This window comes from Camellia sinensis, chromosome 7 (assembly GCF_055761805.1).
Source record: "Camellia sinensis isolate YWXY chromosome 7, ASM5576180v1, whole genome shotgun sequence".
In the NCBI taxonomy this organism is placed as follows: Eukaryota; Viridiplantae; Streptophyta; class Magnoliopsida; order Ericales; family Theaceae; genus Camellia; species Camellia sinensis.
This window is the reverse complement of record NC_138967.1, coordinates 107238608-107310696: the sequence shown is the minus strand read 5'-3', so window position 1 is coordinate 107310696 and position 72089 is coordinate 107238608. Positions and strand designations below refer to the sequence as shown.

Genomic DNA, 72089 nt, shown 5'->3' with positions numbered 1-72089 from the left:
GTTCAAAATATCATGACGAGAAAAATGTTCATGGATTTCATGATGTGAACATTTACAAAATCGTAAATAAAATACAATTATGATATTTACATGGCCATGACGAGGAAATTATAATGATGCCGATGAAATTATATTCATATTCAAATGTCCATAGATTCCATGATGTGAACATGTGCATAAATTATAATGCACAATGTGAATATTCAAAAAATCATTAACACACAATAAGAACATGCACAAAATAAACTAATCAAAAGCTAGACATTCTACTTAATATGATGTGAAGATTTACAGCCTAAAATATTTTGAAAAGACACACATATTATGTGTTTCATATCACACTTCACCAAAATTTCACCTATAGCGTTTGATGTTTTGACAACCAGAATTGAGGATTTCACAATAAAAACCATATGACCATTCAGAATATGATGTGTTATATTTAGTATTTGTAAGCATTAGAGCGATTCTGGGTGGAACCTGACCCTTTTATTGCTTTTGAACCTAGTAACCATATCTGTAGCGGTTGTTCTTCTTTCTTTCATGTTTGGTTCTAACTTCAAAGGTCGACACCAGTCTTGACACTGCATTCATTTTCATGTTTTGTTCAACTTTGGGGGTCAACACCAGTCTTCCTAGGGTCGACCCTTGTTTGCTGTTTTGTTTTGAGTTGTTTACTGAAATGTAAGGTCGACACCACGGTTTCCTAGGGTCGACCCTTGTCTGTTGCACACATTAGTGTCTCAGCATTTTCTTCTTAAGGGTCGACACCACTATCTTGAGGGTCGACCCCTGTGTGTATTTTCCAAATTTTTGAGATGATTTTGGGCTCTACTTTTTGGGGGTTTTGACTTATTCCTTTTGTTGACCTTGGGGCTATTATTCTATTAGTACCTAGCCACTATAAATAGGCTCCAAAACACATTCCTCTCATTATTTCCTTTTGTTTTCCCTCTTTACTCGTGACTTCTCTCTTTTTCTCTCAAAACTCAACTTCTCTCACTTAGATCTTTAGATCTACTCACCTAGAGGTACCTTCTCATCTTGGTCCTTTGAGATAGATTGTAGATCATGTCAAGGGCCTTCTTTGACCCAAGAGGCTTGTGATTTCATCAACGTTGAGCTTTTTAGCTCGACTTTTTGTGCCCTCTTTTGGAAGATGAATAAGCCCTACAGTATCGAACTCTCACGGTTCTAAATCTGATCTCACAAGTGCAATGTGAAATACATAAATACCAAAGAGTCCAAATCCAGCAAATCTTTTGGAAAATCAATTTTGAATCAAACTGCCAAAAATGGACTGCTTTGCCAGATACAGAGTCGCCACCTAAATATTTTTGGAAAATTTAGGAAACCCATGACTCGTGCCAAAAGGCCACGTGTCCGTCATCACCAAGGTTGTCTCGACTTGGGAACTTAGGTATGAGAGGGGAAGGTGATGAATTGAGTACCCCCGCTCGCCCGATCAAAGGTCAGCCTCTACTAATCATGATATGAATCTTATTTACATTATATGCTCTTGTTCCGATTTATTAGGCTAGCATTACTATGTGATGTGCACAAACACAAGTATAGACTACATTGTAAGAATTGGAACATTTCGATTCATGTTTGTCTTGAAAATTGTTTTAAATACGTACCACTTAAAAAAGTGATCGCATATAAACATTACTCAAATTATTCAAATTCAAGAAACTAGTCTTTATCCACAGGTATTCAGGAAATTTATGATTTAAGCTTTAGCCTCATGGAAAGCATACTAGACATGGCAACAATCACACACATACGATATGCTAAAGCACAAAAATGCTCACCTAGTACTCTAAGCCAAAAAAATGAAATAGTTAGAACAATGGATGATCCTAACTTATGTAATATGACTAATGCAACACATGCGATATGCAATTACTAGGCTCGGCTACTAATATGGAATATGAATCATTTTGATAGCATGCAGTCTAAGCACATTTTCCAAAGAAGTAATTAAACGACAATGCAAGTTAGAATGATGAACCGAGCCTTGGTGCATGCAAAACAAGTGGATGCGAACATGGGGAATGCTAAACAAAACATGATGCCTTAATCTAACCATCCTAAGCAGTTAAACAAAAGGGAGAAAGATGTGGGGTTGGAAGACATACACATTATTACAACATTGCGCTCTCACGAAGGAGAGTTCAAATGAACTAACTAGCTAACTAATTAAAGCTAAGCTAGTTAATTAACTATTACAAACCTGTAGATACCCCATTTTTGACCGCTCTTAAAACTTGGGCGCCACCGATTGATCACTCGATGATGAGTTGTGATGTGTCAACGTTTAATTTCTTCAACAAGAAGAGCTTCTAAATCCCAACCTGACACCCCATTTTGGATCAAAACTATTTTGACCAAAATTATTTTAGACCTCAAAACCCTCTCTTTCAAAATATTCTTGAAAAAGTTTCCATGATGTTCCGAGGCTCGCATTTCGTTAAAATTATACTTTTCGGTAAACCGAGCAAGGACAAAGTGGAAATAAATGAAAGGGAGGTGAACTAGTTGAAAAAAATCTTTAAAACATTTTATTTAGAGGTTTGGAGTTGAAGAAAATTAGAGGAGAGGGAAGAAAACTAGTTGGGGGAAGAGTTAGACAACAATTAGGTAGGCCAAAACTGAGTAGCTTTCACTAAAATCGACATATCTCTTTTCACACTTAGAATTTAGATATGAGGCTACCATCATTGGAAAGTAGACTTCCGGTGCTTCAATTTAGATGCAAGAATGACTTGAAAAGGATTTCAAATAAAGGAGATATGCTTATTTGAAGTCGGGCCTGGGAAGCTGATTTTTGTGGCCGGCCACAAATAGTGGGCTGTCGGCCAGTGGTGAAAATTTTGACCTTTTTTTGAGTAGATTGACCCACTTTTGAGGGGGTGCCGTCCACTAATGTGTTTTTCCGTTCATCACTAGTGGCCTGCCGGCCACAAGTGTCAAAAAATAGATTTTTTTTGCAAATATTTTCCTCCAGCTGTTTCCATAAAGCTCCACCTGTCTCTATATAGATATTTCAACCAGAGGCTCTTGTTTTCTATATATTGAGGACCTTCTCTCTTGGTTTCAAGGTTAGAAACATTTTATGAGTGAGAAAAATTTTGGAAATATCCTCTCTCTCTACAATTCTCTCTCTCTTTTACAACTTGCATAGCCTTTACTCAAGCACTCTAAACCAAACCTAAAGAACTTCTTGCTGAGATGATTTGAGCTTGAATTTGAGCTCTTGAAGCACTTGAGAGTGTGAAATTGGTGGTTTTTGACTTAAGGGTTCATTCCTCTTCAAGAGGTATACTTTTTCTTACTTTTGATTCAGAACTGTGGGAGTCCGAACTGTAGGGCTTCTTTCGAGCTTCTGAAAGGGGGCACGAAAAAGTCGAGCTACAAACCCAAATCAAGCTAACTATTCTAGCTATTTATTACAACATCACAATCTAACTAATTAATTATGCTAATTAATTAATTACAAAATTCTAATTAGTTAACTAATTAATTACAACATTAATTAAGTAAATTAACTACTTCTAATCACTCATCCTTGGGAAACGGGAAATACTTATGCATGCACGGACCTGCTACCCGAAAAAGCCACTGTTTCTCCTGCCAAATGCCTCTGTTGTACAATAGAACACTTGCGCTATTTTACCACCTCAAGACCAATTCTGTTCTGCTTCAAAAGTACATTGCTGAATTTTGAACTGGTGGCTAGCAAGCTAGAAACGATGGCTGCCATCCACAGAAGGTGGCCTGCCAGCCACTGCTGACTGGATTGTCTTGCTGCAATAGAGAGCAAATAGATTAGGGACAGGGTATTCTCAAGGGTTTGTTTACACAATTTACCCCTCCTTATTATTTGAACAGCTCAAAGGAGTAGTATGTTTGATTCACAAACCATCAATGGATGCAATTTCATTGCATGATAGCTTATGAACCAAGTGTGCAAGTTCATTGAATGCAACAAAACAAGGCTCTCAAGACTCAAGGGTTCAATTAATGTCCGACTGAACCCAAACCAAATTATTATCTTGCACATTTTTATTCACCAATTTTATTACTCCATTTTAATTACCTCTAAATTCTTTAATCAATTAAGTCCACAAGTGAATTTAAGTCCTCTAATGGAAAGAGGGCTCAAACCAAGTGTTGCTTTAGGTATAAAAAAGACATTATAATGTTGGTGATGAACGCCCAAATGGATTAAACTATTAAGCATGACATCTCAATTTCATGCTTAAACAAACAAATAATTTGAAACCACTTTCAAAGAAAAGAAAAAGCCAAAAAGGAAGGAGGTTGCATAGGTGATTAAAGGTAAGAAGAAGTAAGAAAAGCACTAAATAAATGCAATCAACTCAAATAAAGTGGTGTCTAAGGCCTAAAACACCAAACTTCTGAGGACAATTACACTACAAGCATGCAATATAAGGGTCAAATGCAATGAACACTTAAAAAAAATCCTAAAATAGTGCTAAAGTAGTCCTAAAACATGCTGGAATTAAGACAAAGATAGCTAGAATAATAAGGTAAAACATAGAACATGCTAGATTAGCAAGCAAGACACAAGGAAGGGAAGCTAACCCCTCCAATTTTGGACTTCAAAACAGCGTTTTAGCAACTAAAATAACTCTGAAAACTAGTGTTTAAAAGCTCAAAAAAAGATAGTGCAAAGGTGGGAAACACAAGGGTAAAGGCCTTGAGAGCAAGGTGTGAAGAAGGTGAACCACCCCTAAACCTTTATTGGCCTTAAAACCCAAGTTTCAGCCCAAAAATACAGAGTTTATACAGTCAAAAAACAGCCCAAAAACGGTACAAAAATGTGCTGGAATGAAGACAAAAGTAGCTAAAATAATAAGCTAAAACATGGAGCAATTTAAGCTAGTAAACAAGCCAAAGGAGGGATGGCTAACCTCTCCATTTTTGGGACTTCAAAACCACTTTTTTAGCCTCAGAAAACCTCTGAAAATCAATGTAAAAAGCTCAAAAAAAGTTGATGAAGAGATGGGAAACACAAGTGTAAAGGCTTAGAGAACAAGGTTCAAAGAAGGGTGAATAACCCCTCTACCTTTAATAGCCTTAAACCACAAACTTCAGCCCATAAAAGCAGTTGAAAAATAGTTCAAAACCAGCAAGAAAAGATAGAAAAGAAGTAGTGCAAAGGAGCTAGCAGTTATACATCTTGAAGAGGAATAACACTTTTGTTCACAAACCAACAAGTTCTCACTCTTAAGGGTTGAAATTTAGACTCAATAATCTCAACAAGGAGAGCTCCAATATTGGTTTAGGAAGTGTTTGGGTAAGGTGTGTGTGTTGCAAGATAGAGATAGAGGCAGAATTTCAAGAATTGGAACTTTTGGAATTTTTTTCAACCTTAAACCATGAAGGAAGGCTTGGTATATATAGAAAAACAGCCCCTTAGGTCGAAATATCATGCCTGGAACAGCTAGAGCTTTTGAGGGACTGCTAGCCAAAAATATCTGTGTTTTTCACCAGTGGCTGGCAAGCCAGAAGTGTGAATTGCCAGCCACAAGAAATCTGCTTCTAGACCCAACTTCAAATGGGCATATCTCTTTCATCCGGACTCAATTTTATGTCATTCTTGAGTCTAAATTGAAGCCTCGAAAATCTACTTTCCAATGGTGTCAGCCTCACATGAACATTGTAAGTGTGCAAAGAGATATGCCTATTTTAGTAAAGGTTGCTCATTTCTCTCTTAATCGGATGGATGCCTAACTTTAAACGGCCATATCTCTCTCATCCAAACTTGACTTTAGGAGATTCTTGAGTCTAAATTTAAGGCCCAAAAGTCCACTTTCTAATGGTGGTGGACTCACAACTAAAGTCCAAGTGTACAAAAGGATAGGCTTGATTTAGTAAAGGCTGCCTAGTTCTCTCTTAACTGTTTCATGCCCAACTTCTTCCCTAATTAGGTTTCTTCCCTCCCCTCTTATTTTCTTCAACTCCAAATCTCTAAATAAGATGTTTTAAATTTTTTTTAAAGAGTTCACCTCTCTTCCATTTATTTCCATTTTGTCCTTACTTGGTTTACCAAAAAGCGCACCTTTCTGAACTAAATGCGAGTCTCGGAACATTGTAGAAATATTTGGAAAAATATTTTGAAAGAGAAGCTTTTAAGATCTAAAATAATTTTGGTCAACATGGGGTGTAAGGTTGGGATTTAGAAGCTCTTCTTATTGAAGAAATCGAACGTTTGTACAGCATAACTTTCATCATCGAGTGATCAACCTGAGGCGCCCAAGTCATAAAGGCAGTCAAAAATGCGATGTCTACAAGTTTCCTCCAAGTTTTTATCTTCCCCTTCTAAGCTTGAGGTAGGGATTTATTCGCACTTTCTTATGATTTTTAACTTCGTTATTTGTTTCCACAGAACAACATGGTGACAAAGTGTGCTTTTGAACAACCTAGGGTTTAGGTTTGATATCAAAAAGAGGGCTTTTCAAATGGGTTGTTGGAAATGATTGAGGAAATGTACTTATTGTTGAGTTGTGATGAAAAGATGAATTTTTATCTTTGGGATTGATTTATAAAGAAATAAAAAAAAAACGTTTTGCCCGAAATGTCTCGAATGTTGATTTTGTATAAATAAATGGAATTGATGTTGAAATTATGAAATCGAATCAGTGTTGATGAGGATGGAGGAGTTGGATGTGTATCATCACTCCCATCTTGAGATTTTAGAATGCATATCTTTATTGAAAATTTATTTATCTATTTAGAGATATTTGTTTTGGGCTATTGGTGGAGGATAGCTATGATTGTTGTAAAAATTGCATGAGGATTCAGTGAATTAAAATTAATTTCTCATCCTTTTGTATTAAGCATTGTTGCATATTTACTACGTTGAAATGTGTATTGTTTTGAGAAAAATTGGTGAATTTGGGAAGTAAGTGTAATCTCGTTGAAGTAAGTTGGCTTGTGTGTCCATGGTGAAATTCCTAAAAACCGCGTGTTTACATGGGTGCTGATCGCACGGACAAAACTTTCGTGAAATGGCAATAATAGTGGCTTGTATAGCCTACGTTTACATGGGTGCCGATTTACGATTTCCTACGGATGAAATTTTGTTGAGAGGTTGTATTTATTTTGACATTCCCAGAGTGTGATTCACTGCCCTATTTCCTATTATAACGGAAATGATTTTATGAATTGTGACATTAACCTGGCACTGCATAGTTTAGAAAGAGATATAAAATGTTTTAGTGCGAGCAATGCATATGCATTCACCTTATATCTTTGTTAAGATTCATATACTGTGTTGGACTATATCTACTGGGCTTTGGCTCACCCTATCTAGGAAACCATTTTTAGGTGTTGATGATGTGCCTCCACCAAGATCATAGTTTGGGAGGAACTGGGAGCTGAAAGCATCTTTTTGATTATCTGATGTATTTGTTTTGCACAGGCCAAGGGCTTTTAACTGTATTGGATTTTAAATTCATCTTTGTTGTAACCAAGCATTGTCTTGGGAAGTTGTAAGCCTTTAAGGGATTATTATTTGTTTAACTCTAAATTTATATTTCTCATTATAACACGTGATATAGATTCAGGGTTGGGACTTATGAATGTATAATTGCATGTGTTATCTTTTGTATATCCAAATCGTATGAAATGGAAGGACATTATAATTAGAATGCTTGTCAGATATTTATTATTGAGAAAAGAGTTTATTATCATTTATTTCGGGCGTTACAACTTGGTATCAAAGCGTACGGGGTTTGAATACATTGGGTACATAGGAAGTGGTTTTTACCACAATGGGTTTGCCTCGCTTAATAGAGATGTTTGTATATTTGATGTGTTATGTGATAACATGTTTATGTGACTAAGTGGGTATGGAATTTAATTTCGAAGATATTGATTAGGTCTACAAGTTTCTAGAAGTCTTGTTACAAGAGCATTTGATCACCGCTATTTCTAACTAGAACTCTGGCAATGTCGTGGGATGATCCTTATCTAGAAAGAAAGTTTGTATGTGTTTATGTGATTATGTGCTTATGTGGAGTGAATATTTGTTGTCCATTGCATTAGGACGTGAGTGAATTTGCTTCGGCACATTTGTAAATGTGCTAATCTTTGGTGTTACCTTCATTAGGATGTTAGGACGTGAACATGGTGATAGTAGGCATGGTAGGCCTAGACGGCATGTGGTGTCGATACCGGATGATATTCTGGTGTAGGAGGAAGGAGTTGGTCAGGCTAATGTGGCCAAACCAATTGGTCAGCAAGCCATGGGTGCCTTGGCCCGTGAAATGGCCGAAGCTTTGCGGGAGTCCATGGACATTCTCAAGGCTGAGAATCAAGTCTAGGCCCATGTTGCTGAGACAGGGCCATCTTTCTTGAAAAAGGAGTTCTTCTGGTCGAATCCAGATAAGTTTTTAAGTGATCCTAAGGAGCCACTAAAAGCGGATAAGTGCCTTGAACAGATGGTGAAGACATTCGAGATGGTTGGCATCGAGGATGATGGTTTAAGGGTGACCTTGGCATTCTTCCAGCTAAAGGGAGATACGGGTTAGTGGTAGAAATATGTGTGTAGGCGTTGGGAGTCTTTTGTCAACGCCTTACAGGACAAGTTTTTACCTCCCAATGCTAAGAAGAAGTTAAGAGAGCAGTTTTTGAAGCTCAAACAGTTGAACACACCAATGGTCGAGTTTGAGGCTGCCTTTACCAGTTTGTTGAGGTTTGCACCAAAGCTCGTGGTGACGGATGAACGCTATCGCATCGAGTTTGAGAAGAGGTTGAGGACCAGACTTTTGTTCAAAGTGGTCGGGTTAATGATTAGGGATTACGGACGCCTTATGGAGGTGGCAACTCATCTTGAGACCGTGGTTCAAATGGAAGAGGAGCTGATGAGGGGCTCCAGTAGGAGTCAGGAGGTTCTGGGAAAGACTCAGGACAGTAAGAGACAGGAGGGTTCCTACTCACAACAATCCCAAGGGGCACAGTCTAGATCCACCTTTCCTGTGCCGAGTTCGGGTTCAGAGAGAGGTAATCAGGGAGGTTTCACTTGTTTTAAGCGTGGCCAGTTGGGTCACAAGTCTCTAGCTTGCCCGTAGAGAGGAGGAGGGCAATAGTTTACACTGTTTTCGGTTCGTCCTCAAAGACAGAGTCAGGGAAGAGGGCAATTGCCTACCTGTTATTAGTATGGGTAGTCATGGCATGTGAAGAGATTTTGTCCTTAGTTAGGTGGCACACCTGGTGTGTTTGGTTCAAGGTAGACACAAAGCCATCAGCCTACCCAATTAGTATAAGTCTCGAGGGCTAATTAGGGGGCCTCATCGGCTCAATCTGTGCATCAGACTTATCCTTCGAGGGGTGAACAGGTAGTGCAGAGACCTACAAGGTGTGTGTATGCTGTTACCATGCCAAATTTAGTTCCAGCGCCTTCGGTAGTAAGAGATAGCTTCTTGTTGTGTAATTCTATTGCCAATGTGTTGATTGATACGGGTGTATCCCATTCTTTTATTTCATCTGCATTGGCATTAGCATTGAGATTAAAAGTGGCTCGGTTAGCATCTCTACTCAGGGTAGAGATCGGTTGGTGGAGAGGTTGTGTTGGACCAAGGGTGTCGAGGTTTTGAGATAGAGGTTACCGGTCACCGACTTCCTTTTGCGTTTGTGTTGATTGATATGTTGAGCTTTGATGTTATATTGGGTATGGATTGGTTGTCATCTTATCAGGCTGTTATAGACTGTTACCGTTAGAGTGTTACTGTATGTACCTCGAGTGGTGACTGTTTTTATTTCTTGGGGGACTGAGTTGATAGAGCTTTATTGCTAATGTGTAATCCATGTGGTCGGGGTGAGCTTAGTCTCCTTCTTGTTACATTCTTGGGTGTTGAGAGGGATACGGTCCTAGCTAAGTTACCGAGGGTAGTTTGTGAATACCTAGACGTCTTTCTTGAGGACTCACTAGTTTGCCACCTCACCGTGAGATTAAGTTCTCTATTAATTTAGTGCCTGGCACGACACCGATTTCTATGGCACCGTATAGGTGTGTACCCACCGAGTTGCGTGAGTTGAAGATTCAACTCCAAGAATTATTAGATAAGGGTTTTATCATACATTGCCTAGGGGAACACCGACTCTCATTGCTAAGAAGAAGGATGGCACGTTGCGACTTTGTATTGATTACTGGAAGTTGAGCCGGGTAATTGTTAAGAACAAGTACCCATTGCCTTCTATAAATGATTTGTTTGACCAGTTGAAGGGGTCTTGTTGCTTTTCTAAAATAAACTTGAGATTGGGTTATCACCAATTGAGAGTGAAAGAGGAGGATATATAAAAAATGACATTCCGTATGAGGTATGGCCATTACGAGTTCCTAGTGATGCCATTTAGGTTAACCAACACACTAGCCTTGTTTATGGATTTGATAAATATGATCTTTTATGCTTTCCTAGACCGTTTTGTGGTTGTCTTCATTGATGTCCTTTTGATTTACTCACCCTTAGAGGAAGAGCACAAGAAACACTTGTGAGTTGTACTTGAGTTGTATACAGCCCACAAATTGTATGCTAAGTTTGGGAAGTGTGAATTCTGGTTGAAAGAAGTGAAGTTCTTAGGCCATGTGATATCCGGGGAAGGAGTGACTGTAGAATCTTCTACGATAGAAGTAGTGCAAGATTGGGAACAACCTAAGAATGCCTTTGAGGTTCGTAGTTTCTTGGGGTTGGCATACGTAGCCACTTCAGTTTAGGAAGATAGCCGATCTCTTCAGGAACTCTTCCCTGCTGAAAATTGTACATTAAACTAAGAGACTCTAATGTTGATATGTTGCTAATGGAAGGTGGAACCCAACCTGTGAAACTGTTGTATGCGAGAACCAAGTACTAAAGCTTGGGTAAGCTAGAACACTTCCTTGAAGTATTTGATTTTGAAATCGACAACTTTTAGGCGATGCAATTGAGCCATCTCACTAGAAAGATGATCATGGAAAGTATTGTTGGAAATGCTGAAGTAGGATAGAAATGAGAGTGTAACAACCCTCATACTGTTTACTGATTAGGGACTGATTGATTACCGATAATCACCGATTACTGTTAAACGAAACGGATAATGACTGATAACTGACTGATAATTGAACTGAGTGAATACTGAACTGACTGATTGAAATTGGAATCTGAATTAACTGAGTATATGTTAGTTAATTGCATTCTATCTGTTTGATTGTCTGATTATCTGTTCATGTTTATATGTTTAAACTGCTAATTGAAGGCCTTATCGGCGGCCGAATTAGAAACCGATTGATGTTCCGTGACCCTCATAATTAATATGATTTTATGGTATAATTATCTGAAAACTGATTAGGTATGATTAAATTAGATTAAAATGAGTTAATTGCAAAGTTTGCCGTAATTACCTAAATGCCACTTAAGTGGCCCACTACTTGGCTCATCTCATTACACTCATACATAAACATTTCATCAGCCTTTCTCCTTGCTTTGCCGACTTAGAGAGAGAGAGAGTGAGAGTTTGTGTAGTTCTTGGGATTTGGCTTAAACAACTTAGAGAATTGAAGGTTGATTGTTGCTTTGTGGTCCTACACTAGTAATTGAGGCTCTAGGTAAGAGAACTCAACCTTTATTGATGTGTTTGAGCTAGTTCTTGCATGATTCATGTTAATTTGTAGAGCTAAGTCATGATTTGGTCCATAAATGATGGATTGAAGATCATTTCTTGCATGCATGTTGGTATTGTTGCAATTTGAGGTTGATTACATAGACATTAGTGCATGCATGCTCATATTGTTGTTAAATGAAGCTCAATTCTTGCATGCATGTGTTCTTGGTTGAATTTGGAGTTGAGTCATGGCAAAATGTTACATGCATGTTCACAACTATGTCTAAGTCCATGAGTTCATCTTGTTTTTGAAGGTTTGAGCTCTTTTGAAACAGCATTGAAGCTTTGAAAATGATTTAAGATCATGCATGTCATGTTTGAAGATTGTTCTTGAAAATGATTTGAAATTGGGTTTGAATTAAACACCCTTGGGCTTTGATTTCTCAAATTGAGCTTTGAAACATGATATTCTATGTGTTTATAAATGTTTTCCAGAAAATGGGCCCAAGAGGATTGGTTTTGATGCTTTTGAGCTTGGTTTTGAACCTGGAGCTCGAATCTGGATTTTCCAGATTTCGCACTTCCGCTCGAGCGGAGGAAGTGCCGCTCGAGCGTAGAATTCGAGCAACCAGCATCTCTCTGCACTGTTTGGCAGTCCGCTCGAGCGGAGGATTGGGCGCTCGAGCGGAGTCTTGTCTCAAGCTCGAGCGGGCGTCGAGCGGGGATTTCACCCATCCAGTACTTTTACAGTACGCTCGAGCGGGAAAGTTTACGCTCGAGCGTGTACCTTTGTTTGCCTGTACGCTCGAGCGGGGAAACCTGCGCTCGAGCGGGACTCTGTTTTTCTGAAAATCCTGAAAATGCTTTTAAATGTACATTTTTCCATCCTCATCCCATCCTAGGCATTCTTAGGCCTAGTTTAAGACATTTAGATGAGGATATCGTTGTAGAACACACCAAGGCAAATTAGGGATTAAGTTATAAGATTTCCCAACTGTGTAGCTTAGTGTGTGTTCAACCTGTGAACTGTGTAGGGTTGGCAACTGGGGAGACACGCTCTAGCATACTGTAGCCCAGAACTCTGTGAGTAACAATTGTGTAAAGATATGTTCAACTGATTATCTTCTGAATACTGAACTGAACTGTTTACTGAACTGGTATTATTTACTGAATGAATGTATGTCCTTTATTTCTGAACTGTACTGTGGCATCCTTAGTATCTACGGTTTACTGTTACTGTTACTGTCACAGAGATCTCTGTCGGTTTCCTTGTGGAACCACTACTGTTTACTGACTGATGGCCATCATTACTGTTCGGTCTTTTAAGACCTACTGTTACTGTTATGCTAATGGATGTACCACATATGACTGTTTACTGTACTGAGCAACTGAATTACTGATTGAAATGAACTGTTTTCATTACTGTAAGGACATTCATTCTAAACCCCTTTACGCTTTATGTTATTCACTGGGCTTTAGCTCACTGCTCATATATATATATGTAGGTGTACAGGCACCAGAACGGAGCTAGGAGCGTCAGGGTAACTCCAGTTTTGTCAAGCCAGCCTTTGTGCCTCACTGCGAGGTTCCGAGCCTACTGTTAAGGCTTAGGGGTGCTTTAGAATTTCCCCCTTTTTGTACTGTTTCACTGTTTTGTATAGACTGACTGTTTACTGTACTGTTATACAGGGATTAGGTCCCTGTACTGTGTGACTGTTAATTTTGTATACTGTGTTGTACAGACGGAATGTTTTCTGTACCGCTATCTAGGGTTGAGTCCCTAGATTGAATGAATGTCAATATTGTACGTACTGTTTATGTATAAATGTGTGAAAACCCTTTTTGCATACAGACTGTCACAGCTCAATGGACACTATTTATTTACTGTATTGGCTTCCGCCAGGCCCTGTACTCTGTTTTACTGTATTACTGTTCTGCAGGCCTTCGGTAATCTCGGATTACTGGCCGGTTACGGTACTAAACCCATAGGGCCGGGTTTGGGTCGTGACAGAGTGGTATCAGAGCGATACTTAACCACGAGTTATACCGCACACACGTGTCCAAATGAGCTATAGGGTGTCCTAGAAAGTGATTAGGGCATCTCATGAGCATGTTAAGTGTGTGATTACGTTATGACTGAATATTTGCTAATGTGTTAAACTGGTAAGCAAATGACTGCTTATGTTTAAAACTGTTATAACTGCTTATAGTGAAATGGACAATGCAAATGAACCTGAGTCCTCATCTACTGAGGCAAGAATGGAAAGAATGGAAAGAATGATAGAACTGATAACTGCTAGACTTGAACAACAACAGAACCAACCTCCTCCTCCTCCGGTTCAGCCGGAACCTAACGTTAATGTGAATGATGGGGATATTATTGCTCTGACCCAGAAGTTCAGCAAAATGAAACCGCCATCCTTTCAGGGAGGCCTTGAACCATTAAAAGCTGAAGCTTGGGTTCTGGAAACGGAAAAGTTGTTCGAAGTGTTTCCGTGCTCAGAAGCAAACAAAGTATTGTTAGCTACCTTCACCCTACAAGAAGAGGCTAGAAGGTGGTGGATGTTGATCCGTGATACAAATACTGTTATGACTTGGGCTCAGTTCAGGGAGTCCTTCTTCGAAAAGTATTTCCCTCAGTGTGTCAGGGATAGAAAAGTGACCGAATTTGAACAGCTGAAGCAGGGCACAATGTCCGTTGCAGAATATGAAACCAAATTTACTGAACTTGCCCGTTATGCACCGCATATGGTGGATACTGAATATAAGAAGGCCAGAAAATTTGAAGGCGGCCTTAATGTGGCAATACTGGACCGAATAAATGTTTTGAAATTACCGACTTTTGTGGGTGTTCTCGACCGGGCATTGATGGCCGAGTCGAACATTGCAGCAGTGAAACAATCTGAAACACCAACGACTGAATGGCATGGAAAAAGGCAGGGTTTCAAATTTAAGAAAGGCAAGCACAACCCAGCCAACAAGAAACAGAATACGGGGTTGACAACTAGCCCCAGCCAAGGGAGTGGTTTCATACCACCCTGTTCTGAATGTGGCAAGAAGCACAAAGGGGTTTGCTACAGAATATCTGGAGCCTGTTACAGGTGTGGCAAGGTGGGCCACATGGTTAAAGACTGCCCCTCTGCTCCACAAGCCAGTGGTAAAGCTGCACCAAGCGCAGCAGCATCAAATGCTCCACCAAAGCCTAACCCCAGAGTTACGGGGAAAGAGCCTATGAGGCAAGGCCGAGTGTTCGCACTAGTACCGGGAGATGTGCAGAATACCGAGACCGTTGTGTCAGGTATTCTCTCTATCTGTACTCAAAATGCATATGTACTGATTGATTCGGGGTCTACGCATTCTTATGTATCGCATGCTTTCTCACGGAAATTGAATAGACCCTTAGAACCCATGAACTATCTGCTAGCCGTATCATCACCCGTAGGGGGATCCATGACATGTGCTTATATGTACCCCGCATGTGAAATTATTGTTGGGGATATGCATCTGTTTATTGATTTACTGCCATTGAACATTGATCATTTTGACGTAATATTGGGGATGGATTGGTTACAAAAATATCATGCCACTATTGACTGTGTGACCAAGCAAGTTGTTTTCCGTCCACCTGGTTTGCCTGAATTTGTGTTTAATGGGAGTGGAGTAGTACCTCCTCCGTATTTGATTTCGTCAGTAAAAGCTGTTAAATTAATTAGAAAGGAGTGTAAAGGATATCTGTGTTCTGTACTGACTGTGTCTACTGATGATAGTGTTAAAACTGATGTGAATTGTATTCCTATAGTCAGGGAATTTCCAGATGTTTTTCCAGATAATCTTCCAGGAGATTTGACTGATAGGGAGATTGAATTTACCGTTGATATGATTCCCGGAACACAACCAGTTTCTAAAGCTCCTTACAGAATGGCTCCAACTGAACTGAAGGAACTGAAAGTGCAATTGCAAGAACTGTTAGATAAAAAGTTCATCAGACCTAGCACTTCGCCATGGGGTGCTCCTGTTTTGTTTGTCAAGAAGAAAGATGGCTCACTGAGACTGTGCATTGACTACCGTGAACTGAATAAGGTAACTGTAAAGAACAAATACCCATTGCCACGCATTGATGATTTATTTGATCAGTTACAGGGTGCACAAGTGTTTTCTAAGATTGATCTCAGATCGGGGTATCATCAACTGAAGGTTAAACCGGAAGACATTGATAAAACTGCTTTTAGAACAAGGTATGGACATTATGAATTTCTAGTTATGCCTTTTGGAGTCACGAACGCACCAGCTGCTTTTATGGACCTCATGAACAGAGTTTTTAAACCGTACCTTGATGACTTTATTGTTGTATTTATCGATGACATATTGATTTACTCCAAAAGTATAGAACAGCATGAACATCATCTGAGACTTGCCCTACAAACCTTAAGAGAACAGAAACTGTATGCTAAACTGTCTAAATGTGAATTTTGGCTTGACCATGTTATGTTTCTGGGGCATGTTGTTAGCAAAAATGGAATTTCTGTTGATCCGCAGAAAATTGAAGCTGTAGTGAACTGGCCTAGACCAACAAATGTGACTGAAGTCCGAAGCTTTTTGGGATTGGCTGGATATTACAGAAGATTTGTCAAAGATTTCTCCAAAATTGCCCTACCATTGACTCAGTTAACTCAAAAGGGGACATCATTTAATTGGACTGATCAAAGAGAATCTGCTTTCCAGGAGTTGAAAACTCGACTTGTGACTGCGCCAGTTTTGACCTTACCATCAGGTACGGATGGTTATACTGTATATAGTGATGCTTCTCATAAGGGTTTGGGATGTGTTTTAATGCAGAATGGGAGAGTAATTGCCTATGCTTCCCGTCAACTGAGACCGCATGAAAAGAACTACCCGACCCATGACCTGGAACTTGCTGCAGTGGTGTTTGCACTGAAAATTTGGCGTCACTATCTGTACGGGGTGACATGTGAAGTATACACCGACCACAAGAGTTTAAAGTATTTCTTCACACAGAAAGAACTGAATATGAGACAACGGAGATGGCTGGAACTGATTAAAGACTATGATCTACAGATATTGTACCATCCGGGAAAAGCCAATACCGTTGCCGATGCATTGAGCCGGAAATCGATTGGACACTTAGCCTGTTTGCTTACAGGACAGAAAGAATTGCTTTGTGACCTTGAAAAATCTGAAATAGAAATTGTTTTGAGAGAACAAGGTGGAACCTTAGCTGCTATTTCTGCTCAACCGGCACTGGTTGAAGAGATTAAAGAGAAACAGCAACTGGATGACTTCTTGAAGAAGATCATCGAAGAAAGAGAATCTAAACCGAGACCGGGATTCAAATTCGAGAACAATGTACTGAAATTTCATGAAAAACTGTGTGTACCAAATGATACTGAACTGAAAAGAAGAGTTCTGCAAGAGGGCCACAACTCAAGATTGTCTATCCATCCGGGGAATACGAAAATGTATCAAGATTTGAAACAGAATTTCTGGTGGCCGGGAATGAAGAAAGAAATTGCTGATTTTGTATCCAAATGTCTTCATTGCCAACAGGTCAAAGCTGAACATCAACGACCTGCCGGACTATTGCAACCCCTACCCATACCAGAGTGGAAATGGGAGCATATCACGATGGATTTTATCGTTGGATTACCTCGCTCCAGAAAAGGTATGGATTCAATTTGGGTTATTGTTGATAGACTAACCAAATCTGCTCACTTCTTACCTGTCAAGACGATTTATAATGCGGACAAATTGGCTGTTATCTATATTGATGAAATCGTTAGACTGCATGGAGTGCCTGTGTCTATTGTTTCTGACAGGGATTCGAAGTTTACATCGAGGTTTTGGCAAAGCCTACAGACTGCATTGGGCACTGAATTGAGGCTGAGTAGTGCCTATCATCCTCAGACAGATGGCCAATCTGAAAGGACCATCCAAACTCTGGAGGATTTACTGAGAATGTGTGTCCTTGATTTTCAGGGAAATTGGGAAAGCCATTTACCTTTGGCTGAATTCGCCTACAACAACAGCTACCATTCGAGTATAGGTATGGCGCCTTTCGAGGCATTGTATGGCAGGAAATGTAGGTCTCCAATTTGCTGGGCAGAAGTTGGAGATGGGCCTTTGCTCGGGCCCGAGATTGTGTATGAAACAACTGAAAAAGTGAAACTGATACAGCAAAGACTGAAAACTGCACAGAGTAGACAGAAAAGTTATACCGATGTCAGAAGACGGGACAGAGAGTATGAAGTGGGTGATCACGTTTTTGTGAAAGTGACACCAATGAAAGGCCAGACTCGTTTTGGAGTCAAAGGCAAGCTAGCACCGAGATACGTCGGACCATACGAGATTATTGAGAAAATCAATCCGGTGGCGTATCAAGTTGCGCTTCCTCCTGAAATGGAGCATATGCATAACGTCTTCCACATTTCTATGTTGAGAGACTATCTCCGGGATCCCTTCCATGTAATAGAGCCTACCCACGTAGTGTTGAGTGATGACTACACTTACGAGGAACGGCCTATACAGATTGTAAACCGACGGATCAAGAAACTGAGGAACAAAGAGATCCCGTTAGTGAAAGTTGACTGGCAGAACCATGGTGGCGTGTACGCCACTTGGGAAAGGGAAGATAACATGGCTAAACGATATCCTGAACTGTTTCCACTGAATCCTGTTTTCTTCCAGAATGAAGGTAACTCGAGTTTAGAGGACTAAACTCTTTATAAGGAGGGGAGACTGTAACAACCCTCATACTGTTTACTGATTAGGGACTGATTGATTACCGATAATCACCGATTACTGTTAAACGAAACGGATAATGACTGATAACTGACTGATAATTGAACTGAGTGAATACTGAACTGACTGATTGAAATTGGAATCTGAATTAACTGAGTATATGTTAGTTAATTGCATTCTATCTGTTTGATTGTCTGATTATCTGTTCATGTTTATATGTTTAAACTGCTAATTGAAGGCCTTATCGGCGGCCGAATTAGAAACCGATTGATGTTCCGTGACCCTCATAATTAATATGATTTTATGGTATAATTATCTGAAAACTGATTAGGTATGATTAAATTAGATTAAAATGAGTTAATTGCAAAGTTTGCCGTAATTACCTAAATGCCACTTAAGTGGCCCACTACTTGGCTCATCTCATTACACTCATACATAAACATTTCATCAGCCTTTCTCCTTGCTTTGCCGACTTAGAGAGAGAGAGAGTGAGAGTTTGTGTAGTTCTTGGGATTTGGCTTAAACAACTTAGAGAATTGAAGGTTGATTGTTGCTTTGTGGTCCTACACTAGTAATTGAGGCTCTAGGTAAGAGAACTCAACCTTTATTGATGTGTTTGAGCTAGTTCTTGCATGATTCATGTTAATTTGTAGAGCTAAGTCATGATTTGGTCCATAAATGATGGATTGAAGATCATTTCTTGCATGCATGTTGGTATTGTTGCAATTTGAGGTTGATTACATAGACATTAGTGCATGCATGCTCATATTGTTGTTAAATGAAGCTCAATTCTTGCATGCATGTGTTCTTGGTTGAATTTGGAGTTGAGTCATGGCAAAATGTTACATGCATGTTCACAACTATGTCTAAGTCCATGAGTTCATCTTGTTTTTGAAGGTTTGAGCTCTTTTGAAACAGCATTGAAGCTTTGAAAATGATTTAAGATCATGCATGTCATGTTTGAAGATTGTTCTTGAAAATGATTTGAAATTGGGTTTGAATTAAACACCCTTGGGCTTTGATTTCTCAAATTGAGCTTTGAAACATGATATTCTATGTGTTTATAAATGTTTTCCAGAAAATGGGCCCAAGAGGATTGGTTTTGATGCTTTTGAGCTTGGTTTTGAACCTGGAGCTCGAATCTGGATTTTCCAGATTTCGCACTTCCGCTCGAGCGGAGGAAGTGCCGCTCGAGCGTAGAATTTGAGCAACCAGCATCTCTCTGCACTGTTTGGCAGTCCGCTCGAGCGGAGGATTGGGCGCTCGAGCGGAGTCTTGTCTCAAGCTCGAGCGGGCGTCGAGCGGGGATTTCACCCATCCAGTACTTTTACAGTACGCTCGAGCGGGAAAGTTTACGCTCGAGCGTGTACCTTTGTTTGCCTGTACGCTCGAGCGGGGAAACCTGCGCTCGAGCGGGACTCTGTTTTTCTGAAAATCCTGAAAATGCTTTTAAATGTACATTTTTCCATCCTCATCCCATCCTAGGCATTCTTAGGCCTAGTTTAAGACATTTAGATGAGGATATCGTTGTAGAACACACCAAGGCAAATTAGGGATTAAGTTATAAGATTTCCCAACTGTGTAGCTTAGTGTGTGTTCAACCTGTGAACTGTGTAGGGTTGGCAACTGGGGAGACACGCTCTAGCATACTGTAGCCCAGAACTCTGTGAGTAACAATTGTGTAAAGATATGTTCAACTGATTATCTTCTGAATACTGAACTGAACTGTTTACTGAACTGGTATTATTTACTGAATGAATGTATGTCCTTTATTTCTGAACTGTACTGTGGCATCCTTAGTATCTACGGTTTACTGTTACTGTTACTGTCACAGAGATCTCTGTCGGTTTCCTTGTGGAACCACTACTGTTTACTGACTGATGGCCATCATTACTGTTCGGTCTTTTAAGACCTACTGTTACTGTTATGCTAATGGATGTACCACATATGACTGTTTACTGTACTGAGCAACTGAATTACTGATTGAAATGAACTGTTTTCATTACTGTAAGGACATTCATTCTAAACCCCTTTACGCTTTATGTTATTCACTGGGCTTTAGCTCACTGCTCATATATATATATGTAGGTGTACAGGCACCAGAACGGAGCTAGGAGCGTCAGGGTAACTCCAGTTTTGTCAAGCCAGCCTTTGTGCCTCACTGCGAGGTTCCGAGCCTACTGTTAAGGCTTAGGGGTGCTTTAGAATTTCCCCCTTTTTGTACTGTTTCACTGTTTTGTATAGACTGACTGTTTACTGTACTGTTATACAGGGATTAGGTCCCTGTACTGTGTGACTGTTAATTTTGTATACTGTGTTGTACAGACGGAATGTTTTCTGTACCGCTATCTAGGGTTGAGTCCCTAGATTGAATGAATGTCAATATTGTACGTACTGTTTATGTATAAATGTGTGAAAACCCTTTTTGCATACAGACTGTCACAGCTCAATGGACACTATTTATTTACTGTATTGGCTTCCGCCAGGCCCTGTACTCTGTTTTACTGTATTACTGTTCTGCAGGCCTTCGGTAATCTCGGATTACTGGCCGGTTACGGTACTAAACCCATAGGGCCGGGTTTGGGTCGTGACAGAGAGGTTCCTAATGTGGGGTGGGATGATGCCTCCAATACCCATGTCAGAGACATTCAAGGCCACTACTCTGCGGTGGCGTTTACCGTAAGGGACACTAATCCAGTCACAAATTGAAGTGGCTGAGGGCCAGTTATTTGCCAATGTATAATGAGAATGATCGAAAGTGATATGGGACTTTGAAGGCCAAAAGAGCAGACTGATTGGTGGTGAAGTTAGAAACATTCATGGTCAAGCAAGCTAAGAAACAATATTGTGCCATGAACATTGCAGTTAGATGGAGGAACCAAGTTTTCTCCATGATGGCTTCTGCCTGGGATTGCTTGATATGGAAACAACATAGAAAGTGGCAATTAAAATGATGAACTCTCAGTCTATTGTCTAAACAATTTATAATCCCACATATCTAAAAACGTGATTTTTTTTTGAACATTACTATTTAAGTTTAAAAATTAGATTTTTTTTTTCAAATTTAATGATGTGGCATTTAATTAGAATATTTAAGAAAACACTCTCTCTCATATATTTTTCCTAATCATTAACCAATCATATCACTTACACATCATTGTGTTTAAAAAGTGAACTTGTAAATCATTTTTTTTTTGAACATATTAGATTATATGAGATTAATATTCATAGGATTATAGTCCTAACATTATCAATACTTTTAAATTGTGTATTTGATCCCATATTTGGATTGGGTCAAAATTATAAGAATGAATTGAGAAAATCTTATCAATTTTGTGATTTAACTGATTAGTCCGAACATACTCTTATTCTTTTGTTTTGTATCTTACTCCTCTCCGGAGATTCGATATTCCTATATGGTAGATGTTATATTCTCGATAGACTACGAGTCTGGACTTTAATTTATTTATCTATACATTAAATTATGCATTTTATTAAATTATTAGTCTAATCTTAAGACTATCTCCCCTCAAACAAACTTGAACAAAATGTAATTACGTAAGTTTTCACGAATTTACACAAATTTGTATTCAACTTACGTATTTTTGTAAAATCACTTATATAAATTTATAAAAATTTATGTAATTGTGTTACGATGTGTATTGCACATTGTAACATTTCCCAAAACTTTAACTGTATCATATATATGTTTTTTTCTTTAATATGATGAACAATCTGCAAAATACATGCTGTATATTTTTTAAAATAAATATTATTTAATTTTTTTTCCTTAACAATCTAATTCAAAAGTCCTAGTGGCCTCACGACACCCTCTTTGCTCCGAGAATCTTCCACGAAAACAAGTCATTTCTATAGCGATCTCGGTTTTTACCCAACTCTTGTGATGTTCCGGGATCAGGTTTAATGCTTTCGTATTATTATCTATCCCTTTCTTCCCTTCTGTACCTTTGAAATTGGTCTTTGGGTTGTTGTGGTTGTGTTTGGAACAGGTTGGTTACTTAGTTTTCAAACTTTGTATTGCCCAGATTTTTGGTCTTCCGCTCAAGCGGCCATTCTTGCGCTCGAGCGGGAGTTACAACCTCTTAGTACTCTGCACTTCTGTAAAAGTGCTGGAGGAATGTTTTTCACGCTCGAGCGACATTTCCTACGCTCGAGTGGGTATGCGCTCGAGCAGCTATTCTTATCCTCAAGCGGTTGGTCTGTTGTCTGGAAAGTTCTGTAGGTGTGTATTCTACGCTTGAGCGAGCCTCTTCTGGCACTCGAGCTAAACAAATCTTTGTGTTTGATGCTTGTGCGTGAAACCCTCTGCTCGAGAGGATTGCGAGTATATCAGATCGCGAAAAACACTTTTTACATTACTTTTTCATATCTTTTCAGCCAAAACCCTAAAGTTGAGAGCCTTTCTCTCTAAAATACTCTCTCATTCTACATTTTGGCCTAGATCCTTTGATCTCTCCACCCTACTCCCTCTGATAAAGAGGTGAAGCTTCTCAAGATCTTCTCTTTGAACCGATTAGAGTTGGATTTCGGCAGTTTTGGGGTTTCTCTCTCGCTTGGCTTATCTTCTCTCTTCGAGGTAGGGATATTCTATACTTTAGTATGAGTTTTAACCTAGTTATTTGTGGTTATGTATAAATGGTGGAAATTTTGGGAGTTTTTGGGTAAACTTAGGGTTTGGTCTCAAATTGAAAGAAGGGTTTCTATATTGTGTTACATAGATGATTATTGGGTTTTGAATATGAGGATATCTTATGTTAAAATGATGAGTTTTAGCCTTTGGGTTAAATTTGAATAGGGGAGAGATTTACTCTAAATGTGTCTTGAATATTATTTTGTATAAATAATGAAATTGGTATGAGAAATGTGAAATTGGGAAAAGGTGTAAGTGAATGGTGTAGTTGGATTTGTTTAATCACTCATTCATGGAAATTTGATAAATTATATGTTATAAAGATTGTATATCTATTTAGAAATATCTGTATTGGGCTATTAGTGGAAGATAGCTATGATTGTTATAGAAATTGCATGAGGATTAGATGAATTGAAACTAATCATTTAAGTTTGTCATTGAATATGAACGTATGACTAAGGCATTGGATATGTGTTACGGATAGTCATTGTATATGACGATGAATTTAAATACATTGTATATGTATAATATTTTAGGAGAAGAAAGGGGATGTACTCCATTGTTTGGGAGGAGATAGGGGATGGACTCCATTGAGAATTAAGTTGGCCAGAGTGTCCAGGGTGAAAGTCCCGAAATCTTGTGTATATATGGGTGCCGATCCCGCAGATGAAATTTCCGTAAAATGGCAAGGTTGAAGTGTTTGCATAATAGTTATGTTAATAGATAACCATTGAGTTGCAGTCTCAGTTGGATCATTTGGAGAATTATGTATATCTCTGTCTTGTGACATGAAACGAAATGAATTAACCTGAAATGAATAAATGAGAATGGATCGAGATGTGAATACCAGTATTGAATGGTCATGGGAAGGATGTAAGTTGGTCATGAATTTGAACATTTGTCTAATGCCTATACCTTAGTTAAACTTCATACAATGTATTAGACTGTTTCTACTGGGCTTTGGCTCACCCTACTTGGGAAACCATTTTCAAGTATCGATGGAATGTTTCCTCTAAGAACGTAGCTTGGAAGGACTTAGGAGCTGGAGGATCTATTTTGTTGTTTGTGTTTAAATGTTTATTCAAGCCGAGGGCTTTATATTTATAGAGCTTAGGGCTCTATTTTGTTGTAACCAAGTGATATCTTGGAAACATGTAAGCCCGTAGGGCATTTATTTTGTTGTTATTAACTAATGTTATATGCTATAGATTCAGGATGAACGTTTATGAATGTATAATGCATGTAATACCTTTTGTAATATAAACTCTGATGAATGAATGTATATCCATTCTATTATGCACTCTTGTCTTATAGATGGGTTAATTGTATTATTTTGGGGGGACTTCGTATCAAAGCGTACCGGGTTTGAATACTTTGGATACTTGGGAAGTGGTTAGTACTATAATGGGCTTGTCTTGTTTGTTAGAGCCGTAAAGTATACATGATATTTGTTTATATGATAACATGATTATGTGATTATATGGGTGTGGGATTTAGTTCCTAAGATGTTGATTGGGTCTACGGGTTTCTGGAAGTCCTACTAGAAGAGCACTTGATCACTGCTGTTTCTAATTGGAACTCTTGCAACACCGCGGGACGGTCATTATCTAAGAATGAAATTCGTCTGTGTTTATGTAATTGTATGTTTATGTGGAATGAGTTACTGTTGTCCACCATATCAGGACGTGAGTGAACTAGTTTCGGTACATTTGTGAAGGTGCTAATTTCTTTTGTTACCTCCATTAGGATATCAGGATGTGGACGTGGTGATGGTAGGCATGGTAGGCGTGAGATGCCTATATCGGATGAAATTCTGGCACAGGAGGAGAGAGTTGGTCAGGCAAATGTGGCCGAACAGGTTGGTCAATAGGCCATGGGCTGAGAAATGGCCGTGAAATGGCCGAGGCATTATGGAATCCATGGACATTCTCAGGGCTGAGAATCAAGTCCAGGTCCAAGTAGTTCAAGCAGGGCCATCTTTCTTGAAGAGAGAGTTCTTCCGGTCAAATCTGGACGAGTTTTTGGGTGATCCCAAGGAGCCACTGAAGGCTGTTGGGTGGCTAGAGCAAATGATGAAGACGTTTGAGATGCTTGGCATCGACAACGGGGGTTTCAGAATGACCTTGACGTCCTTCCAACTGAAAGGAGACGTGGGTCAGTGGTGGAAGTATGCGCGACGGCGCATTGGAGGGACTTAGGAGGCCTTTGTTGACACCTTCCAGGACAAATATTTACCTACTACAGTGAGGGAGAGGTTAAGGGATCAATTCTCCAAGTTGGTGCAGCTTAATACACCAGTGGCTGAGTTTGAGGCCACTTTCACTAGTTTGTTGAGGTTTGCACCAGAGTTAGTGGCGACAGAGGAATGCCGTCGTTTGGAGTTCGAGAAGCGGCTAGGGACCGGGCTCATGTTTAGAGTGGCCGGATCCATGATTAGAGATTATGGGCGCCTTGTGGAGGTTGCAGCCCATCTTGAGACTATCATTCATGCAAAGGAAGAGAGGATGAGGGGCTCCAGGAGAAGTCAGGATAATCAAGGGGATAGTAAGAGGTAGAGGGTTCTAATCCTCAGCAGTCCCAGGGAGTGTTGTCGAGGTCTCTCTTTCCAGTACCCAGTTCGAGTTCTGGGAGAGGTGGTTAGGGGTATGTGACTTGTTTCAAATGTGGTCAGTTGGTCACAAGTCTCCAACTTGCCCACAGAGAGTAGGAGGGCAGCAAGCAGCATTGTCTCCTGCTCGTTCTAAGGGCTGAGGTCAAGAGAGAGTCCAATCGCTCACTTGTTATCAGTGTGGGTATGTGGGACACTTGAAGAGGTTTTGCCCACAATTGGGTGGCACACCTGGTGCGTCTAGTTGAAGACAGACACAGAGTCACCAGCCAGTACAGTTAGCATAGGCCTTGAGGGCCAATCAAGGAGCCTCTCCGGCTCAATCCGTGCAACAAGCTATGCTCTGAGAGGTGAGCAGGTATATCAGAGGCCAACAGGGGGTGTGTATGCTGTTACCGCGCCAGATCTTGTACCGGCTCCATCTGTCGTGAGAAGTACCTTCTTGTTTTGCAATTCAATTGGTAGTGTGTTGATTGATACGGGTGTATCCCATTCATTTATTTCGTTTGCATTTGCATCAGTTTTGGGGTTGGACTTGGCACAGTTAGCATCTCTTATTTGTGTAGAGTCACTTATTGGTGGCGAGGTTATTCTAAAACAGGGGTGTTGGGGTTGTGACGTAGAGGTTGCCAGTCGTCGACTTCCATTTGTATTTGTTTTGCTTGATATGACTAGTTTTGATGTTATTTTGGATATGGATTGGTTATCGTCATACTGGGCTGTTATAGATTGCTACCGTCAGAGGGTTACTGTATGTACCTTAAATGGTGATTGCTTTTATTTCTTGGGGGATCAGGTGGATAGAGTCTTATCCCCAGTATATGATCTGCTTGGGCGAAGTGAGCTTAGTTGTCTTCTTGCTAACTTTCAGAGTAATGAGTGTGATGAAGTCCAAGTTGAGTTGCCAAGGGTGGTTTGTAAGTATCCAGATGTCTTTCCCGAGGATCTTACTAGTTTACCACCTCACCGAGAGATAGAGTTCTCTATTGATTTAGTGCATGGCACGACACCGATTTCCAGGTCACCGTATTGATTTGCACCTGCTGAGTAGAGTGAGTTGAAGATTTAACTCCAAGAGCTGTTAGATAACGGTTTTATTCACCCTAGTACATCACCTTGGGGAGCACCAACTCTTTTTGCTAAGAAGAAAGATGGAGCGCTGCGACTTTGCATAGATTATCAAAAGTTGAACTGGGTTACGGTTAAGAACAAATATCCTATGCCTCGTATAGATGATCTGTTTGATCAGTTGCAGAGGTCTTGTTGTTTCTCTAAGATAGACTTGAGATCGGGTAATTATCAGTTGAGAGTAAAGGAGGAGGATATCCCGAAGGCGGTATTCCATGCGCGGTACGGCCATTACGAGTTCCTAGTGATGCCTTTTGAGCTGACCAATGTTCCAGCGGTATTTATGGATTTGATGAATCGTATTTTTCATGAGTTCCTAGATCGTTTTGTGGTCGTGTTCGTGGATGACATCTTGATTTATTCACCTTTAAAGGAGGAACACGGGGAACACTTACGGGCATTAGAGCCCACAAGCTGTATGCTAAGTTCAAAAAGTGTGAATTCTGGCTGAAGGAGGTTAAGTTCTTAGTCCATGTGGTATCCGGGGAAGGGATGACTATAGACTCATCCAAGATAGAGGCAGCGCAAGATTGGGTACAACCTAAGAATGCTTTTGAGATTTGTAGTTTCTTGGGGTTAGATGGGTATTACCGTCGGTTTGTGAATGATTTCTCTAGACTAGCTGCACCTTTGACTAGGTTGACGAGGAAATGAGTCAAATTTGTGTGGGATGAGACTTGTGAGAAGTCGTTCTAGGAACTTAAAGTTAGACTTACCACTGCTCTAGTTTTGATTATTTTGGAGAGGGGTTTGGGCTATTCAGTATATTGTGATGCCTCACGGGAAGGCTTGGGCTGTGCTTTGATGCAAAATGGAAAGGTAGTAGCCTATGGCTCGCGACAGTTGAAAACCCATGAGAGGAACTACCCTACTCACGACTTAGAGCTAGCAGCGGTAATTTTTTCCTTAAAGATTTGGAGGCACCATTTGTATGGCGAGAGATTTGAGGTGTTTTCTGATCATAAAAGTCTGAAGTATGTGTTTACACAGAAAGACTTAAATTTGAGACAGAGGAAGTGGATGGAGTTCATAGAGGATTACGATTTTGAGTAACATTACCATCTCGGGAAGGCCAATGTTATGGCCGATGCCTTGAGTAAGAAATCAATTAGCAGTGTAGCTTGCATTGCAATCCGAGAATAGGGAATGTTGGGTACTCTAGGGGAGTTTGATCTACACCTGAGTGAGTCCATCGAATCTGTGGCTTTGTTTTCAATAGTCGCACAACCTACACTTGTGAACCGAGTATTGGAAGCGCAAAAGGATGACCTAGAGGTAGAATCCCTCCGAGAGAAGATCTCTAGTGGGAAAGTAGAAAGAGGCTTGATTGTGTATCCCAACTAGAGTGTGAGATACCGTGACCGTTTGTTTGTGATAGAGTCTTGCCAAGAGGAAGTACTCCGAGAGTTTCATCAATCACGCCTTGTAGTGTATCCGGGAGGCACAAAGATGTATCATGACCTGAGTCGCTAGTTTTGGTGGAGGGATATGAAGAAGAATGTAGCCGTGTTTGTATCGAAGTGCCTTACTTGTCAGCAAGTGAAAGCCGAACATCTAAGACCAGCTGGTTTGTTATAACCCTTACCTATAGCTAAGTGGAAATGGGAGCATGTCACGATAGACTTTGTTGTGCGCCTTTCGAGGACTCAACGGGGCTGTGATGCCATTTGGGTGGTAATTGATCGGTTAACCAAGTCTGCGCACTTCATACCTATGCGCGTGAGTGATTTGGTAAATTATCTTGCCAACTTGTATATCAGGGACATAGTGAGGTTGCACGGGGTTCCTGTGACGATTGTTTCGGATAGAGATTCGCGTTTCACAACTCGTTGTGGCAAAGCTTACAGAGTGCCTTGGGCACTAGATTGACCTTTAGCACTGCATATCATCCTCAGACTGACGGGCCGTCCGAGCATACTATCTAGATTCTTGAGGATATATTTAGGGGCTGTGTCCTTGATTTTAAGGAGTCGTGGGAGAGGCACTTACCCTTAGTGGAGTTTGCTTATAATAACAGCTTCCAATCGAGTATTGGTATGGCACCATTTGAGGCCTTGTATGGTCAGCCTTGTAGGTCTCCAGTGTGTTGGGCCGAGGTGGGTGATGCACCTTTGTTGGGTCCAGAGTTAGTTCGGAAAACGATGGAGAAAGTTACACTTATCCGTAAGAGGTTGGTTACGGTCCAAAGTCGCCAAAAAAGTTACGCCGACCGTAGGAGGAGACCCTTGTCTGTTGAGGTAGGTGATCACGTCTTTTTGAAAATATCGCCCAGGCGGGGTTTGATGAGATCTGGGAAGAGTGAGAAGTTATCCCCTCGATTTATTGGCCCTTTTGAGATCCTTGAGCGGATTGGGGAGGTTGCCTATCGTTTGGCATTGCCGCAATAACTTTCCAGAGTGCATGATGTATTTCATATTAGTATGCTTCGGAAGTATGAGCCGGATCCTTGACATGTGTTGGATTGGACTGGCTTAGAGGTAGACGAGGATGCCTCGTATGAGGAGAGACCAATGAGAGTCTTGGATAGACGGGACCAAGTCTTGCAAGGCAACACAATTCCCTTGGTCAAAGTATTGTGGAAACATCACGGGGTTGAGGAAGCAACTTGGAAGCGTGAATTGGAAGTCCGCGAGAAATATCAGGTCTAATTTGTTGATGTTTGATTATATGTTGAGATTTTAGTTTTGTGCATGAACTATAAAGACATTGTATATGTTTTGAATTATGAGAACATTGTATGTGTTGTTTAAGTTTCGGAAATACAAATTTATCATAAACATTGAATATGTTTTGGAAATATGAGATATACGTATTGAAATTGGTTAAATTTCGGGAGATGTATATTGTGGAATTGTTCATCTTGTGAAGGGTTTGAATGACCAGTAAATGGGTCATGGTGTTGAGTATTGATTTGTAATCATTTTGGAAGTTGGCTAAACTTGATTTTGAAACTTAAATTGTAAATTTCGGGGACGAAATTCTTTAAGGGGGAGAGGTTATAGCGGTCTCGGTTTTTACCCGACTCTTGTGATGTTTTGGGTTCGGTTTTAATGCTTTCATATTGTTGTCTATCTCTTTCTTCCCTTGTATACCTTTGAAATTGGTCTTTGGGTTGTTGTGGTTGTGTTTGGAACAGGTTGGTTACTTAGTTTTCAAACTTTGTGTTGCCCAAATTTTTGGTCTTCCGCTTGAACAGCCATTCTTGCGCTCGAGCAGGCTATATAAATTTTTGTCCTCCGCTCGAGCGGCCTTTCTTGCGCTCTAGCGGGAGTTACAAACTCTCAGTACTCTGCACTTCTGTAAAAGTGCTGGAGGAATGTTTTTCATGCTCGAGCGGCGTTTCCTACGCTCGAGCAGGTGTGCGCTCGAGCAGCTATTCTTGTGTTCGAGCAGTTGGTTTGTTGTTTGGAAAGTTCTGTCGGTGTGTATTCTATGCTTGAGCGAGCCTCTTCTGGCGCTCGAGCGGAACAAATCTTTGTGTTTGACGTTCGAGCGTGAAACCCTCCGCTCGAGCGGACTGTGCATATATCAGATCGCGAAAAACACTTTTTTACATCACTTTTTCATATCTTTTCAGTCAAAACCCTAAAGTTGAGAGCCTTTCTCTCTAAAATACTCTCTCTTTCTACATTTTGGCCTAGATCCTTTGATCTCTCCACCCTACTCCCTCTGATAAAGAGGTAGAGCTTCTCAAGATCTTCTCTTTGAATCGATTAGAGTTGGATTTCGACACTTTTGGGGTTTCTCTCTTGTTTGGCTCATCTTCTCTCTTTGAGGTAGGGATATTCTATACTTTAGTATGAGTTTTAACCTAGTTATTTGTGGTTATGTATAAATGGTGGAAATTTTGGGAGTTTTTGGGTAAACTTAGGGTTTGGTCTCAAATTGAAAGAGGGGTTTCTATATTGTGTTACATAGATGATTATGGGATTTTGAATATGAGGATATCTTGTGTTAAAATGATGAGTTTTAGCCTTTGGGTTAATATTTGAATAGGGGAGAGATTTACTCTAAATGTGTCTTGAATATTATTTTGCATAAATAATGAAATTGATGTGAGAAATGTGGAATTGGGAAAATGTGTAAGTGAATGGTGTAGTTGGATTTGTTTAATCACTCATTCATGGAAATTTGATAAATTATCTGTTACAAAGATTGTATATATGTTTAGAAATATCTGTATTGGGCTATTAGTGGAGGATAGCTATGATTGTTATAGAAATTACATGAGGATTAGGTGAATTGAAACTAATCATTTAAGATTGTCATTGAATATGACCGTATGATTAAGGCATTGGATATGTGTTATGGATAGTCATTGTATATGACGATGAATTTAAATATATTGTATATGTATAATATTTTAGGAGAAGAAAGGGGATGTACTCTATTGTTTGGGAGGAGATAGGGGATGGACTCCATTGAGAATTAAGTTGGCCGGAGTGTCCAGGGTGAAAGTCTCGAAATCTTGTGTATATATGGGTGCCGATCCCGCAGATAAAATTTCCGTAAAATGGCAAGGTTGAAGTGTTTGTATGGTAGTTATGTTAATAGAGAACCATTGAGTTGCAGTCTCAGTTGGATCATTTAGAGAATTATGTATATCTCTGTCTTGTGACATGAAACGAAATGAATTAACTTGAAATGAATAAATGAGAATGGATCGAGATGTGAATACCAGTATTGAATGGTCATGGGAAGGATGTAAGTTGGTCATGAATATTGAACATTTGTCTGACGCTTATACCTTAGTTAAACTTCATACATTGTATTAGACTATTTTTACTAGGTTTTGGCTCACCCTACTTGGGAAACTATTTTCAGGTACTGGTGACATGCTTCCTCCAAGGACGTAGCTTGGAAGGACTTAGGAGCTGGAGGATCTATTTTGTTGTTTGTGTTTAAATGTTTATTCAGGCCGAGGGCTTTACATATATAGAGTTTAGGACTCTCTTTTGTTCTAATAAAGTGATATCTTGTAAAGATGTAAGCTCGCAAGGCATTTATTTTGTTGTTATTAACTAATGTTACATGCTATAGATTCAGGATGAATATTTATGAATGTATAATGCATGTAATACCTTTTGTAACATAAACTCTGATGAATGAAAGTATATCCATTCTATTATGCACTCTTCTCTTATGGATGAGTTAATTGTATTATTTTGGGGGCGTGACAATTTCCTCTTCCATAAGGACTTGTGGAAGATGGTGGACTTCACTAAAATATATAATAATAATAAAGGGTAAGTAATGCTCACCTCTCTTAAAATTTATGACAATTATAATGATCTCTTTTTGCTTGTCAATATTGTTAGTCTAATATCGGTGGTGCTATATGTATTAATTGGTATACCAATTAGTGTATCAATACAATACTCAAAATGTCAATATTATGATATTATTAGTAACCTTACCTATTATACAAATCACAAATATCAAAAATCTCTAAAATTATACCACATTATCTGTTAGTACCAATTGATACATATAGCATTATTCGTCTAACACCGTTACTTAATAGTTGTATTTTAAAATCATACTTCTAAAAACAATACTGAAATTATGTGGTTACATCCAATTATCAAATCAATTTAATTTTTTTTCTTCATAAATGATCCAAATTCAAATCACCAAAATAACAAGAACCACAACCCAATTAGATCAAGTGCACTTCTCTCCAACTAGAGGGAGAAGTAAATTCAAATAAATAAATAAGTTGTGACATGTGTATGAGCACTGGTACAAATAAATACACTTGGTTATGTTGACAAAAAAAATTATTTTTTTTATTTTAAGTAGCATAATAATTGGTTAAATTGTTTAATTGATTAAAGATTCAATCTACTCAACTTCTTATACCAAAAGTAATGGGTTAATTAAATTTTTAGTTCCCAAAAAATGTAAATTTATATAAGTTTAGTTTTAAATATTTAAATTGTATTAATTTAATCTCAATGTATAAAATGTATATCTATTTGATCTCAATCTAAGTTTGTCGAATAAATGTCATTAAAACCAAGGTAATAGCATCAAAGAATCTTTCTTTTTCGTCAATTCCAAAGAGTGAAAATTCAATTAAAATATTATACTTCTAGTTCTCAAAGTTTAAGATTTAGGTCATTTTAATTTTCAAATTTAAATAGTATTAATTTATTTCCCTATATATTAAAAATGTTCTAATCTGGTCACTCAACCTAATTCTGCCTCACGTCATCTAAACAAGGATAAAGCATAAAAACCATAAATATACATGTTTGAAAAATGAAAAAAAAAAGAAAAGAAAAAAACCAATATCTTTCAAAGCTAAAAATAAAATTATGTATATATTGTGAATTCATATAGATATCACTAATCACATTTTCAATTTATTTATTTATTTTTTTTCAAATTTCTTGTAATAAACTGATCATTCAAAATTTGAAGTGTACCTTTCGCAATATTAAATGTGGATGTGACATTTGTCTACATTTTTTTTTGTCTTTCCTACCTTTTTCCTGGTATTCCTTGTATGTCTTTATGTCTAGTTCAATCACATTTTATTTATTTATTTAATTTTTATTTTTTAAATTTCTCTCTAAATTTATGAATCAAACACGGAGGAGAAGACTTCGGAAAATCAATGAAAAGTGTTCGTCAACCAATTGAGTAACTGAAATTCTAACCATTCCATTCATTAGACTAATGCTGCCATCTCAAAGGACAAAGAATGATCTGGATAAAACCATGTAAGTTCATTAAATGAAAAACTAAAATTATTTAAAACAATAAAACAGTGAGAACATAATTGAGCACAATGAAATGAAACAGTGAGGATCATAATTCAAAAATATCCTCACAAGTTGTTTGATGATTTATTTTATTTTTTTTGGTAAATTACATTCTTAAAATTTGATCATTTTTTCACTTTGATCCTTGAACTTTTTTTTTTTTCTCTTCTAACTTTAGATCTTTATATTTTAAGTTTTTCTCAATTTACTCTTATAGTTAATTTTTGTTCAAAATTTTTTTAAAAAAAAGCTACATAAATGGCGTATCATAAAAAATATATTATTATATTGAGGCACAAATTAATGACAACGAATGATTTTTTTTCCCTTCATAATAAACAACAATGAAATATTACTAAACTTCAATATTATAAGTCTATTTAGATAAATATAAATTTCAAATTAAGGAATTCAAGGTTGAGTTTTATAAAAATTTTGGAGAGTAACTATTATAAGTAGATTGAAAAATTAAATAAAAAAATAGGGTAAATTACAAATACACCCCTGAGATTTGCTTAAAATACAAATTATCCCCGGTGATTTGGAAAATTACAAATACTTCCCTGTTAGAATTTTTTATTTAACATAATTAATTAAAAAAGTGAAATTTCTAACTGTTCGCCTATATAATAATAAAATTATCTGAATTATTAATTGAAATAAAATTTTAACATTATTAAAAATTGTTAATTAACTTGATGATTTATTAATAAAAGGACCTATTTGTTATGAAATTAAAAACTTTAGGGGGCATAATGTAATTTCTAGAACCACATGAAGTAATTTGTAATTTAAGAAAACCTTAGGGGGTGTGTTTGTAATTTACGCAAAAAAATTAGTCGAGATAGAAATAATGTATTTTAATAGGAAAATTCTATAAAACACATCGCAAAAAGGTGTCGTAGTTATAATCTTTATAATATTTGATTATAACATATTATGATGTTAGTTATGATTATTCATTGTGGTCCTTTTAGTTATACCTGGAAATGATTGGTTATAAAACTTTCCATTATTAGCACCATGAAATATCATGCTTATATATGGTACACCATTTTAAGGAGTGTATAGTTGAAGGATCCATTTAAGTAGAACCTTTGTAATTAAAAAAAAAAAAAGATTCTTAATAAAGGGCCACTATTACAATTTTAAAGAGGAAACTTGTATAATTTTATAAAGGACATATATGACATAATTTATATATATATATATATATATATTAAGGTGCTAGTAGAATTATAAAAAACCCAAGGGAGCACGTGATCTTGGTCCTTCACTAAATCCGTCTCTGTGTATGAGCACTAGTATGAATAAATTAATGAATTGTAAGCTTGATTCATAGAGCCTTCACCAGAACCTTTACCACCGTCCATCACTGTGTATTTGGAGGCTGTAAAGTCAAGAATGAAGGTTGAAGAACCTCCTGGAAAGAGGAGTCCAATTTGATTTTTTTTAGCTACTGTGTGAGTTTTTTTTCTTGTATTCAGATTGTTTGTTTACATTGTGAGTTTAGTCTATAAATAGATTACGTGTTTAATTATTGATAAGAGTGTTGGGGGGGGGGGAAGAGAGAGAGAGAGAGATTTGTAACATATGCTCTGTTTGTGTTTTAGAAATTTGTGAGTGAATTTAAATTGAGTTTGGTTCAGTGTTATTCCTCTCTTGTGAATCACAACAAGTGGTTTACACCCCACTCCCACTTACAAGTGGTATCAAAGCAGAAGGTTGCCTGAATTTACAGACATTCTGCAAAATATTGAAAACAGAGCATCGTTTCGAAACTTGTCCAGAAATCAAAGTGGTCCAAATCCATTTTTGATCACACCACGTTGAAGCTCTCAATGAGACGAGCACATAGGAAAAAACCGCGTTTAAAACAAACGCCGGAGATGTCCGCACATGCCACTGACGCCGTTGTCACATGTCGATGACTAAGTGCACGTGTTTCACGCACAAAACCAGTAAAGAAGAAGATGCGACATCATATTGCTAAACCCAATCTGGTCCATGCTGACCTGCTAACCAACCTAAATCGAAGCCAAATTGATCGAAGCAGTTGACTGAGCCACTAATTAGAGTCACGCCGCGTTGACTAAGCCATTAACCAAGCCAAGCCATTGCCACTGCACTGCTGACATCAGCGTGACGCCAGTTGAACCAGAGGAATTATTCGGTGCTTCTCAGGCGCACTAGATTATGTCGATCTGAACCGTTGAACTATTTTGGCTTGATCTAAGCCATTTAGAGTTTGATTTTGACGATCCAATAGTGCTTACCAACTATTTGGAATATTCTAGACACATATGTATGGTCAAAATTTGTAAATTACATTCTAAAAATTTGAAGATTTTTTTTTAAGATTATAATTAACTAATGGCCAATGGAAGTACGCAAGCTCTCATTCCAAAGCTTACGAAAGACAACTATGACAACTGGTGCATCCAACTGAGAGCAGTTCTAGGTGCTCAAGACATCATGGACATTGTGATAGACGGATATGCAGAACCCACCTCAAAAATAGAAGAAGGTGCCTTGCCCGAAGCAGAGAAAACAATTCTTCCAGTCGAACGAAAAAAGGATTGCAAAGCAAAATCTATCATATATCAAGGTCTTGGTGCATCCACATTTGAGATCATCGCCTTCTCCAAAATAGCGAAAGAAATCTGGGAAACTCTCCACGTGACTCATAAAGGTAATGATAAAGTAAAGAGGATTCGCCTCCAAACTCTACGAGGTGAATTTGAATCTCTATGCATGAAGTCTTTAGAATCTATTTTTGAATACTATTCAAAACTCATGGTGGTTGCAAACCAATTAAAGCGGAATAGAGAAGCCACTACTGATATGAGAATATCAGAGAAAATTTTGCGATCCTTGGATCCAAAATTTGATTATATTGTTGTTGCTCTTGAAGAAACCAAAGATCTAGAGATTGTGTCCGTAGAAGAACTTGTGGGTTCACTACAAGCCCATGAGCCGAAAGTGATGAGAAGAAATAAAGACAAAGGGATAGAATAAGCCCTACAGTCAAAGTTGTCTCTCATCGGAGAGAGATTCAAGCAAGGGGGGACATGGCCAAGAGGACGTGGATGTGGTCAAGCCTATCATGGAAGAAGTTCTAGAAATTCCTATTCCAGAGAAAGATGAGGAAGGGGTTCATCTCAAGGAGGACGAGGACAACAAAGCTATGTCTCGAGAGGAAGAGGACCAGGAAGAAGAGTCGGTTATAGCAATCGTTAGAATTTTGATAAAAGCAACGTCCAATGTTACCATTGCCACAAGTTTGGTCACTACAACAATGAGTGCAAAAGTAAGTAACCATCTAATGAAGTTAGTGAAAGAACTAACTATGCAAAGAAAGAGTCCGTTGACAAAGATTCATTGAGCTTGATGGCGCTTAATGCAACCGAACACAAAGAAGACGTTTGGTTTCTGGAATCTGGAGCTAGTAATCATATGACTAGCAGAAAGAGCTTATTCACTGAGCTTGATGAGAAAGTTCATGGAGAAATCTCATTTGGTGACCTATCCAAAGTCCCAGTTCGAGGAAGAGGTGCTATTATGATCAAGAGGAAGAATGGAGATCATGTTTTCATCTCCAATTCTATTATGTTCCATACATGAAAACCAACATATCGAGTCTTGGACAACTCCTTGAAAAAGGCTATCAAATTAGCTTGAAAGACATGATGCTCACAATTCTAGACACTTGAGGGAAGCTAATTACTCGAGTAAAGATGGTGAAGAACAGAATGTTTCCTCTCACATTCATCATGACACACCAAAGTGTCTAAGTGCAATGATAAATGACAAAGACTGGATGTGGCATCTCAGATTCGGACATCTCAACTTTGAAAACTTGAAACAGTTAGGAAACAAGAACATGGTGAAAGGTATGCCCAACATTCACCAACCAACTTGTAGACACCCTATTTTTGACCGCCCTTAAGACTTCGGCGCCTCAGGTTGAACACTCGATGATGAAAAGTTAAGCTGTACAATCGTTTGAATCTTTAACAAAAGGCTTCGATTTTTGAGCTTCTAATCCCAACCTTATACCCCATTTTGACCAAAACTATTTTAGACCTTAAAACCCTCTTTTTCAAAAAAAATTCCAAATGTTTCGACGATATTCTGAGGCTCGCATTTCGTTTAAAATATTACATTTTTCGGTAAATCGAGTAAGGGCAAAGTGGAAATAAATGGAAGAGAGGTGAAATCTTTGAAAAATATTTAAAAACATCATATTTATAGGTTTGGAGTTGAAGGAAATAGGAGGGGTTGGAAGAAAACTAGTTTAGGAAAAGGTTGAGCATCAAACCGTTAAGAAAGAAATGAGCAGCCTTCACTAAATTAGACATATCTCTTTGTACACTTAGAATTTAGATGTGAGGCCACCACCATTGGAAAGTAGACTTATGAGGCTTTATTTTAGACTCAAGAGTCACCTAAAACCAAGTCTGGATGAAGGAGATATGCTCATTTGAAGTCAGACTTGAGAGCCATTTTTTTGAATTGCCTGGCCACTTTTTGTGGCCGACTGTACAAGTCACTGGTCGGTTGGCTAGGTGTCCCAACAGGTAGATATTTATAGTTAGTTGTCCCCCTCCCCCATGTGCATGCCTTACACCAGCTGTCTCTATACAGATATTTCCGACAAGAGAAGCTATTTTTCTATAAATACAAGCCCACCCCTCTTGATTTTAGGTTAAAAAAATTTATGAAGAGCCCAAATCTTGCTAAGAACTCTCCCTCTCTATCTTGCAATATACATACACTTCCTAAACCAATATTTTGAGGCTCCTTACTGAGGTTATTGAGCTCAAATATTTGCCCTTGAGAGTGGATATCTTGTGGCTTGTGAACAAAATAGTAACTTCTCTTCAAGAGGTATAACTTTGGCCATCCTTTCACTACTTCTTCCTTCTCTTTTCTTGTTGTTTTCTTATTGCTTTGGTGGGATGAAACTTGTGATTTAAAGCTACCAAAGGTGGAGGGGTTAACCACCCTTCTTTGAACCTTATTCCGTAAGCTTCTATCCTTGTGTTTCCCACTGGTTTCTCAACTTTTGGCCACTATTTTTTAGAGTTTTAAGAGGCTAAAATATGTGGTTTTGAGGTTCAAAAAATGGAGGGGTTAGCCACCCTTCCTTAGGCTTGCTTACTAGCTTTAATTCTCTCTCATTTTTGCTCACTTTTTTAAGCTTTTCAAACTAATTTTCCAGCACTGTTTTGCTGTTTTGGGACTTTTTTGATGTGTTTACTTCATTCATGCTTTGAATATTAGGCTTGTGTTGTTGTAAGTTCTCATAGGTTTGGTGGTTTAGGCTTTAGAGACCAACCTGTTTGAGTTGATAGCTTTTATTTCATAGTTTTCGTACATATGCTTACACTTGTAATAATCATTTTTGCAACCTCTCTCCTTTCTTTATTTTCTTTGTTTAAGAGTTATTTTAAACAATTGCTGTTAAAGGCATGCGGAAGAGACCTTCAATGCTTAATGGTTTAATCTCTTTGGAGGTTCATTACCAAGGCATTACATCTCTCTCATGCCAAGAACAACTTCTTGTTTGACACTTCTCTTTGTTAGTGGATGTAATTATCACTTTCGGACAAAATGATTAAAGAATGGAAATATAATAAAAAAGGGCTAATAAAATTGGGGTAAAAGAGGCCTAAGATAATAAAATTGAGTTGGGTTCAATCGAACGTTATATTGAACCCATTAAGTCTTGAGTCATTGTGTACTTTAGTGACGTTCAATGGTTCAAGAATCAATGTCTATTGCTTCCCTTGAGGTAACTCCATGATAGGGAGGAGGTTTTGTTGGTCTTTTATTTTCATTCATTGAGCTTTTGTCCTGTCAATTCATGGATCATCATGCAATGAGTTTACGTCAATGTATGGTTTGCGAATCGAATCTACCTCTCCCTTGATCAATTTCATGATAGGGAGAGGCAGAGAAGATAAACATCCCCTGGAAACTCACTGTTTTTGCTCTATTTCCATTATGTTGCAGTAGGGCAGCACCCAAAAATAGTGGCTGGCCGGCCACCCTACCATCCGGCAAACCACTTTCTAAGACCGGTTGGCCATTTTATTTTAGCCAAGCAGTGTCATTTTCATAACAGAACAGAGTAGAAGCTGGGGCCAAAATAGAATTATTTTCTGATTGCAAGCATAATAGAATTTGGCAACAAAATGGAGGAGTTTCCAAGAGGATGTTCTCAGTTGCGCGCGTGGTTCTTCGACTTTCGTTTGAGTAGCTTGTAGCTCTTAGATCAATTAGTGTATTGTAGTTAATTAGCTTTGAATTTGTAATAGCTAGTTCATTAATTAGATAAATTCATGTTGTAATGTAGTAGTTAGTTTAATTAGGACATTTATTTGGTCCTATGCGAGGGAAAATATGTAATAATTTGTGTATGTCTTCCAATCCCTACTTTTTCTTCCTTTTATTTACTCGTTTATGATGGGTTGCATAAAGCATCATATTTTCTTTAGCATTTTCCATGACTTGCATCCATTTGTTTTGCATGCATAAGGGTTCGGCTCATCATACTAATCAATGCCAATTTAAAATTCCTTACTCAAATATGTGTTTTGTCGCATGCCTTAAAATTGTCTCACATGCCATGCTACTAGCCGAGCCTATTCATTGCATGTTGTATGCGTTGTATTAGTCATGTTACATTGTTTAGGATCATGCATTTTTTTTTCCTAACTATTTTCTTTCTTTTGGCTCACCTTAGATATTTGCGGTAAGTATTTTTCACTTGAGCATATTGCATGCGTGCGATTATTGATATATCAAGCATGTTTACTGTGAAGCTAAGTGCTTAATTGATATACCTCTTGAATGCCAGTGGATGAAGGCTTTTTCACTTAAATTGGGATGATTTGACACATGTATATATGAGATCACTTTTTCAAGTGGCACGTATTCAAAATACTTTTCAAAGCAAACATGAAATCAAAGTGTTCCAAATTTTGTGAAATTAGTCTATACTTGTGTGCATCACATAGTAAAGATAGCATAATAAGCATATACTCTATATAAGAATTATATCATGATTAGTAGAGACCGATTTTTGATCGGGTGAGTGAAGTGCTTAATTCATGACCTTCCTCTCTCATACCTAAGTTCTCGAGTCGAGACACTTTGGTGATGACAGACACGTGGTCTTTGGCATGAGTCACGGGTTTCCTAAATTTCCCTAAAATATTTAGTTGGTGACTTTGAAATCTGGCAAAGCGATTCATTTTTGGCATTTTTGATTAAAAATTTATTTTTCAAAAGATTTGTCAGATTTTGGCTCTTTTGTGTTTTTATGTTTCACATTGCACTTGTAAAATCAGATTCAGAACCACGAGAGTCTGAACTGTAGGGCTATCATATCTGAGAAGACTAAACCCCTCCGAGGAGCACGAAAAACCAGCTACACAACTGAAATGTGTGAAACCTGCATTATTAACAAGCAATGCAGGAACAGTTTTTGAAAAGAAACAAATTGGAGAGCAACCAAGCTACTCCAACTAGTTCACACGGATGTGTGTGGTCCGTTGAAACCAATCTCAAATGGACAGAACAGATATTTCCTCACTTTCATTGATGATTACAGTAGGAAGACTTGGGTGCATTTTCTCAAAAAGAAGTCAACGGCGTTTGAAAAGTTCAAAGAGTTCAAAACTCTTATGGAGAAGCAAAGCAGTTATTGTAACCAGACATTATAATTAGATCAAGGTGGAGAATACAAGACAAATGAGTTTGAAGAATTCCTTATGCAGTAAGGAATCAAGCGACAATTTACACCAGCTTATGCTCCCCAGTTGAATGGATTAGCTAAACGAAACAATCGTATGATCTTAAACAAGGTTAGAAGCATGTTATGAGACAAGAATATGCCCAAGAGTTTTGGGGTTGAAGCAATTTCATGTGCAGTCTATTTGTTGAATAGATGTCCCACAAAATCCTTGACATACCGTTAGAGGGTTATAGTATGTACCTTGAGCGGCAATTGTTTTTATTTCATGGGGGACAGAGCCGATAAAGCCTCATCACCAATATGTGATCCGCGGATCAGATTGAGCTTAGTTGTCTTCTTGCAAACTTCTTGGGTTGTGAGTGTGACGAATTCGAGTTGATTTGCCAAGGGTAGTTTGTGAATATCCAGGTGTTTTTCTTGAGGATCTCACTAGTTTACCATTCCATCGCAAGATTGAGTTCTCTATTGACTTAGTGCTTGGCGTGACATCGATTTCTATGGCACCGTATAGATTTGTACCTGCTGAGTTGAGTTAGTTTAAGATTCAACTCCAAGAATTGCTAGATAAGGATTTTATTCGCCCTAGTACTTCGCCTTGGAGAGCGTCAGCTCTCTTTGCCAAGAAGAAAGATGGTGCATTACGACTTTGTGTTGACTACCGGAAGTTGAACTGGGTAACTGTTAAGAACAAGTACCAAATGCCACGCATAGATGATTTGTTTGACCAGTTAAAGGGGTCTTGTTGTTTCTCTAAGATAGACTTGAGATCGGGTAATCACTAGTTGAGGGTAAGGGAGGAAGATATCCAGAAGATGGCATTTCGTACGCGGTATGGCCATTATGAGTTCCAAGTGATGCCATTTGGGCTAACCAATGCACCAGCCCTGTCTATGGATTTAATAAACCAAATCTTCCGTGAGTTCTTAGACTGCTTTGTAGTCGTCTTTGTGGAAGACATCTTGATTTACTCAACCTCTAAGGAGGAACAGAGGAATACCTGCGAGTTGTCCTAGAGTGGCTTAGAGCTCACAAACTATATGCTAAGTTCAGGAAGTGTGAATTCTGGTTAAGGGAAGTAAAGTTCTTAGGCCATTGGTATCCGGGGAAGGGGGGAGTGATTATAGATTCATCCAAGATAGAAGCAATACAAGATTGGGAACAACCTAAGAATGCATTTAAGAACTGTAGTTTCTTGGGGTTAGTTGGGTATTACCATTGATTTGTGAAGGATTTCTCTGGATTAGCCTCTCCATTGACTAGACTAACGGGGAAGCAAATCAAGTTTGTGTGGAGTGAGACTTGTGAGAAGTCATTTCAGGAGCTTAAGGTTAGACTTATAAGTGCTCTAGTGATAATTATTCTGAAGAGGGGTTTGGGCTATTTGGTATGTTGTGATGCTTTACGGGAAGGTTTGGGTTGTGTTTTGATGCAAGAGGGAAATTTAGTAGCTTTTAGCTCATGTCAGTTGAAAACACATGAGAGGAACTATCCTACCCATGATTTAGAACTAGCAACTGTGATCTTTGCCTTGAAGATTTGGAGGTATTACCTATATGGTGAGAAGTTTGAAATGTTTTCTAATCACAAAAGTCTGAAGTATCTATTCTCACAGAAAGACTTGAATCTGAGGCAAATGAGGTGGATGAAATTTATGGGAGACTATGATTTTGAGTTGCGCTATCATCTGAAAAAGGCCAATGTAGTAGTTGATGCCTTGAGTAGGAAATCCATTAGCAGTGAAGCTTGTATTGTCATCTGAGAATGGAAAATGTTGGGCGCTATTGGTGAGTTTGACTTGCATCTTAGCGAGTCCGTTGAGTCGGCAATTTTGTTTTTGGTAGTTGCACAACCAACACTTGTGAACTGAGTTATAGACACATAAACGGGTGATCTTGAGGTAGAAATCCTCTGGGAGAAGATCTTTAGTGGAAAGGTAGAGAAGGGCCTGAATGTGTATCCCGATTCAAGTGTTAGATACCGTGACTGTCTGTTCGTACCAGGGTCTTGCCGAGAGGAGGTACCTCGGGTGTTTAACCATTCAAGCCTTACGGTGCACCCAGGAGGCACAAAGATGTACCTTGACCTTAGCTGCCAGTTTGGTGGAAGGGTATGAAGAAAGATGTGGCTGTGTTTGTATCGAGGTGCCTTACTTGTCAACAAGTGAAGGCCGAGCATCAAAGGCCAATGGGTTTGTTGCAACCATTACCTATAGCTGAGTGGAAGTGGGAGCATGTCACTATGGATTTTGTTGTGGGTCTTCTGAGGACACAATGGGGTAATGATGCCATCTGGGTAGTAGTTGACCGATTGACCAAGTCAGTGCACTTTGTACCTATGCGCGCGAGTGACTTGGCATATTATCTAGCCGACCTTTTCGTTAGAGACATAGTGAGCTTGCACGGGTCCCTGCAACGATTGGTTCGGATAAAGATCTACGTTTTATGGCTTGGTTGTGGCAGAGCCTACTGTTACGACCTAAACCCGCCCTTTGTAGGTTTAGCGTCGTAACCAACCAGTAATCCGTGATTATCGAAGGTCTGTTTAACAATAATGATAATAATACAATATAAAGGGGCTGGTGAAAGCTAATCAATAATAATATACATCGTCCAATGAGTTGTGAGGACTTGAATGGAAATAAATTCTCATATACACAAACACTTAAGTCCATAAAACACATATATATACAAGACAAGACATAATTTAGGGAATAAAATCCCATTATCAAAAACTGTATTAATAAAAGTCGTATAACATCCACATGACTTCGTATACCATTCAATAGTCAATTGATGGCCATCAATACAGTAGTTCTAAGAATTGGAACTAACAGAGATCTCTATAACAATAGTAGTAACAGTAGCAGTAGCAGTAACAGTAATACTCAGTTGCTATAGATGCCATGAGTACAGTTCATAAAATAGGACAAACATTCATTCAGTAAATAGTATTATTTCAGAAAGCAATATAGTTAATCATTCAGAAAATAATTATAATTAAACATAGCATTACAACATTGTTACTCACAATGGGCTCCTTGAAACACGTGCTATAAGGCACTAAAAATGCGACGTCCGACTGAAGCAAACAAATTCAAGCACAACGATTCAATACACAATTCATTCATTCAGTCGATTCTCTTCGTTCTTTACTTATTCAGTTTCTATTTGATGTTCATTTTCTCGGTTTCTAACCGTTGCTCATCCGTTTGGTTAAATTTTTGTTCTTTAATTCATTCATGTTCATGAGATGTAAATGCACATGAAAAGCACTTTAAAATCATGCAAACAGAGGCTTGGGAGGCGAAAAAATGGAGCGAAAAACAAAACTAGATTTGCCCAAAGGGCTGCATGTGTGGGGGCTCTGGCCGCACGTGCAGTACCTTCACCGTAGGTGCGATTATTTTAGTAGCTGTGCGAAAACAGGGGAGGCTCTCCCACACGTGTGGGACTCTAGGCCGTACGTGCGGTCTGGGTTCGCTTTGCTGTCTGAAATATGCTTCAATTTTGGAGCTACATTTGGCAACCTCAAACTTCATTTCCAGGAAATTTAAGCCTCAAAAACATTCAAGAACACATTACATTTAACATATTAAGCTTTAAAACAAATTCATAACCTCAATTTGAGGCTCAAACCCACGCAGAAAGTTCAAACTTTTAGAATTAAAACAAAATCATTATCTATGCAAACATTAGCTCCAATCTTGGATTTCCATGGAGTTTACCTCCTCAATTTTCAAAACTCACGCAAGAAGCTCAATGTATGATCATGGAGTTCAAGAATTATGCCATGTATGGTGGAATTAATAGTTAATTTGTTCTTTACTTCTCTATATATACTTGTATGTCTTAACTCTTAGTAATATGAGCAAAACCTCTAAGTGATCATCAATTCATCCTAATTTAATCTTAAATCTTAGAAGATGATGAATGTGCAAGTCTCAATTTCAAGAAAGTAGAGAGAAATGCTTACCTTACTTGTTGATTTGTGAGAATTCAAGACAATCCTCTACCTTCTTCCTAAGTTCTTCTCTTCTCCCTTTCTTTCTTGTTGAATTCTATCTCTCTCTCTCTCTCTCTCTCTACATGTAATGCTCACCAAGGCCACCAACTCTTTCTTAGGTTCTTTTTGTTTGTCTCCAACTTGAGGAGTAGAAATTAGGCTTATTATAACTTTGCTCTAATTATACATGAAGTACTAATTAAGTGAACTTAAACTACAATATTTTCACTCAAATTAAATTAAATCTCATCATATTATGATCTTAATTACACTAAATTAAATCATACTAAGGTGAATTAGGTTCTAATTCCTATCCAATTTGTTAATTCTAACTTGTTAAAATTAACGAATCAGACAGGTCTAATTCATACATATCCGCATCTGTTCACAATAGCAATGCAATACCAATCAATGCAAGCATATATTGTATGGCACATAATTCACAATTAACACATAATCACATGATCAATAGTAAGCACATAATTAGCTTAATTAATGAAAGAGGTGGTTGTCACATTCCCTCCCTTTCGGACGTTTGGTCCTCCAAATGCAATTACCTTCCTTCGGGAAGAATATAGAATCAAATGGGAAGAGGTTTGGATATCTTTTTTTTCATATCATCTTCCTTTTCCCAAGTTGCATAGATACCACCATGATTTTGCCAATCCATTTTCACTAACGAAATTTCTTTGTTTCTTAACTTCTTGATTTGCCGGTTTACAATTTGAATGGGCCATTTTTCATAAGTATAGTCATCACTCAACAACACATGGGTAGGCTCGATAACATGAAAAGGATCCTGAAGATAATCTCACAACATTGAAACATGAAGGACATTATGAATATGTTCCATTTCGGGAGGAAGTGCTACCTGATATGCCACTAGATTAATCTTTTCAATGATTTCATACGGCCCAACACACCTCGATGCTAACTTGCCGTTGGTTCCAAAGAGAGTCTGCCATTTCATTGGTGTCACCTTAATAAAAACATGATCACCCACTTCATATTCCCAGTCTCACCTTCGGATATCCGCGTAGCTTTTACGTCGGCTTTGTGCGGTTTTCAATCTTTGTGTAGACACCCCATTTTTGACTGTCCTCAAGACTTAGACGTCACCGTTTGAACACTCGGTGATCATCCATAATGGTGTTCATTTGGAGTTCCTGAAGGACTCGGCTGCGCGCCTTGTCTTAAGATCTCTCAACTTGACTGTTTTGTCCTTGGTTGTGGACCAAGGGCTTGTTTTTTTGTTTCTGAGGGAAGAGGGTGACTTGTTAGTCATTCCCTCAACCCACCGACCAATGCTTGAGGCCACCGGTCTTGTTTTCAGTCCATCGACCAAGAGTGTTGGCCGATTGGCAGTTTTGTTGGTCGGCCGGCCATTGTTTTGGTCGATCGACCACTTTTCCTGGCCAAAGCCTTTTCTTTGCCTTTTCAGGCATGGCGCATGCCGGCTGTGCCAGCTGGTAAGCACAGACTCTGCCCTTTATACACATGTATGAAGGGATTTCATCCTTTAACTTAGCTTCTCTTGGAAGCTTGGAATTGAATTTCCTATAAGATGAGAGCCTCCCCTCCCTTTCCAGGGGTTGAAGCATCTGATATACAAGTTATAAATAGCTCTCTCTCTATATGTCTCTCTCTCTAAATTTTTGTGTGTGTTTGAGCTCAAAAGTGTGTTTTTTGTTTTTACTTTTGCACACAAACACCTAGCATTACACTATCCTTGAGTTACAGAGGTGCTAGGGAGTTGTTTCTGGAGTTTTTGAGTTGGTTTTGATCAAAAGAAGGTGCTGGTGTTGTGTGCTTGGAAGTGTTCTTCAAGGGTGAGCATTATTACTTTATATTTCCCATTTTTGCACAAGTTTTTAACCTATCTTGCATACGGTTTTAGGCTCAGTGTTCTACTGATAAAAGTTCTGATTTTTCATGCTTAAGATGTTTCATTAAGATCATTTTTGTGTTTGGGGTTGTCTACCCCCTCTTAGGCCTTGTTTGCCCTCTTTTTGTGTCTTTTCTTTTTGAGTTTTGGCACCTTCGTGTATTGACCTTCTCACCACTGAAATCCAGAGGATTTTTAGTGGTAAAGAGGTGGTTTTGAGGTCTTGTATAGGGGAGGGACACCCCTCTCCCCTTTTATCTCATTTGCTTGTATTATTGGCTTAATGTGGTAGCATGCATGTTTAGTTGTTTTTAGCATCATTTCAATGGATATTTGATGTTATTTTGTCATGTTGTACCTCTGTTTTGAGTTGGTTTAGTGGTCTCTTGCATGCATCATATACATATCTTGTAATCCCATTGTTTGCCTTAAACATGTATCTAGCATTTAGACTACCATGCTTGCATATTTTGGCTTGACTTCTTGAAGCTTCTAGCCTTGTTATAACATGCTTAAGCTTTGATTTTGGTCTTCTTGGTCATGCTTACATTGTTTTGTATAGCTACCATGTAATCTAGCTTGTTGGCTTTGAGTGTGTGAGTCGTTAGCATGCTTTACTTGGGTCATTTCAGTGATTTGGAATCACTTGTTATGTTATTTCAGTCCATGTTTTATTCTCATATGCTTGCATTTGCCATCCTTTCCATGCTTTGAATAGTTGGTGTCTAATGCTCCACGTTTAGGCCATTGTGCATGCCTCCATGTTTAGAACATTTTGATGCCATCTAAGTGGGTTTTTGGGTTGACTTTAACATGCCATAACTCTGTTTTTGGTTGCTTAAATCATGCCATGCTTGGTTGTGTTAGGTGTAGTACAACACCTCTTTGGTAGCCTTGCATGCCTCTTTGTTTTGGCATTGTGTTCTAGCTTGTCTTGGCTAGTTTTGAGCTCACTTTTGGTCTTGCTTAGACCTGCCTTGGGGCTGTTTTTGGTCCCCTTGGCCCTTTGGGGCTTGCTTCATGTGGCCATAGTTTGACCCATTTGACTAGTCTCGAGTTTTGGGCTTTATTGCATGTTTTGCTTACATTGTTTGGTGGATTTGGCATCAGTCCTTACATGATTTCAGAGCTTAATGCATAGCCATATTCTCATGATTACCATGTCTTGCTCATGCTTGAGGATTATGCATTGTCGCCTAAGTGTTGGACTACTTGCATGCACATGTTTGTTTTGCATATCTATGCTCCCAAGCCATGATTATGGCCACTGATTTGGGCTCATTTGAGAGCTGTCCATTTCGGCTTAAGACCATTCTCACATGTCGTTGCATGCTTGACTTGCATATTGTTGCATATTTGGCTTGCATGTTGTTGCATGCTTATTGCGTTGCATGTCTGCATATCTAGGTTGCACAGTGGTATTGCATACTTTACCATGTTGTTTGCATGTTAGGTTGCATTGCATTACATTGGTTACATGGTTTGCATTGTTTTGTTACACTTGCATAACATTGTGTTTGGTTTGGGGTGTCAAGCCAAACACAAGGACTGAGGGACGTTTCGTACTTGAAGTGACGAAACGTGCCTTAATCTTTGGTCGCCAACACTCTTGATCTAACATGATAGAGTGTGGAGCATTCATTTGTTTTGTTGCATTCATTCTACATTGATTTGCACACTTGGAAACTTTGGTCATCATGCATTGAAATGGGTGATTGGTGGCCCGAGGGTCGAGAGCCATACTCCCTTGAGTTCATGACATGATATGGAGGGTGGTAGTGCGTACATTGTCTTGTAAATACCTTGCTATGCACTGTCTGTCCTCTGCTGCAGTAAAACAGGACTCTACAGGAAGAAGTGGTCGGTCGGCTACTTCCAGTGCCGATTGACTAACAATGATTAGTCGATAGCCTCACAAGTGGCCGATGCATGGTCGGTGGCGTTATTTCTTGGCCGGTGGTCACCCACAACCCTAAGGGAGTGGCTCAGAAGCATCCCAAATATTTTCATAGTTATCAGAGGTGCAGGACAGTGCAGACAGAGGCAACATGTGGCATGGCAACGGGTTTCCAAGCGAGGCGATCGAGCATGCATCATCCAATCATTCTGAGGCAGGGCTGCGGCAGCCTTTTTTTTGTAATTAATTTGTTAATTAATTAAGGTTCTGTAATATTTAATTAGCTAGGATAGTTGATTCATTATTCGATTTGTATTATTCTTTTAGACCCTCTAAGAGAGGACCATTTGTTGTAATAAGTGTGCGTGTGTGCGTGTGTGCGTGAATGTCTTCCAACCCCACGTCTTTCTCCCTTTTATTTACCAGCTTTTGATGCTTAGTTCTAGGGCACGTTTCAATTAGCATACTTATGCTCGCATGTTTTGCATTCATTCATCTGTCTTGCATGCACCGGGCTCGGCGCATCATACTAACTGCATTATATTTCAATTCCTATTTGAATACATGTTATCAAGTTGCATCTCATATGCCATTTTAGAATAGCCGAGCCTATCTTAGTTGCATTCCTACATGTGTTGCATTAGCCATTTTAACATGAACTAGGATCATGCATTGATTACTAACTAGTTTTTGTTTTGGCTCGGAGTACCCGGTAAGCTTTTATGCTTTAGCATCTTGCATGAGTGTGAGTGTTGCCATGATAGCATGCTTTCCATGAGGCTATTTACTTATGTGATATAACTGCTTGAATGCCTGTGGGTGAAGGTTAGATTACTTGAATTTGAACAATTCATCAAATGCGAGTTTTAAGCCCACTTGAGAGTGGCAAAATTATGTTTTCTAAGCCCACCCGAGGGTGGCAAATCCATATTTTAGCCTACTTGCGAGTAGCACCTTCAAACCATTTTCAAACAAACAAACATGAGATGTTTTGTTCCAACTTAGGCGATCTAGTCTATACTTATATGCTGTGCGTATCACATAGTAATTCTAGGCTAATAAACCGGAATAAGAACACGTGTTTTCAAAAACAAAATATCATGTTAGTAAAGGCCGATCTTTGATCGGGCGAGCGGGGGTGCTCAGGAAATGACCTTCCCCAATCGTACCCAAGTTCCCGAGCCGAGGCAACTTTGGTGATGACAGACACGTGGCCTTAGGCAATGAGTTAGGATTTCCTAAATTTCCCAAGGTAAAATATTTAGGTGGCGACTCTGTATCTGGCAAAGCAGTCCATGTTTGGCACTTCTTTACAAAAATCAGTTTTCCAAAATGATTTGCTAGATTTGGACTCTTTGGTGATTTATCAATCTTGCATTGCACTTTGCAAGATCAGATTAAGAACCGTGACATTTGAGTCCGCTACTGTAGTAAGCCCATATGAACGAAACAGGGATTTTTTCCCCAGGATGTTCGGGACGTCTACAGTTTCTAGCGACTCTACTGGGGATTTAGAGAACTTTACTCGAACTCATGATATCTCGTTTTGATTACACTTATGTGTCTCTTTGCATTGCATTTGCATTGGTGCGTCTAGGACATCGTGTTTGCCGTATGCTATTCCTGAACGGTTTGCCGGAGGCTCGCTTTGAGAAGCATGCCGTAAGGCTGACCGGTTGCGGGCTCTGCCACGACAGGAACACAAACCCTGGTTTTCGCGGGGGCACCCTTTTTGCCCATTCGACCTAGTGCATATCAAAATCCGTAGTGACCATTCCAAACAAGGATAGATTACTTACTCGATTATAGGTTGTTTGAAACCGTTGTGTGCGTAGTGAAACCCTAGCTCCTGACAAAATAGGACAGGGAAACCCTACCCCAACATAGGGGTGTTTTGGCTCTCACTTGTTTGTTATGTGCTTTAGAGTTGACCTCTACAGGAATGCATGTATCAACTTACAAGTCTAGGTATCAGGCCTGCGGGCATCAGTATCAGTGTTTGGGAATTAGTGTTACCTGTGGGTATCAGATTCAGATTTGGGGCAGTGATTTAGGAATAGTAATCAATGGTTGAGAACGGTTCTTTCAGCATATACTTGCCAGTTGTGTGTTGTCTGTATTTAAGTTGTTATGCTGTCCGTTTTTCTGTTCATTATTTCCTTATTATGCTTTATTTATCTTTTTGCTAGGTAGTTTAGCATAATTGCTTCCCACCAAGCAGATATTCCCCAAGCACTCTGGACTAGAGGTCGCAGACTCCATCGGTCTGAGGATCTAATAGACGAACAACCAGTGTTCCACTCTTTACCCCCGGTTGTTAAGCGGAGGTCAGTGAAGCGCAGTGTATCAGTACCACGGTTGCCAGGTCAGCAGTCCTTGAGTAGTTAGGTTGAGATTTCCGGGTCTATTGCAGAGGCAGACATACTGGTAGTTCAGTAGGATCAGGGTAGTATGGCAGGAATGGAAGAAATGATGCGTTAGCTTCAGGAGAGTATGAAAGCCATGCAGCAAGACGCTGTCCGTCAAGCAGAATTTGCCAAACAACAGGCCGAAGTCATGGCCTGACAGGCAGAGTTAATTACCCAACTGCAGTAGCAAGCCAGGGCATCAGTTTCACACCAAGCTCCTCCCCCACCAAGAGTTCCCATACTTGGGGAGACGATACACATTCAGGATGATACGGACGTTCCAGTAGGGCCGGCTCCGCCCCCGATTCTAACCCAACCACCCAAAGCACAAATCAACCCACCGGATTCTCCCTTCGAGTTCGAGGTGGACCCCACAGCATTAAGAGTGAGCAAGCTGGAAAAGTTGTTCAAGAAATCTCAAGGTGTGAAGTCCATTCTGGACATTGAAGATGGGTATACCGACTCGGCCGTGACTCTGCCAGATCGGTTTAAAATGCCGCACATAGACCGCTTTGATGGATCCGGCGACCCTATGGTGCATCTGCGGTTGTTTTCAGACATACTAAGGCCGATGGGCCTCACCAGACTGCAGAAGCTTTCTCTGTTTGGCCAGACCTTGTCAGGTGTAGCGGCCATCTGGTATGCAAAATTAGAGGATTCCGTCAAGAGGAATTGGGAGGAGATGGCCGAGGCCTTTAAAGCTCAGTACTCCTATAACACACAGATCGAGGTCACAACCCGTGACCTTGAGGCAACTAGGCAAGAGCCGAAGGAGAGTTTCTCCGATTTTGTAACCCGTTGGGGGGCCAAGGCCTCGATGATGACCATCAGGCCCGTTGACAAAGATCAGATTCGGATGGTTGTGCGCAACCTCCAACCCCAGCTTATGCAGAAGATGATCGTTCTCCCCCTCCCCACCTTTTCAGATTTACACGAGATAGGGGTGCAGATCGAGGACGCGATGAAACAGGGTCTGATCGACCGAGACAGGGAGTAGCCCAGAAAGACTTTCAACCACAATGCGAATGCAGGCACAAGTAGTGCTGCAGCTGCTAGATCTTCAGATGTGAGTATGGTCACCACCACAACCCCAAGAACCCTTGCAGCTACACCATTCACCGGTGCGTCCGGAAGTGGCTCACAAACAACTAAATTCGCACCCCGAGGGCAAAGAACCTTCACTCCACTATACATGCCCCTGTCCAAAGCTCTGGGGGTTTTAATCAAAAAAGGGCACATGAAGACCCTAGAGCCACGGCCACTACCAGACAGACTCCCTGCTTCCCATAACCCAGCCAAATATTGCGCATTTCACCAGCAACATGGTCACAAAATCGACCATTGCTTTAGATTGCGTCATGAGATTCAGGATCTCATCGACAATAGGGTGATTGTGCCTCCGAAAAAACCGAATGTCACAACCAATCCACTCCCACCACATAACCAAACTCCACCTCCTAAACGCATTAACTTGATCCAGACTAGGGTTGTGTCATACGACCCTAGCATATATATCACCCCTTCCCATCTACCCAAGCCGGAGGTGTTCATTCCTGACAGCACTGACTTGTGCATGTTGGACATCTCCCAAACCCAACCTGAGCCAGTGGTGTGACTATCGAAGGTGGAACAGGGATGATGTCGGAGGAAAATAGGGCTGTTGACTCAGAGTTTGAGGAGTTTGGGGGTTTTGCTGAAGAGGTATATAACCCGAGTAGTTACATCGCATCAGCATGGCAGGCTAAGCCGAATGTGGAATTGCCAGTGGGGGCAGAGATTTGCATGATTCGGGGGGAGGGACCTGATCAGGGGATGAACGACATAACAGAGCTAGAAGAGGGCATAGCAGATCTGCAATTCTTTAAAGAACAGGGCTCGGAGGGTATGGCAGTCAACTGGTTTGATTTTGATGGGTTAGCAGAGGTTACAGGGTGGCTTGACGACCAACCAGATGTAGTCGAAGAACTTCAGCCAAAGCAGGGGCAATTGAAAACCGGGACGTCATCAGTGGCCGGAAGGGCCAGGAATCAGTTCGCATCGCCGGAGAGCGCCGGTGCTAAGAATTTGGCTCGGAATCTGGGCAGTTTGAATGTAGAAAATACCAAACAACAGGTTGTACTGAAGCGGTTTGAACAGGAAAAGATCAAAGATCTGGAAAGGGCCAGAAAAGCCAAGGCCCCTGTGGGGACAGAACGTGTTGTGTACACAGGAATAGAACATGCTGCGAGCATAGGAACGGAAGGTGCTGTAGGCACGGGAATAGTTGTAACGGAGCCGGACAGGTGTTTGTCAGCTGCCGATGGCATGTGGTGGGAAGATGACGACCTATGTCTTGCCCACACAGATGAGGACTGGGGGAGTAACTAGCCGGACGATGCCTGGTACATTGGCGAAGTTGATCACATGACTAGGAGCGGGCGATATTTCAAACCCCCGCACTTAGATTAACCAGAAGCGTCCGGAAAGGACAAGGAGGCAGAGAAGCAAAAGGAAAAACAACTCGAAGAGGAGGCCGTACTGAAACAGTTGAAGAAGATACAAGCAGACATCTCTATCTGGGGACTGCTCATGGCATCGAGAGTACATAGACAAGCTGTCCTTTCTACTATGGACAAGGCCAAACTCTCCATAGACGCCATGCCTGAGCAGCTGGTAGGATTGGTTTTTCCGGGAGGAGCTTCCCCGATGTTGACCTTTTCTGACAAGGAACCGCCGCCTGAGGGCGCAAATCACAATAAACCTCTCTACATCTCCGTGGAATGTAGAGACAAGTGGATACCGGTAGTTCTTGTCGACACAGGATCTGCCATTAATGTGTGCCCATCGAGGACGGCGTATGCAATCGGGTTGAAGCCCGCGGATTTTGTGCCAACCGCCCAGGTGATATGGGCGTATGATAACACCAGCAGAGAGGCGATGGGGACCGTGCAGATTCAGACTAAGGTTGGTCCAGGACAACATGATATTGACTTTCATGTCTTGGATGTTCCCGGAACCTTCAATTTACTCCTAGGGCGGCCGTGGCTGCACCAGGTAAAGGCGATCTCTTCCACCCTGCACCAGATGTTGAAATACCCCCATGGGAAGGGGGTGGCTATTGTTTTTAGGAATTCGTCAATCCATCCACCACCAGAAGTGTCTACACCGGTTTTGGAAATCGAGCATGGCACAGAGGATGTCTTCTTGTCGGGATTTACCTTGGCTGAGGCTCGGGTCGTTCAGAACATTCTAGCCGCCGATGAAGGGTTGTATGTCAGTGCACGGTCAGTATACCTCATGAACAAGTTCAAACACATCCCCAGGATGGGACTAGGAAGAAGTGACCGGAAGGGCATTGCTGCATCGGCCGAAGTGCCGCACAATCCGCATACCTTTGGCTTGGGTCATCTGCCCACCAAAGAGGACTGGGTGAGGAAAGGCAAGGAGATGGCTGGGAGAGCTAGAGCAAAGCAGGTAGGGAAGCCTCTTGAATTGATGCATTGGCCCATCCAGGGCACCCTGAATGGACGTTTTGTCTGGGAGGGAGAAGATTTTCCATTTTGCGGCTTTCCAGAGCCATGGCTGAATGCGGAGAAGAAGCGTCTGCCGGGGTTTGAGATCTTCTTCGACCTGCAGTTATCCGGGAATGATGTTGCCGAGGAGCAGACAGACCCATCAGCTGAGGTTGAGCAGTGTGATGAAGTGGATTCCGAGAGCACTGAGGTTGAAATGGGGGTAGCACTGGCTTGTCTACTTTCAGATCCTCCGATCGTATAGAAGTGTTTGGGGGATAACTTCTCGGTGTCCATGATCGGGAATAAAATAGCTGCGGGCTTATCTTTAAACGTTTTGGATGCATCTATCGCACCCTCCCTCATCTGGCAGTACGAGGAGGGATTTTTATCAAGCAACACCGGGTCAGGTAGTGAGCCGGAATCTGATTCCACCAAGTCTGTGGCAGTCGGAATCAGATTCCAGCTCTGAGTCTGAGTTCGATATTCCTGGGGGTGACAACCCGGATGCCACAGTCCTGTCAAGGTCGTCTTTTTCTTTCTCTTTTGAGTCTGTTGTAACAGAGGAATCTGACAATTTGGAGGTGCTTAATGAGAATGAAATGGCTGTGACTTCTGATTATTTTTTTGTGCCTTTAATTTATTGCTTGAATCAGGACTTTCAAAATTTTGATGAAAACGGCGAGGAAGAAATTCCTCCGATTTTACAACGTTTAATTGATCAAGAGCAGGAGAGATTTGTTAAACTCCTGGTTGATGAAATCACTACAGTTGATGTTGGTACTGAGAAGGACCCGCGGCTGGTCTAGATCGGGTCCACGTTATCTTTGGAGGAGGGTGAGCGCTTAGTCGCTTTATTAAAAGATTTCAAAGATGTTTTCGCATGGTCCTGCGAAGCCATGCCCGGAATCGATCCTGAGATTGTACAGCACCAGATCCCTCTTGACCCCGAGACCCGACCTGTTAAACAGAAACTCAGAAGGATCCGCCCGGATTGGGCTCTTAAGATCAAAGAAAAGGTCACCAAGCAAATTGATGCAGGGTTCCTCCTAGTATCAGAGTATCCAACTTGGTTGGCCAACATAGTTCTAGTGCCGAAGAAGGATGGCAGGATCCGGCTATGTGTGGATTTTAGGGATTTGAACAAAGCCAGTCCAAAGGATGACTTTCCTTTATCGCATATCGACGAGTTGGTGGACTTCACTGCTGGGCATGCGCTGCTCTCATTCATGGATGGATTCTCAGGCTACAATCAGATATTGATGGCACCCAAAGACCGGGAGAAGACTGTTTTCACCACCCCGTGGGGGACTTATTGATATAGGGTGATGCCATTTAAGTTGAAGAATGTTGGAGCTACATATCAACGAGCCGTGACCACGATTTTGCACGACATGATCCGCAAAGAGGTTGAGGTGTACGTGGACGACATGATTGTCAAGTCCAAGGAAAGAAAGGGCCACTACACCATCTTGAAAAAGTTCTTCCAAAGGATCAGAGAATTTCAGTTACAGCTGAGTCCTCAGAAATGTACGTTTGGTGTTACAGCAGGGAAAATGCTGGGGTTCTTGATCACACAGAGAAGTATCGAAGTCGACCCTTCCAAAATCAAGGTCATCTTAGAAATGCCACCACCAAGGATTGAAAAGGAGGTGCGAGGCTTTCTGGGTAAAGTGCAATTCATAAGACGATTTATCACAAAATTAACCTTGACTTGTGAACCACTTTTTGGTCTCCTAAAGAAAGGAACAAAGTTCCAATGGGACAGCCGATGCCAAGTAGCTTTTGAGCAGATCAAACAATACTTGCAGAACCCACCTGTGTTGTCACCACCTAAGCCAGGGAAACCATTGATTTTGTATCTTTTAGTGACTGAGACTACAATGGGCTGCATGCTTGCCCAGGAATTTGAAGACAAAGTGGAGAGGGCTATCTACTACCTGAGCAAGAAGATGCTGGATTATGAGACCCGTTACACTCCGCTCGAGAAGGCTTGTCTAGCCTTGGTATGGGCTACCAAGAAGCTGCGGCACTACCTGTTAGCTCACTCCATAATGTTGGTTTCTAGATTAGATCCCATCAAATATCTTTTCGAGAAACTGGCACTTATGGGTAGGCTAGCATGTTAGTTGCTTCTGCTTTTCGAATTTGATCTGAAGTATGTAACACGCAAGTCAGTAAAGGGGAGAGCGGTAGCAGAGTTCCTATCCGATCACCCAGTTGAAGGGGATGAAGCAGTTGAGTACCTATTCCCAGATGAGGCTATTCTGCATGTTGAAGAAGAATTTTAGACGATGTACTTTGACGGAGCGTCAAACCAATATGGGTACGGGATAGGGGTGTTGCTGATATCGCCCGACAATTTCCGCATACCTTTACCATTCAAACTTCGGTTCAAAGTATCGAATAACGAAGCAGAGTACGAGGCATGTATTGCTGGACTAGAAGCAGCCCTAGAACTAGGGGCAAAATGGTTGGACGTCATCGGGGACTCGAACCTTGTTGTATCTCAAGCTAAAGGAGATTGGAAAGTCAAAGAGGAAAAGATGAAAATCTATCACCAAACCTTGGACATGCTGATTCCTCGGTTTGAGAAACTGAATTTCGCTCATCTATTAAGAGAAAACAACAGGTTCGCTGATTCTTTAGCAACTTTATCATCCATGATAGACATCCCTTTTGGAGTCCGGATGCGTCCAATCATCATCGAACAAAAATTTGTGCTAGCCTATGAATTGATTGCTGCCGTAGAAGAGGTTCAAGATGAGAACCCCTAGTATTACGATATCTGGAACTTCTTGGAGAAGGAAGCGTATCCACCAGGGGCAAATGCCTAGGATAAAAGGGCAATTAGAAGAATAGCTGTTCAGTTCATCATCTGTGTGGGTAAACTGTACAAGAGAGGTCATCTCGGGATGCATAAACTGTGTGTGAAAATTGAAGAATCGAAGCGTTTGATGGAGGCCATCCATGGAGGAGAGCGCGGAGCGCACATGAACGGGGTTATGCTATCCCGAAAGATTCTCAAACAAGGTTACTACTGGTCTACCATGGAGGAGGATTGTGTTAGCTTTGTTCGGCGATGCCATAAATGTGAGATCCATGCAAACCGCATGAATATCTCGCCGTCCAAGCTGTACAACATGACTTCGCCATGGCCATTTTCAGTTTGGAAAATTGATGTAATCGGGGCTGTCAGTCCGAAGGGGTCTAATGGGCATGTGTTCATTCTGGTCGCGATAGACTATTTCACAAAATGGGTTGAGGCCCAATCTTATGCGGGGTTGAAAGCTTCCCATGTTACCAAGTTTATCAGAAACAACATCATCTGTCGTTACGGGGTCCCGAACGAGATCATTTCAGATAATGGTTTCCACTTCAAGAAGGGGGTGACCGACTTGTTGGAGAAATACAACGTGACTTTTCATAAGTCATCCACATATCGGCCACAGACCAAAAGAGCAGTTGAGGCCGCCAACAAGAATATCAAGCACATTCTGCAGAAGATGGTGGAAACCTACCGAGATTGGCTAGATAAGCTGCCATTTGCACTGTGGGGCAACCGAACTTCAATTCGAACTTCTACTAGAGCAACTCCGTATTCATTGGTCTATGGGATGGAGGCTGTTCTACCTATCGAAATTGAAGTTCCATCCTTGCGAGTACTGGCTGAGTGTCAGATAGCCGAGGTAGATTGGCAGCAAAGCAGATTTGAGGAACTCATGCTCTTTGATGAGAGAAGGCTGAAAGCACTATACCATGTTCAGGGTTATCAACGGAGAATCGCCAGGGCTTTCAACAAGAAGGTTAAGTTCAGGAATTTGAAAAAAGGAGATTTGGTGCTCAAAGACAACCGAGCTCCCATCCACAACCCTAGGGGCAAGTTCAGACCTAATTGGACTGGTCCTTACATCATCAAGTTTATCTGGTCGGGTGGAGCTGTTGTTTTGATGGACCTAGATGGCCTAGAGTTCTCACAGACCATCAACATGGACAAGTTGAAAAAATATTACCCCTGAGTGGCTCGCTAGGCCGAAAACCCGAAAGGGTGACCTAGGCAAAAGTTAGAGCGTGAAAAATTTGAAAATATAAAAACTGAGCTCGCAAGCCTGAAAACCCGCAAAGGGCGGCCTTGGCAAAAGTTAGAGTGCAAAAGGAGAGTGAAAATACTCGAGTGAACCTGAGCCGGAACTACGTAAGGCTTTCCCATCTTTGGGACACGTAGGTAACTTCATCCTGAAGTCCAGCCATAAACTTTTTCCTGATCAACTTTGTCCATGTGATCATGTCTGGTCATATTTGCCTATTCTGCATTCAAGCGCTTGGTTGTGATCTCCGGTGCAGTGTTATTCAGACCAAGGGCAACTTTCCAGTTGCTGGGATCCGGGGTTGTGCATTTCAGTGATAGATCGCGGGCGTGTCCAGTTGCGATCCATATCGAAAATGGTTTTGAAAAGTTTTAATAAAAGTTGATTTTGCTCAAATTAATCTTTTTACAACTAAGACCATTTTTGGACCAAACGAAAAATTTTCAGTACCCACAACCTTCAATTACATTGATTTCAGTACAAAGTTCTCTTGCTCTTGAATACAAATTGAAGTTGTTTTTTATTACATTCATAAAGAAAACTTGAAAATACTGATAAAGTAATAAATTCGGGACATAATCAGGTGTTCTCGCGTCCCCTCCTAGAGCTGGTGGAAGCCTCTGATGCCAAGCTGGGCCCTACTTGTGCCTCTTCATTGAGCCAATCTATGCACTCATCAGAGAGGGTGTAGCTAAAAGCGAGAGCGGGGGCCAGAAGTTCCCTCATCCTCTATGCCGTGGCATATCGAGCTAGCTGCGCACCTCCGATCGGGAATGTAGCAGGGTACTCAGTCCCCTCTTCTGGGCAAATCTGATCATGTCTGAACTGGCACCGGAACCGGAACGAAAAATAGAAGACACAGTGTGTCATGCCAATCAACTAAATCTCAGGCTGACGGGTCATACTGTAACTCATCGCCGGCAGATTGAGCCAAGGGCAGCGCCAAGCAATGTCAGCAGCAGACAAACTGCACATCCAGTTGTACCACCATTCCTCATCAAGGGCATCGACTAGACGCCGTTGGAAGAAATAGCTGCGAGCTGAATATGTTGGGCATGACTCCACCACTCTCAACTTGTCCATTAACCATACGTGGAGAGGGATGAAAAATGAGAGATTAAAGAATAGAGAGGTGTACGCTGAGAGAAAAAGTGAGAAAAGGGTTTGAGAGAAAAAGCGAACCTGAGGGCCGAGTGATGTGAGCAATATATGTGAGATAGGGTGGGAAACATTACCTGTAATAGTAGTGGACTCCCTGCAAACCTAGCCATCTCCTGGCGATAAAAAGCGTCTAAGCCCATCAATGTCTCGGCCAATGTCATGGCAATGCAGCTTTTTCCCTCTTTCAAGCCCTCGGCCACTTTAATCAAACGAGTGCTAAACCCGCCGGAGCCCGGGGCGAGCAAGAAATGAGATAGCATACACAAGCTGAGCGCATGACGCCGATAACCTTGCCAATCACGGTCTCCGCAGTCATCAGCATCAGAAAACCGACAAACCAGGCTTGGAATGTCCAATTCCCCATCGTGAATCAACGACTGAGCGTCATGCAAAGTAAGGTCGCACATTCGTCCTAGGGCTTGGACGTGGCTGAACCGGAGTTGAGGTAAGATTTCTTCATTACGTTCGGATTCCATCAAAGCTTGGAAATCCTCGTAAGTAGAACACATTTCTTGACCGCAAAAGCTAAAGACGTGTGTTACCGGATTCCAAAACCTCGCTACGGCATGGAGGAACGGAAAACGCAGCAGGGTGCAACCCAACATGAATAGTGCATTTATGCCGAAACCCCAGAAATTCAGCTTTTCTGAGCCATCTAAGCTGGCAATCCAGTTTGTGAGATTTTGGGCGAGAAATGCCTCCATTCTGTGCAAAAACAGTGTTGAAATGAAAAAACTACGAAGCTGGGGCTTTTGTAGAGGATAAGGTGTTGAGTGGAAGACAGGTGACAGCATTCTGGTGGTCCTTGCCATTCTTGGTCGGTCGGCCAAAAATAGTGCCGACCGACCATCACTTTTGGCCGATCGGCTAAAAATGGTGGCCGGTGGCCATTTCTTATGGCTGGTACCCTTTTCCTTTGTCCGATGGCCTTCCCTTTTGTTCCCTAAGCTGTTTATGTATTGATCATGCTGAGAATTTATAACTGGCACCACTTCTAATGCCTTCTGGTGATGTTTTTGCAGAGTCACACCTCTGTTACTTCGTTTTTTTTATCGAGTTATTATACATTTGCTTATCGAGTTGTATTTCACATTTTTTAAGTCTTTGCTTTGCTTATCGAGTTGTATTTTGCATTCTTTAGTTTTTTCTTCATTTATCGAGTTGTATTTACACTTGGTTGGCTTACCGAGTCTTTTGTTTTGCTTACCGAGTTGTTTTGTCGTTAGTCGGTCCACTACCTGATTATTACGATGCGAGAGCTTAATCTCATTTGCATTGTTATGTAATGCAATGCCATGCGATGCCATGCATAGAATATACAAATGTAACACTTTTTGAAGAAAAAGCTTGTTTCATTCCATCATCTTTTCAAGTACATAGTTTTGAAGAAAATAAAACCTGCCTATGGCAGTACAATGTGCTCAAACTACCAGTAAAAAAGGAAAATAAAGCAAAAAGAGAAAAGCAACAAAATGTCTAAATAAAACAAAAAAGTAAAAGCAGCAATGTCTGAATCAATGGCCTCAAGCATGAGAGTCGGTCCTAGTCCTCTTCCTGGACGAGGGTCCAGGGTCACCACTGTCGCCTCCGAAGTCAGAGTCTGAGCTGTCTCCAGCCTCGCCCTGAGAAGACTCGACCTCCGCCTCAGAATCATCAGGAGCGGGCTCTCGAGAACTACTCTTAGCACGGACGTGCCTATGTCTGCCTCGACTGTGGAATGTCATCTCCCGCTTAGCTTCCCCTCCTCCTCGAGCAGGAACAGATGGTCCAGCTGGAACACCTCCTGCGCCCGATGTCTGGAATGGGATTTGAAAAGAACAATGAGCAAATGCATCAGTTAAGCAGGGTATGAATGTCCGATGCACTGTATGAGTACAATATATGAATGTTGTGAGCAGTATGTAAGTTCAAGTGTATCAGTACCGTGAGTGCGATGTGCCAAGTGCCGTACCGATAATGCGATGCATCAGATCAGTATGGAACAGATGTGTAGGGTTTTGAAACTGAGATTGAAAGAACTCACCGGGATACTGTAGATGGACAGCAGGTCCAAGCTCCGCTGTAGCATCCCCATCACGGAGGCTGTCAGCTCCAAGGCCTGCCCGATGTACTCGACCGAAGCCTGCAAAAATGTTGAAGCCATTAGTATTCTGTGAAATAATGTTTTAAAAACCGGACCGGTGAACGAACCGGAAAAAGGATCGGGTGGACGGGTCACCGGTTCAACCGTCGGGTTGAACCGGAATTGAACCGTGACGTAATAAATATATTAAAATTATATTTAAATAAAAATATAAGTAATAAAATTATAAATTAAAAATATTAAAAATATTAAATTATCTTAAATATTTGTCTTAATATTTTTTTTACTGAAAAATATAATAATATATTTTGAAATATTATTAATTTCAATTTTGGTAGATGAAATCAAATATTTAATATTTCCTTCATATGATTTTAATTCAAATAATTTGATTGAAAGGAGAGTAAAAATTTTGGAGGGATATCAAAATTTCAATATTCCCTCCAATACATTTGATTGAATCCCACATGGATTTCTTGAGTCTTTTTGAAAGAATTTTTTTCTTATAAATAGGTGAAGACTTTTACAATAATTTCATCAAAACTCTTAATGGGATTCCTCACAAGAGGAGACCCTTAAAAAACAGTTTCAAATTAAAATTTTCTTATATTCTTATATTTTATATAATATATATATATATATATATATAATAAGAAAGAAAGAAAGAAAAGAAAAAAGAAAAACTGAAAAAAAAAAAAAAAAGGAGCCGGACCGGTTCGATCAACCCATGACCGGGTCAACTGGTTCACCGGTTTAACCGGTGGGTTCACCGATTTTCAATAAGTAGTCCGGTTTTTGCAATTGGCCGGTTTAAGAGGGCTTACCGGACCGAAACCCCATCCGGTCACCGGTTGAACCGGCCGGTCCGGTCCGGGTTTCAAAACCTTGCTGTGAAATATCAAATGAAATGAAATGACTGTACTAGAATGCAAAGTATAAGTACATACTAGGGTCGAACCGTGAACTCCGACGAGCTCGTGATCAGCCGGAGGAGGAGCGATGGGGATCTGGTAAGTCTCCCCACCCTGCCCTCGGCATGTCATCATCGTAGGCAGCTCTGGCCATCCAACTTTCTGCCCTCTCCGGGATCCGCTCTTGCCTCGGGCCGGAGGTGCCCGCGATGCTCCTGCTCTCGCTGCTGGCGCCGCTGATCTCTCTCTCTCAACTCGGCCGGCACTGGTCAGAGGCCTCATGATATAGGTCTGGACGTACTCCGTATAGTCGCCCTCGTCTACAAAGTGCTCATAACTCCAGTCGATGGTGTAATCTGTCATCTCCGCTAAGGTATACTCCTTGGTGTGCCTCGCATGGGTAGGAGGAGGCGCTGGAACTGGCTGCTTTGGCATGCCCAAGGTCTGTCACAGGAAGCACTTCCTGAAGTACCAAACACAGCAGACCGGGCCCTCCAACAGAATCCTGAATCGGGCAGTCTCCTGAGCGCTTACATATCGATCCCTCACCACATCAGGCAATACCGCCCATGGCTGCCAAGTGATCTGCAAATGGCAAGATATACAGTTTGTTATCTGTTATTGAAAGTACATTGTAAAGTGAAACTTAAATGGACTATGAAGTTTAACATACCTCGGTTGCGGTGATGGTGTCAAAGTAGCGACGGAAGAACATGAACGACTCTCGCGGCCTCCGCTCGCATCTCCCGTCAAAGTAGTGGGAAAATGGCACCGTGAGGGACATCTCCTCATCGGGCACTAGGCAAGCCTAGGGAAGTAAGCGTACACCCACAGCTGCAGAGTGTAACAGAGCAGACATGAGTAAGCTTATCAGATAAAGCAGTATGCAGAGTAAAGCAAAAGTCAGAGAACAGTGTGTAGTGTCTTGTGTAATGTGTGCAGTGTGTTGTGTGGTGTGGGCAATATACAGCCAATGTAAAGCAAGTTGCATGCGCGTAGTGTGTATGGTGTACAGGTATTGAAAAGTAGAACTGAAAAGGCAGGAAGGGGATGTGTACCTCCCAGGCTCGCTAATAGCCTCCAAGCAACTGCCCGCTGCGGCGGGACGATGAGCTCATATAACCATAGAGAGTGGCCAAGCCGGCGCCACCCCAGTCATAGCTGCGGATCCGCGTCACGTCCACGAGCGCACTCAGTAGGTAGAGGGCGATGGTGTTCGCCCGGTCGGCGAAAAGCATGGTCCCTAGCAGAAACATGATGAAACCGCGAGCGTACTGCTCCTCCTCCTCCCGGGTAGTAGGCGCCTGGATACGGAAATGGTCCTCAAACCATGAATACCTCACAAACCCTGGCCGGGCAAGAGGTGGCTGAGTGCCGAGCAAGTACAGCTGAGCGGCGTCCCACTCATCCATGTCTATATCAAAGGGGATTAGATCACCCTCCACCCCGATGCCGGTGAGCATCGAGAAGTCAAAGGGAGTCATCGTCATCTCCCCGGTAGCAGAAAGGTGAAGGGAGTAGATGGTGTCCCACCACCTCTCCACTAGAGCAGCAAGAAGGGGCCTGCTCGCAGTAAGGCGCGAGAGCCCCATGCAGAAGGTCCCAAAGCCAGCCTGGTCAACAATCCTTGGCTGTATACTCGGTATCACCTCAATAGTGAAACAACTCTTGCAACTGGATTTTTAACTCTTGCAATTCAGTAGGTGACATTCTGTACGTAGCTTTAGAAATTGGCTGTGTACTCGGTATCACCTCAATAGTGAACTCAATCTCCCTGTCAATCAAATCCCCTGGCAAATCATCTGGAAACACATCTAAGAATTCTTTGACTATAGGAATACTGTCCATATTAGCCTTATCATCAGCAAGCACAGTCAATATACAACACAAATATCAGTTACACCCTTTTCTAAGCAATTTGTATGCTTTCATAAATGAAATCAAATACGAGGGAGGTACGACACCATCTTCGTTAAATATAAATTTAGGCAATCCAGGTAGACAAAAAATGACTTGTTTTGTTACACAATCCATGGAGGCATGATATTTTGTTAACCAGTCCATCCCAAAAATTACATGAAAGTGATCAAGATTCAGAGGCAACAAATCAACATACAAAATCACATCCCCAATAACAATCTCACATGCAGGATACATAAAAGCACAAGTCATGGACCCCCTAGTACGTGAAGATACAACCAATAAATAATTCATGGGTTCCAATGGTCTAGATAATTTTCTCAAAAAAGCATGCGATACAAATGAATGCGTAGACCCCGAGTCAAATCAAAATATAAACATTTTGAGCACAAATAGAAAGTATTCCTGATACCACTGCCTTCGTATTTTGCACATCCCCTGGTACAAGTGCAAACACTCGGGCTTGACTCAAGGTTTCTCTCGTGGTAACTTTAGGATTGGGTTTTAGTGTAGCGGTAGATGCTGCAGCACTTGCTACAAGTTTACTCGTGCTTTGATATGTGAAAGGATAGTCTTTGACTATGTGGTCTACCTTGCCACACCTATAACATGCCCCAGAAATTTTGTAACAAACCCCTTTATGTCTTCTGCCACACTCTAGACAAGGTGGTTCTCTTGGCTGGAACTACTTGTTGGCCTTGTATTCTGCTTTTTACTTTGTGAGTTATTACTGCCCTTTTTGAAATTAAAACTTTGTCTCTTACCTCGCTATTCAGTCACCAACGTCTTAGCCTGCTTCAAAGCTGCAATATTTGCCTCAGCCATGATAGCTCGGTCAAGGACATCCACATACTTGATTAATTTAAGAACATTGATCTGGTCAAGTATCTCCACATTAGGTCCACCCCCAACTTTTCTAGCTTTTTTACAGTCAGTATCTACCATGTGCGGTGCATATCGAGCAAGCTCGGTGAACTTAGCTTTATATTCGACTACTGACATGGTACCCTGTTTCAGTTGCTCAAATTTGGATACTTTACGTTCTTGGACGCATTGAGGGAAATATTTATCATAAAAAGCTTAGTTGAACTGAGCCCAAGTCATAGTATTATTTGTATCACGAATAAGCATCCACTACCGCATGGCTTCTTCTTGTAAAGTAAAAGTAGCCAATAACACTTTTAGTGCCTCTGAACGCGGGAATACTTCAAATAGTTTTTCTGTTTCTAAAATCCATGCTTCGGCTTTCAGTGGCTCAAGACCCCCCCGGAATGTCGGTGGCTTCATTTTGTTGAACTTTTGTGTTAAGGCTATGACATCATCATTGGTATTTGGTTCAACTAGCACTGGTGGTGGAGGAGAAGAAGCTTCAGTCAATAATTCAACCATCCTTTCCAATCTTGCAATTCTTGTTTCTGATGATTCAGTTTCAACTGTATTTCTTGTATTCTCCATTGACTATATACAACATGATAATAATAAACATAAGAAAGTTGATTTTCATATGATATACATATACATATTCACACACACTTATTCATGCTCATGCAATGCCCTAATTTCTTACGTATGGCATCCTATAGCTCATTTGGACACGTATGTGCGGTATAACTCATGCTCTGATACCACTTTGTCACGATCCAAACCAGCCTCTATAGGTTTAGTGTCGTAATCGGCCAGTAATCCGTGATTATCGAAGGCCTATTTAACAATAATGACAATACTACAATATAAAGGGGCTGGTGAAAGCCAATCAATAATAATATACATCGTCCAATGAGCTGTAAAGACCTGAATGGAAATAAACTTTCATATATACAAACACTTATGTCCATAAAACACACACACACATATATATATATATATATATATATACAAAACAAGACACAAGCTAGGGAATGAAATCCCATTATCAAAAATAGTATTAACAAAAGTCATAAAACATCCACTTGACTTCATATACCATTCAAAAAGGGTGGATCTAAATCACCCAAAAAGCCTTGACAAAAAAGGTTCGGAACCTCATGGTGAGGCACAATAGGTTAGCTTGACAAAACAGAATCAGGTTGACGCTGGTAACTTTGTTCCGATGCCTGACCATCAATATGTATATATAATAAACTGTGAGTTAAAGCCCAGTCAATAACAAATGTGTAAAGGGATTACGAATGAATGTCCTTTCAATATTTAAAATAGTCAATTGAATCCGTAGACCATTTATTCGATCAATATCTCATATTTCATATCATATCTGTCTTATAGTAATCATAGCAGTCATACATGGTACATCCAATAGCAAAACAGTACAGTAGGTCTTAAAAGACCGAATAGTCAATTGATGGCCATCAATACAGTAAACAGTAGTTCCAAGAATTAGAACTGATAGAGATCTCTATAACAATAGTAGTAACAGTAACAGTAGCAGTAGTAATAGCAGTAACAGTCAGTTGCTATGGATGCCACGAGTACAGTTCATAAAATAGGATAAACATTCATTCAGTAAACATTATCATTTCAGAAAGCAATACAGTTAATCATTTAGAAAATAATTATAATTGAACATAGCTTTACAACATTGTTACTCACAATGGTCTCCTTGAAACACATGTTATAAGGCACTAAAGATGCAGTGTCCAACTGAAACAAACCAATTCAAGCACAACGATTCAATACACAATTTATTCATTCAGTCGGTTCTCTTCATTCTTTACTTATTTGGTTTCTATTTGATGTTCATTTTCTCGGTTTCTAACCGTTGCTCATCCGTTTGGTTAAATTTTTGTTCTTTAATTCATTCGTGTTCATGAGATGCAAATGCACATGGAAAACACTTTAAAATCATGCAAACGGAGGCCTGGGAGGTGGAAAAAATGGAACGAAAAACAAAATTGGGTTTGCCCAAAAGGCCGCACTTGCGAGGGCTCTAGCCTCAGTGCAGTAGCTCCACCGCACGTGCACCCCACAGGTGCAATTATTTTAGTAGCTATGCAAAAATAGGGTAGGCTCTCCCGCACGTGCGGGGCTCCAGGCCGTACGTGCAGTCTGGGTTCACTTTGTTGTTCGAAATCTGCTTCAGTTTTGGAGCTATATTCGGCAACCTCAAACTTTATTTCCAGGCAATTCAAGCCTCAAAAACATTCAAGAACACATTACATTTAACATATGAAGCTTTAAACCAAATTCATAACCTCAATTTGAGGCTCAAATCCATGCAAAAGTTCAAACTTTTAGAATTAAAACAAAATCATTATCTATGCAAACATTAGCTCCAATCTTGGATTTCCATGGAGTTTACCTCCTCAATTTTCAAAACTCATGCAAGAAGCTCAATGTATGATCATGAAGTTTAAGAATTATGCCATGCATGGTGGAATTAATAGTTGATTCGTTCTTTACTTCTCTGTATATACTTGCATGTCTTAACTCTTACTAATATGAGCAAAACCTCTAAGTGACCATCAATTCATCCTAATTTAATCTTAAATCTTAGAAGATGATGAATGTACAAGTCTCAATTTCAAGAAAATAGAGAGAAAATGCTTACCTTACTTGTTGATTTATGAGAATTCAAGACAACCCTCTACTTTCTTCCTAAGTTCTTCTCCTCTCCCTTTCTTTCTTGTTGAATTCTTTCTTTCTCTCTCTCTCTCTCTCTCTCTCTCTCTCTCTTTACGTGTAATGCTCACCAAGGCCACCAACTCTCTCTTAGGTTCCTTTTGTTTGTCTTCAACTTGAGGAGTAGAAATTAGGCATATTATAACTTTGCTCTAATTATACATGAAGTACTAATTAAGTGAACTTAAACTACAATATTTTCACTCAAATTAAATTAAAGCTCATCATATTATGATCTTAATTACACAAAATTAAATCATACTAAAGTGAATTAAGCTCTAATTCCTATCCAATTTGTTAATTCTAACTTGTTAAAATTAACGAATCAAACAGGTCTAATTCATACATATTCACATCTATTCACAATAGCAATGCAATACCAATCAATCCAAGCATATATCATATGGCACATAATTCACAATTAACACATAATGACATGATCAATAATAAGCACATAATTAGCTTAATTAATTAAGGAGGTGGCTGTCACACTTATAGAATGCTTTGGGCACGAGATTGACTTTTAACACCGCGTATCATCCTCAGACTGACGGGCAATCAGACCGCACCATTCAGATTCTAGAAGATATGTTTCGGGGTTGTGTTCTTGACTTTAAGGGGTCGTGGAAGAGGCACTTGCCCTTAGTGGAGTTTGCCTATAATAATAGTTTCCAATCAAGTATTGGTGTGGCATCGTTTGAGGTCTTGTGTGGTCGATCGTATAGATCTCCTGTGTATTGGGCCGAAGTAGGTGATGCACCTATGTTGGGTCCAAAGTTAGTCCGGAAAACGATGGAGAAAGTTGCACTTATCCGTAAGAGGTTGGTCATGGCTCAGAGTCGTCAGAAGAGCTATGCCGACCGTAGGAGGAGACCGTTATCCTTTGAGGTAGGAGATCATGTCTTCTTGAAGATATCACTTATACGGGGTTTGATGAGATTTTGGAAGAGTGAGAAGTTGTCTCCTAGGGTAAAGATTTATTGGACCTTTTGAGATCCTAGAGCGAGTTGGAGAGGTAGCTTGTCGCTTGGTCTTGCCGCCACAACTTTTTGGGGTTCATGACGTGTTTCATATATGTATGCTTCGGAAGTATGAGTTGGATCCATCACACATGTTGGATTAGACCGAGTTAGAGGTAGACGAGGATGCCTCGTATGAGGAGAGATCGGTGAAAGTCTTGGATACTTGAGACCAAGGCTTGCGAGGCAAGACAATTCCTTTGGTGAAAGTGTTATAGAGGCATCACAGGGTTGATGAAGCAACTTGGGAATGTGAGTTAGAAGTTTGTGAGAAGTATCCGGACCTATTTGTTGGTACTTGAGCATGTATTGAGAGTTTTGATGTGCTAATGTATTGTAAACATTATATATGTTATGGAAATGTGAATTGTATATTCAGTATTGAGAACTTGTTTATCATGTTGATATGAATGGATGACCGATGGATAGATCATGGTGATGAATTTAAATTACTATCATTGTTGTAATTGGTTTAAATTTGGTTTTAATGTTTGATTCAAATTTTAGGGACAAAATTCCTAAAGAGGAGAAGATTATAGTGATTCTAGTTTGGACCTGTAGCCGGTTTCTCGTGCTTCTCAAAGGAGTTTAGTCTCCTCGGATACAATAGCTCTACAGTTCGGACTCCCGTGGTTCTAAATCTGGTTTCACAAATGCAATGTGAAACAGAAAAACACAAATGAGAGTCCAAATCTAGCAAGTCTTTGGAAAATCAATTTACAATCAGAAATGCCAAAAATGGACTGCATTGCTAGATTTTTGAGTCACTACCTAAATATTTTAAAAAATTTAGGAAACCTGTGACTGGTGCTAAAGGCCACTTGTCTGTCATAACCAAAGTATCTCGACTCAGGAATTTAGATATGAGAGGGGAAGGTCATGAATTGAGCACCCTACTCACCCGACCAAAAATCGACCTCTACTAATCATGATGTGATTTTTTATTATATGCTCATGTTTCGATTATTATGCTAATTTACAATGTGGGGCACACAAGTATAGACTATTTCATCTACTTTGGAATGCTTTGATTTCATGTTTGTTTTTAAAAGAGTTTTTGACTATGTGCTACTTTGAAAAAGCAAGCTCATATGTACTTTAATCAAAATTATCCCAACTCAAGCGAAATAGCTCTCATCCACAGGCATTCAAATAGGTATATCAAATAAGCACTTAGCCTCATGATAATATGCTTGAAATGGCAACACCAACACACATCCAATATGCTAAAGCAAGAAATGCTCACCTAGTACTCAAACGAGGCAATCCAAAATAGAATAAAATAGTTAGAAAAATACATGCTCTAATATACAAGTGACTATTGCAACACATACAAAATGCAACTAACGGATTCGGCTCCTTAAACATGACATGTGGATCAATTCAAGGTATATGGTAGCACATGTGTTCAAGCAAGAAATAATTGATGTTTATCAAGTATGATGAGCCAAATCCTAATGTATGCAAAAAATGGGTGCAAGTCATAATAATGATATGAGACCAAAAATATGATACTACATGCAACCATAGTAAGCAAGTAAATAAAAGGGGAAAAAAATGGAGGTTGGAAGGCATACTCGAATATTACAAGTGTTACAAATTTGCCCTCGCACAAGAGGATCTGAATGAATGTCTTAATTAACTAATCATTACAATACCAAATGAATGAAGTAAACTAATTAATTAATTATTACAAATTTGAATAAATCTAATTAATTAATTACAACACACTAATTATTAAATCTAATTTAAAGGACTTGAACGGAAAGCGAGGACCCGAACACACGCAACCGAGAATATCCTCCCGGAAATCTCTATGTTTGCTGCCAGATTTTGTTCTATTTATAGTTTTGGCCTCTGTTTCTACTCTGTTCTGCTACAAAAATGACACTGTCTACATAAACAATGGTAGCCGGCCGGCCTTGAGAAGTGGTCGACCGGACAAAAAGATGACCGGCTGGCCACTATTTTTGGGTTTTGTCCTACTGCCACAGAATCAAAACAGAGCAAAAATAGAATGTTTCCAGGAGATATTTATTCTCTTTGCCCTTTCCTATCATGAAGATGATCAAGAGGGGTAGATTTGATTCACAAATCATCAATTGTCGCAAATTTGTTGCGTGATGATCTATGAACCAATAGGACAAAAGCTCAATAAATGGAAATGAAAGACCAACAAGACCTCCTCCCTATCATGGAGTTACCTCAAGAGAAGTGGTTGACATTGCTTCTTGAATCACTAAACATCACCACAAAGTATGTACTGATTCAAGACTCAATGGGTTCAATGTAATGTCTAATTGAACCCAACTCAATTTTAG

At 40.2% G+C, this 72089-nt stretch overlaps 1 protein-coding gene across 1 annotated transcript; it reads left to right on the top strand.

The window, feature by feature from the left end:
• Nucleotides 1-35896: 35896 nt before the first annotated feature.
• LOC145796015 (uncharacterized) lies at nucleotides 35897-36541 on the top strand. Its single transcript, XM_082880984.1, has one exon. It carries the CDS (start codon nucleotides 35897-35899, stop codon nucleotides 36539-36541), a length of 645 nt encoding a protein of 214 aa, XP_082737110.1.
• The last annotated feature ends 35548 nt before the right edge of the window (nucleotides 36542-72089 follow it).

Excerpts from the sequence above, each read along its gene's own strand:
- LOC145796015 (XM_082880984.1), top strand. The coding sequence starts at position 35,897 with ATGGCCAATGGAAGTACGCAAGCTCTCATTCCAAAGCTTACGAAAGAC.